This window comes from Nicotiana sylvestris, chromosome 1 (genome assembly GCF_000393655.2).
Source record: "Nicotiana sylvestris chromosome 1, ASM39365v2, whole genome shotgun sequence".
In the NCBI taxonomy this organism is placed as follows: Eukaryota; Viridiplantae; Streptophyta; class Magnoliopsida; order Solanales; family Solanaceae; genus Nicotiana; species Nicotiana sylvestris.
This window is the reverse complement of record NC_091057.1, coordinates 7,502,956-7,575,044: the sequence shown is the minus strand read 5'-3', so window position 1 is coordinate 7,575,044 and position 72,089 is coordinate 7,502,956. Positions and strand designations below refer to the sequence as shown.

Below are 72,089 nucleotides of genomic sequence, written 5' to 3'. Positions count from 1 at the left end.
TTTTGTTTGTTGCTCAGACCCTTTTCATGCATTTCAAAACCAGCAGAATGCCCGAACCTGAAGTATAGGAAATGGAAAGCATAGCACCCATTGCTCACACGTTCCTTATTCGTCTGTTTACTAATATTCAGGAGGTCAAAGAACTTGTGCACCGATGGAGCCCTTGGAAATATAAGTTGTTTTTTCCTCAAGTCCCGTCCGAATTCAATGTACCCGGCTACCTCCTCCAAAGTAGGGGTAATCTCAAAATTTGAGAAATGAAAGACATTATGGACAGGATCCCAGAACGTTACCAAAGCTTTGATCAGATCTTCCCATGGTTTGATTTCAAAGATGTCTATAAGAGCACCCAAGTGCTTTTTCACCCATTTCTGACCGTCTTCGTCTAGATCATTCCACCACATACGCAAGTGTAGCCGAGCCTATTCCCTGACCACTTCTGGCGGTTCCTGGATGGTATTCATTTGTTCCTGTAGAAGATTAAGGTTAGGGTTGACTCGAGTTGACCCTTTTGTAAACAGTTTTTCGAAGAAGAAAAGAGAAAATAAAAGAAGAAATCTCTTCCCCTATATGCCAACTTTATCCAAATGGTTGTTTTCGCAAATGCGGCCCCTTTCCAATTTCACGCGAATTTTGAGGCCGGGGGAATTATTTCAGGACCCCTCACAAACTTGTCCATTCTTTTATGAAAATAGCCTTTCGACAACTGAAAAATACTCTAAGGCTATCTCGGCAAGAATGGTTTAAGACATGGCCGAAGCTGGATCGACTTATTTTGACCAAAAATCAAGATTGTATTCACTCGACCACTGACTCTCTTTTCTTGTTTTTCTTCTCTTTTTTTCAAGAACAAGGCTGAACCTTATGTAGGTTGCCTACGTATCCCACATCCGGTGAGAATCAGACCTGCGTAGTTCGGTCAGTTCTGACACATTTGAAAGAACACAATGTTGGACTCTTTTAAAATTTTTGGGCAGAGTTTCAGGATGCTTTTCAAATACCGGGATGTTTAGAACCAAGTTTTATTCCCTTCCCTATATCACTCTTGGTTTTCCCTCTTTTTTTCGCTTTATTTTCCCTGGCCGGTCAGCATGCAAGCCAAAATAAATGTTCACAGAGCACATAGAATGCATCAGGATGGTCTGTTATTTCGGGCACACCTGTCCTAGATGGACCCAACCACTGTATTGAGTCCCCTAAGTCAAATGCACATGATTCAAACAAATGTTCCTACTAGGGATCCGGCGTGGGGCTATATTTTTCTAGGTTTAAATCCTAGGGTTTTGGTCTAGACTTGGGGTACCCGAGCGTACAACTGTGGATGAGGAGGGGTGACGTACCAGGAGCACTAAAGTCTACCCGGCCTTGTCGCTTGCCCAGCCTCGCTCTATTTGGTATAATTTCTATAGAAAAGGCGGGCTTCGCGAACGTATGCACCATTTCCAGAAGACTCAGATGGGTGGCGTAAGAAGACAGTTATATACAATTCAAACAATATTAAAGCGGTAAACAGATAGCATTTAGCACAAAAGATTCAAAGAATACAGTAATATCAACATTAAGTAAAGCCAAGCAAAATCATATTAACAAGCTTGAATTCTGAACCCTGAACCAGAGATTCTGGGTTCGAGCCCTAGCAAAGTCGCCAGAGCTGTCACACCTCCTTTTTTATCTACACCCCGTAAAGGGTATAAATACAAGGGAGTTTTTCCAATTAAAGGACAATTGAAACGGGATCATTTATTTATTAAAAATCAGAGTCGCCACTTGAGATAATTTAGGGTGTCCCAAGTCACCGGTTTAAAATATCGAATCGAGGAAGTTTGACTCTGTTATCGGTCTGCGAACACAAAAATTTGGGTAAGGAATCCTGTTAAACCGGGAGAAGGTATTAGGTATTCCCGAGTTTCGTGGTTCTAGCACAGTCGTTTTGATCATACTTGGCTTATTAAAATTATTTAATTACTGATTTTAGATCCTATGTTCATTTACCCTTTATCGCTTTTAAATCACTTGATTATTCGTAGTTAAAGAATTGGGTTATGCGTACGTATACTCTTTTCCTTTGGCGCGTCAAAAATCATGTCACGCAAACGTGTCCATAATTAATAACGCCTTGTTTATTTATTTGAGAAAAATTGGTTGAAGTTTTGCGAACGCATCCCTCGAGTTACTTTTAGAATTTGCAATCATGTCACGCAGACGTGTCCATAATCACAATAATATTTAAAGCGGCCCTAAAGGTTTCTCTACGAATATTTATTATTTGACAACCATAAAAAATTTGACTGGATGGCACGCCTGGTTACGAAGGGTTCAAAATAAAAATAATTACACGAAGGTCATGCAATTGTCATTTTTTGTTTGGCACGGCGCACCTCGATTTATTTTAATCAAGAGATATCTTAAATTATTCATAAGGGTCGCGCACTAACTTCTATTTAATAGCATCTCTTGAAATTACTTAAGAGTACGACTAATTGATATTAATCGGAAAACAGGGCTGATTTGTTCAACTTGGGCGAATGGGCCTTAGTTGATATGGGCTAGTAATTAGTAAATGGGACTGAAAAGGCGACAAAGGATCCAGATCCGATTTCCATACATTTGGGCCTAAGGTGAGCCCAATTTCAAATCACCTGCAGCTCGAACTGGACTCATTATCGAGTCCTTACAGCGTGCAAGCAGGGGTCGAAATAACAGAAATTAACGCATGAAAAGCGAACCAATCATGAAGTGAAATCCGTGTTACATCCGATCACAAACACATACTATCTTAACGGGGAATGACGGATAACTAGCTCAATCAAATGCCCCCTTATCAAACACTGGTTGACCATGACACAGAATCAATCTAAAAAACAAACATTTTTAGTCGAAAGCTGGTTTAATCTAGACAAGATGGTAGAAAGAAATCTGTGAAGTGTCCAACTGAACAAACATGAATCTTAAACTTCTAACTTGCAGTATCAGAGTTTACCAAAACATGATTTGCATGAATTAATACATACAAAAGCCAGCATCTATATTCTAGTCCTTCAAAACACTCAAACATGTTGCCTTTCAGCAAACTATGATCCAGATTGCAAAGCAGACATGAAGCTGCGCAATTGAATCCATGATTCACATATCATACTGAATAATATCTACAAAACCTATTCATACACCTTACCAAGATGCTCTTTAATATTGAAATTGAACCTTTAGTTCCAAACACAAATCCAATTTTATACTATACTAGTGACAGCTCAATTAACAACCAACAACACAAATATACTACATGGTATTAGACAATAAAATCAGAGAAAAGAAAAAAATAGATCAAACACAACTTGTGTTCCATGGAATTTCCACTCGATTTACATGATCAGCATTCAATCAGTGCTTCTGGGCTATGGATATACTTGGTAATAGAAGAGGGGTAGTGAAAATGCAAAGTCAGCAGTCGGCAGTAATAGAAATTCACCCAGATTCAACAAAACCAGCAATAAAATCAGTCCAGAAGAGAAGAACCCATTCCCCAACTCAAAGCAAAGCTTTCATTACCCAAGTTCAAACCATTTTGAACCTCAAATAGGATAAGGCATTCTTCAGCAGTAAAAGAAACAAACTTCAAAAGTTTTAATCAGAATTTCAATGCAACAGTGATTTCAGATGTTTTTGTTTTTTCCAGAAATTTTATCTCTTTTCAATATCTTAGGTCTGCCTTGAAAGGCAAGAAAATGATGCCTTTATAGGCAAGAAAAACAGGGCATCCTTAAGGGTTCAATTTTTTTTATTTTAGTCCTTTCTCAGTTTTTCTTTTGCTAGTTAGTCCCTTATTTTCTGACTTGGTATCCAGGCAAGGCTATTTTCAGCATTCTAGGAAGCTTCTTGGGTGGTTACTTGCGAGATTCTCTCAGTCTATTGCCCAAATTACCCCTAAGTGCCCTGAAATTTACCTTGGACCAAATAGGGTCAAATGAACAAAGACCCAGACCCAAACTTGTCCAACGGGCAGGCTTCCAAATTTGGGCCTTCACTCAATGAGTTGAAACTGACCAAACCCCAAACCCAATCCGAAACAAACCTAAAGAGAAGGCAGCCTAAATCGAAACTGAGACGGCCCAATTAGCGATTATCTGACTACCCAATAACACAGAACAATTACACTTCAGACTAAAAGGTTGACTAACTAAACTTAACCAAACTAACAATTTGACAACTAACCTAACAAGAGTCTGACTACTCATGCATGAATGAATAGATTCCAGAACAAATGAAAAATGACTCGAGAAGAGGAGAAGAAACAGGAAATTTGAGAACAAACGAGGGACAGATTAAATCAAAAGAAAGAAAGAAATAAATACCTGAGAAAAGTTCAAAAATAGAAGGGAAGCCTGGGTCTTCAGATCTTCGAATTTTTCGGCCAAATCTGAGGTTAATCGTGTGCTCTTACGAAGAACACACGAATAAACTCAGATTCGGCACGAAATTTTGCCAAATCTTGACTTGGGATTTCTGGGGTTCGTGTTCTGATCTGAGATTCGAGTAGCTGGGGCAACATTCGAGGGAAACGGAGTGGGGATTCGGAACAAGGGGGTCAAGGTGGTTCGGTGGTGTGATTTTGGTGGCGTTTGGAGGTAGCGCCACCACCGGACGGTGGTGGATTTAGGGGCGGCTCAACCAGGGTTTTGGGGTGTTCTGGTGGGGTGTTGAGCAGAAGGGTTCTGAGGGGGGGGGACAGATTTGGACACTTAAATATTCTCATGGCTTTAGTTCTGAGCCGTTCGATCAAGGGGAGATCAACAACTTCGATCAATACTGACCGAAACGATGGCGTTTCGTTTTGGGAGGGGGGATCCGGACCGGGTCAGGCGTGGGTTGGGCAGGGTATTGGGTGGTTTCCGTTTAGGCTGGGACGGTTGGATTGGATTTGAGCCTAGATTTAAACCTTCTTTATTTTCTTCTTTTTCCTTTTCAATTCACAATTCTTTTCTTTTTCCAAAATTAAAATAAATCCTAAATTAATTAATAATAATTTTTTAAACTAAATTAACCTACCCAATTAGATTAATCACTCATCATGGTACTTATAATAATTAATTAAATCCTAAATTTAAAGAACAATTACATAATTCAAAATTAAAAATGTAAAAATGCAAAATGAATTATTTTTGTGATTTTCATTTTTTTAAAACAAACTAATTTGCTAATTAATCTAAAAAATTTAAAATTAAGTCCTAAATGCAGATGCAACATATTTTTTATATTTTTCAAGAATTAAATAAAATAAACGTGCACAGACAAATGCAAATAATTAACAGAAAATGCCACGAAATTCAACAAAATTGCAAACACTGAAAGAAATTATTTTGTTTTGAATTTGTTGGAGTAATACATATAGGGCAAAAATCACGTGCTCACATCAGTTGCAACAAAATACCAGATTTCTAAATGCAAAACACCCTGTAGCCTATCCAAAACTCACCCGAGCCCTCGAGGCTCCAAACCAAACATGCATACAAGTCCTAAAACATCATACGAGCAAGCTTGCACGATCAAATCGCCAAAAATAACACCTAGAACTACGAATTGAACACCAAATCGAATTAAATTTTCAAGAAAGCTTTAAAACTTCTATTTTCACAACCAAACGTCTGAATCACATCGAACCAACTCCGTTTCTCACCAAATTTCAAAGACAAGTCTTAAATATTATAATGGACCTGTGCCGAGCTCCCGAGCCAAAATACGAACCCGATAACAACGAGACCAAACATTAACCAAATTCTTAAAACCCATTAAATTTTAGTCTTTTAATTTTCAACAAAAATTCATATCTCAAGCTGGGAATTCGATTTTGGGCATACGCCCAGGTCCCAAATTACGATACGGACCCACCGAGACCATCAAAATATGGAATCGGGTTCGTTTACTTAAAACGTTGACTGGAGTCAACTCAATTTAACTTTTAAGGCAAAAATTCTTGTTTTTAACATATAAGCCTTCCGGAAAAACATTCGGACCGTGCACACAAATCGAGAAAGGCTAAATTAAGACATTTAAGGCTTTGGAATACAGAATTTAGTTCTAAAACATGAGATGACCTATTGGGTCATCACAATATAAGTCTTTGGTTGTTAAACAGATCAGAAGCGTATATATACACCACTATTTCTAGATATTTAAGATAAGGTCATGGCGGAATTGCTGGTAAGTATTTTTTTTATTATTAATTAATAGTCCGAGTTTCAATTATGAATCTAAAATAGCTTTTGTTATTGCATATGCATTGCATGATTATCACGTTTTAATTTAAGTTATTTTAATTTAGTATTCTTTCATATAGTTGCCATACATCTTTGTTTTTAGTTTTGGTTTGTAGGTCGATATACGTAAGCCATTTGGTCATCTTGATGTGTTCTAAGGACAAGGTTTAATACATGGTTAACCATTAGTATGAAAAATGCACCCGCAGAATTAGTGAAAATAATATGAGTTAGTCAGTTTTCGGACTGATAATTAAAAAATAGTCAGTAATTGTCAAGTTACTGAAAAAATAATTACTATTTTATACGACGATAAAATCTGGACAAAATACTCTAGCTGAAACACGGAAAGATCCAGTATAATATGTTAGAATATGGAGCTCCATCGTATAAACGTCCAACATATTATGTTGGAACTCCAGCACATTATGAAATTCCAACATATTATTCTTATGAAATTCCAGCATATTATGCTGGAATCTCACATGTAAAAAATTCGACCTCCGGCATATTATGCTGGAATTTTTCGGATTTTATGAATGTTTTTGTTCAGATTTTATCTTTATATAAAAAAGTGGCTAAATTTCGATTAATTTTGAAACTGTAGCTATTTTTTAGTTACCGGATATAAATCACGTTGTTTCTTCCTTCTTTTTTTCCGCAGAAATATGGTAGAAAAAGTGTTTTGCAATTTCAGATTTTATACGAGTTGGGATATTTCTAACTTATACGTACCTTTTTTTCTCACCCGGTATTTGTATCAAATTGGAACTCGATTAATTTGCATTTATATTGAAAAGTTTTTCTTTAAAGAAAAAGTATTTCTTATTAAAGGGGATTTCATTCTTAACTCGAAAATTCTAATTAAAAATATATATTTTAAAATTATAGTATTGAATTGATATAAATATCGTATACGGACAATTTGTGGATGCAATTTGTGAAAGGCTAAAAAATGAACAACCTTTGATAAGTCAACAGATAAGTGACTATTTGACATCTTCTGCTGCATTATCTGTTTCTCCACTGAGTTGGAGTACTCACTTTTACTCCCTGCACCCTGTGTGCAGATTCAGGCGCTTTAATTCCTGTATAGTCCCTTTTCCGTATTCCTAGACTTATGTTAGATGTTCATGACTGGTGACACCCCGATGTCGGACTGTGTTTGTTCCGCAAATTGTGTTGTTTCACTGTTTCTTTTGAAATTTAATCATGTTAATGACTTATATTTTGTTATCTTAATTGTTAAAATGAATCGGATGTTATCTCGGCTGGCCTTGTCATCACGAGAGGCGCTATTACGATCGGGTCTGGGTTTAGGGTCGTGACAAGTTGGTATCAAAGCCTAGGTTACATAGGTCTCACGAGTCATGAGCAGGTTTAGTAGAGTATCGCGGATCGGTACGGAGACGTTAGTATTTATCCTCGAGAGGCTGCAGAACCTTTAGGAAAAACTTCATATTCTTGAAATTATTGTCGTGCGAATCTGTTGATCCTAGTACTAAACTTCTGTTATTCTATTCTCTCAAAAATTGTGAGGACACGCGCTACCGGTTAGGATGGATGACCACCAGTACTACCAGTTGTGGCCACTAGAGGCCAAGGACGCAATCGTGGTCGCGGTAGGGGCAGGGGTGTAGCCTGCATAGCAGCTAGGGCAACACCTGCAGATCTACCAGCCGCCCCAGTTCAGGATCAGGTCCCAGTTGTGGATGGCATAGCAGCACCAACTCAGGCACCAGCTGTGCCAATTGTGATTCCGGGTCCTCAGGAGGCCTTGGCTCAGATTCTATCAGTATGCACTGGCCTAGCTCAGGCGGTTTTAGTTACTACAACCGCAACTACTTCTCAGGCCAGGGGAGACACTCAAACTCCAGTCGCTCGCACACCTAAGCAGGTCGTGCAGGGACTTCAGACACTGGGGGCACATCTAGCCCAACCGGTTGCAACTGCTCAGGACTATGTAGATCCTGCCATACCAGAGGACAAGCAGCACATGTTGGAGAGGTTTGGTAGACTTCAGCCTCCAACTTTCAGTGGTGCAGAGGGCGAGGATGCCCAGGGTTTCTTGGACAAGTGTTAGAGGATTTTTCTTACAACGGTTATTCTGGAGACCAGCTGGGTCGCTTTCACTACTTTTCAATTTTTTGGAGCCGCCTTCACTTGGTAGGAGGCTTATGAGAGGCATAAGCCTGTTGGTGCAGCACCCATTACCTGGCAGTAGTTCTCCGTTCTCTTTTTGGAGAAGTATGTGTCGCAGTCTCGCAAAGAGGAGCTGCGCAGGCAGTTTGAGTGGTTGCGTCAGGGAGAGATAACCGTGACTAGGGGTGTTAATGGTTCGGTTTGGATCGGTTTTTCCCTAAAAAGAAACCAAACCAAGTAAGTCGGTTTTCCAAATATTAGAACCAAACCAAACCAATTAAGTCGGTTTTTTCTTGATTCGGTTTATGTCGGTTTTTCGGTTTTTTCGGTTTTTTTTGGTTATTTGTCGGTTTTTTCTTAAATATAAGACATATACTACCAAACACACATTTCGACGACCACATTTTCAACTTAACACTATCAAATCAATTGCCCTTTGAGAAATATATTATTTATCAAGATATATTGATGATAATTGAATCAAAATGTGATGAATAATTTAAGGACTCAATTAAAAATATATTGTTTTTAACATGAAATAGATTCTTACACTTAACAAAAGAAAACGACCAAGTAAACTAGAATGTAAAGGTAAAGAACTGTACTAAAAGTGCAAACGATTAATATTTACTAAAAAATTTGTAAAACTTTGTATAAAAGTATACATATATATCGGTGTAATGATAAATTTAAAATAGTTACTCCTATATCCGGGTTGGTTTGTTTTTTTAATTAAAACCAAAACCAACCAAATTTGATCAGTTTTTAAATTTCAAAACCAAAACCAAACCAAACCAAAAAGTATCGATTTTTTGGTCGGTTTGGTTTGGTTCAGGTTTTCAGATTTTTATGAACATCTCTAACTGTGACGCAGTATGAGATGAGGTTCTCCGAGTTATCTCGTCATGATATTTGTAAGCACGTGATTTTTGCCCTATATGAGAATTACTCCCAAAAAATTCAAAAATAAAATGATTTTCCTTGGTGTGCAATTTTGTGATATTTTGTGATATTTTTGAATAATTATTTGTATTTGTCTGTGCATGTTTATTTGTTAAATTAATAAAAATACAAAAATATGTCGCATTTTGCATGTAGGATTTAATTCTACAATTGTTAGTAATTAAGTTTGTTTTACAAAAATTAAAAAATCATAAAATAAATGTACGTTGCATGTTTAGCATTTAAACGTCTAAATTGTGCGATTTTTGTCGTTAATTGCTATTTAAATGTGCAATAATTATTTTAGAGTTAATTAGTTTTTTTAAGATAGTTTAGTTTATAATTTAATTTAGAATTTTAGTTTTATTAATTAGGAAGTAAAAGAAAATAGAGCAAAAAATAAAAAAAATCGGAATTGGGCCTCTTCTTCAATTGTAAGCCACAGGCCCAAAAAATAGTCCAACCTTCCCCACGACCCGGTCCATATCAAACCGGGTCGACCCAATCCATAACCTAAATACCCAACACCCCCATATCTTGTAAAACAAAACAAAAGAAAAAAACCAAAATCCTAAAAACTTAAACCATCCGCCACCCCCTCCCTATCATCTTCTTCTTCTCCAAGCTTCACCAAGCTCCAACCATGGCTGCCCAACGTCGATCACCCTCCAGTCCACCAGCCTCCGCCTCATGACCAGCTCATCCGCCGCTGCTTCGTCTTCTTCTCCGCCGGAAAACCATCGACCAACGGAGGAGAAACCCCATCGCGGCCTGCTTCATATTTTTCCTCGACGAGCCACTACTGCTCTTGTTTCTGCTTCATCTTCCTCGTCATGATGCTCATCACCATCACTGTTTCCACCAGGGCTACTGTTTGAGTACGCAACTGCTACTGCTGCTCACGCAGCTGCTATGGCTTCAGTTTTCTTCTTCGCCTCCAGCTGTTGTTGCTTCGTTGTTCAACTTCAAGTCCCCGAGCTGCTTCGTCCAGCTTCTGCCCCATCGTCCATGGCAGCATCATTGCCAGCTGCTTCTGCTTCTTCTTCGTCATTCTGCGTCAAGCTCAAGTTCGAGCTCGACGTCCATGGATGACCCTATGATCGCTACTGCTTCAGTCCAGTCTGAAAATGAGACTCAAACCATCTCGTTTGTTCGATCTTTGGTTGAGGTTTGTCGAAACAGTCCATACAATCGAGTTCGTCGTTGTTCATCTCCTAGTTGGTTTTGAGTTTTATTTTTGTCCATATTTCGTTCTTATATTTCTCGAAGTTAAAATCGTTAAATGTTTGAGTCTTGTTTTGTTCGTTGTTCATCGTTTTGTTAAATTTTAGTTTGTTCATGTGCTTTGTTGGTTTAGTTTTCAGATTCAAATGAAAATTTAATTAATTGTTTTTCCGTTTATTTCATGTTAATTTTTTTTATTTTGTAAAAAAGGGAATTGTTAGTTTAAGTTCAATATTGTTAGATTTAGTTTAAATCGTTTGAATCCGTCATGTTTGTTGTTTAATATAGATTTAATTCATGTTCATTTTTTGTTTGAAGTTCGTTTTTAATTCAGTGATTTAATGTGAAGTTATGTTTTAATTTTTTGGAATCATGTATCTTTGTTATAATTTTGTTGGATTTAATTTAAGAAAGATTAGTTGATTATTTGCAGATTAGTGATTTGAATATGTTTATTTGTTTTGTTTAAGTTTAATTCGAAGTTTGAATAAAGTTTGTTTGTTATTGTTATTGAATATTTTCTTTCATGTTCATACTTTGTTTGGTTGATCTTGAATCCGAAATTTGTATAGTTTGATTTCTTGTTTATTGTTTATCATTTATGATTATTTCTTCAGCTTGCTTCATGATCTTGTTTAGTTTTAATATAGAAATTGTTGGTTGTAATGTTGTTAGAGTTGATTTTAAGTTCAAATGATTATTGAATTTAAAAATCTGAATATACTTGTTTGTTGTTATTGTTGTTGAATCTGAAAGTAGGTTTGTTTGTTGCCAAAAATATTGTTCAATAAAAATTTTAGTTGTTCTTTGTTGTTAAATTTGTGTTCATGTGATATTATTGTTGAATTGGTTCAGAAATCATGTTCATGCGATTTGTTGTTTGAATTTGTGTAGAAATTGGTCATATTGGCTATATTTTGGTTCAAGTTTGATCAATTGATTGTTAAGAGCTGATGGGGTAGTTTGGTAAATTGCAGTACGTTCAGGGGTAAAATGGTAATTGCAATAAGGTCGGAGGGGTAGTTTGGTAATTGAACATTTTTGAATAATTCTTTATGTCAAGCATGGGGGACAAAATATAATGGGGTGTGGGTGATATAGTTGTTTAATATAAATGGGGGACAAGACAAAATGTAGTGGAAGGGAATATGGTAATTGTTTATGGTAGGCATGGAGGACAAAATGTAATGGGTTGGTTTGATATATTAGTTTAATATAGTGGAGGATGAGTGGGAAGATAATGGGTTTGGTAGGAGAAAGTGGTTGATTTTAATTGATTAAAGGATTCTGAGATGGGATATAAAGAGGAGGTCTTGAATCAGATTTTAAGGAGGGAATAAAGAAAAGAACGGACAGAGAGAATAAGAGAGAGAAAAAAATAGCTGAATATTTAAGATAGAAAGAAAAATTCCGAAAAATATTAAAACTTTCAAATAAAAAAAAAAACTATAAAAAAAATCTTCTTCTTTCTTTCATTGTTTGAAATCAGCATTAATTGTTGTTGTTTCATCAAAGCTTGAAGCTTTTGTTTTGGGATTACTACTCCACCGGTTTGCAAACTCAGTTCCTGGGTTGTTTCTGTTGCTGGACTATTGTTGCTGGCTGTATTGTTATTACTGCTGCTGATTCTCATCTTCATCTTCTTTTGTTTCCAATATCAGGTACACAACTGACACGCTGATTATTGTAAACTGAAACAGGAAGCATGAATACGAAAATGAAGAGTTGAAATTCTAAATTTACTTTAATTATATTCTGAATTTTATTTGTATGTATAAATTATTTAGCTTGCAAAAAATCAGAATCATGTAGCTATTTAATACATATAGTGGAACATCCGACGATAGCTTAACGGATGAACTATCTATATATTGCCTAAAAATAAATAAATGGTGTTGTAACTCCGTCAAGTCAAAAATCAAACGAATAGGCCATCTAGTAGGAACTTGGTAAGAATATTGTTTAGTTAAATAATATTGGTTAATTTCAGCATGTAAATGGTCTAGGATTGAAATTAGATTGCTAAGTTTTTTTTTTTAATTTGACAAACTGAGAACATGCCTAGTATAATGTAACTAGGTAGTAACATGTGAATAAGACGGCCCAGGTCTAGTTTCATGTCATATACGTTGGGCCTGGGCCCGCAGTGGCAACGGACTGTCCTGTTTGCATCATTTTCAGATTTTATGAATCATATTCGAAATCCATCTATAATAACTCAAGCATGTAAATAAATTAAGATATTTTCTCTTTTATTTTGTAGAGACAAATTTAATAAGAGAAAAATGTAGGCATTTTAGGACTGTCCTTTTAAAAATAAAATGAGATGAGCCTCGCCAAATAAAATGCACCAATTGTGGGGCCCTCAATAAATGTTTAATTGAGTATTTAGAATTCGGGATGGACTGTTTAGTGAATTCCACGGTCTTGCCCAGAAATAATAATACGCTAATCGCTTTAGGCACGATTTTAATAATAATACATTCTTAAACACGGGTGCGCATTTATGCGACCCAAATCCAAATCCCAAAACATTGAATAAAAATGTGTTCCGGATTGCGGGTGCATTTCATGTGACGTAATCCAAAGACATGTTTTAAACAATGTTCACCTTCTTGTAAAAAATAATAATAACAATTATGAAAGCGGTAAAAAGATAAAATTTGCACATAAGTTCATATTTGTATAAAATCAGATAATAAAGCCGAATATAACAGTTGAGCGACCGTGCTAGAACCACGGAACTCGGAAATGCCTAACACCTTCTCCCGGGTTAACAGAATTCCTTATCCAGATTTCTGGTTCGCAGACTGTAATACAGAGTCATTCTTTTCCTCGATTCGGGATTAAATTGGTGACTTGGGACACCCTAAATCTCCCAAGTGGCGACTCTGAAATAAACAAATAAAACCCGTTTCGATTGTCCTTTAATTGGAAAAAACTCCTTGTACCCTCGCGGGGAAGGAAAAAGGAGGTGTGACAGCTCTGGCGACTCTGCTGGGGAAAAGAAGAACCCAAACAACTAGTTCAGGGTTCAAGAATTCGAGTTTAAAATAACTGTTATAGTTGGCTTTATTTATTATCTGATTTTTACATGATATATGCCTAATGTGCTAAATGATGCTTTTACCGCTTTAATATTATCTGAATTGTATATATAAAACTGCTACGAAAACCTTCTTCTTTCTGAGTCTTCTGAATTTATGGTGTACACGTGCGCGTGGCCCACCTTTCTGTTAAAAGTCATACCAAATAAGACGAAGTTGGGACAAGTAACTAGGCCGGGTAAACTTTCGTGCTCCCAGTACGTTGCCCCCACTTCGGCTCAAGCTGTCCACTTGGGTAAGCCAGGGCTAGAACAATATGCCTCAGGTTTTTGCACTTAGAATAACTCAGCTTCAAGCCGGATCCCTAGTAGGAACGTTTGTTTGCATCACGTGCATTTGACTTTGGAGGCTCAACACAGGGTTGGGCCTGTCTAGGGCAGGTGTACCAAAATGAAAATGACCATCCTGATGCATCTTACTTACTGCTACATGCGCATTTATTTGATTCGGACTTGTGTGTTGACTGACTTTTGAATATCAGGAATAATATTTTGAAATGGAAAAAAATAGCGGTTAGGGAATTGATTGTTTATTTTTGAAAAAAAAACAATGCCCAAATAACTGTCAAAACTCTGCCGAAATTTTGAGAAAATGAAAAAAAAATGTTTTATTAGTTTGTTTTATTAAAAGCAAAGAAATATAGAAAGAAAAAAAAAAATCGTTGTTCTGTCTTATTTTTCAAAAAAAATAAAAATAAAAAAAAATAAAAAAGGAAAATAGTTTGTCTTCCCCTGAAAAATGACAATGAAAAAAAAGGTCTTATTTTTAAAATAGTTTTTTTTTATTTTTCGAAAATGCCAAAATGAAAATGAAAGAGTCGTGCTTGGAAAGTGGTTTTGTTATTTGTTGCTGAAAAAGAAAAAAAATCCTGTTTTAAAACAGTTCAGTTTATTGGCCCGAACTACGCGGGTTTGATTCTCACCGGATGTGAGATACGTAGGCAACCCTTATCGGGTCCAACCCCCTTTTTGCTAAAATAGCCAAAAAACCAATAAATAAATAAAGAACGTGTCAAAATTTTAATTTTGTCATAAATAAGTCGGGCGGTGTCCAACCTCCCCTTTTTGCTAAAATAGCCAAAACAAACAAATAAATAATAATAAAAAAAAACATGTCAAAATTTTAATTCTGTCATAAAGAAGTCGGGTGACGCTGTTTTGTCAAAACATAGCCGAATGTTCCCGAAAGGGACGACGGAAGACTGACTTTGCATAAACAGCCACCTTTGGGTCATTTTTAAGATTTGGTCCAGTTGACCCACACAGCCTTAAAAATCTTCGTCCCCGAGGCGTTGAAGGGTCGTGTTTGCAACACCAGGTTTTTATTGTAATTTGAAAAAAAAACAAAGAGTCAGCGGTCAGGTGAATACCGTTTGGATCTTTGGTCAAAATAAGTCGAGCCAGCTTCGGCCGCGTCTTAAACCGTTCTTGCCGAAATAGCCTTAGAGTATCTTTCAGTTGTCGAAAGGCTATTTTCGTAAAAGAACGGACAAGTTTGTAAAGTGTCATAAAATAATCCTCCCCGGCCTCAAAATTCATGTGAGATTTGGAAGGGGCCACATTTGCAAAAATAGCCGTTTGGTTGCATTTGTCAAACGGGGAAAGGAAGCTGGCCTTTTTATTTCGAGGTTATAAATCTTTAATTAGAATATGTGGGTTGTTTGATTTTCGAGTTTGTAAGTCGTCTTCAAACCTTTGAAACCCAGTTTATTTTAATATGAAAATTGGAAAAATTGGAAAAAAAGAAAAAAAATGATGAAAAAGAATGAAGAAAAAGAAAAAAAAAATGAAAAAAATGAATGAAAAAAAAATCAAAAAAAAAAAGAAAAATGAAAAAAAGAAAAGAAAAAAAGATGTTGTTAATATGGGGACCGACTGAGTCCATTCTAACCTGTTTTGTTTTGAATAGCAAAGAAAGAAGGTGGTTGGTTTGTGGTAAGCCGGAAATACGAGACCCAGAAGCACACTTTGCGGGGATCAGGCCTGATAGCAGAAGCACTCAAATCCTATTGGGGACTTGTTGACTAAGGTTGATGATATTGAAGTTGGTAATGGTCTAGGCAATACTGATGCGAAGCTCAGTGGCTAAGAAGCCCGTTTTGATAAAGTGGGAGGACGCTCTGTTCCTTGGTTAGCAAGAGAGAAGCTTGTGGTGGCTTATTTTGTTGTCATTTCTGTTGTTCGGATTATTAGGATTGTAATTCAGATATTGTTTTGTGTCAATATCTTTCCGCTTTGTCATAGCGGTTTGTTTAAGTTTGTCCAGGTTGTTTTAGGATTTTATTCTGGTTCGTTTTGTTTTGTTATTCAAACCATTTCACCTGCAGTCTAATGCAAAATCCGGTCTTTTATTATTTTCAGTCATCTTTTTGTTTAGTCCTTTTATCATTTTTGTTCAATGCCGATTCTAGTGACATGACATGCGCACACAGTTCGGGCTTAATCTTAAAAGTTAATCATAAAACCCTGGGAAGCATTTAAAGGAAACAAGAACGGTTTGAGATTATTTGGAGCCCGAGTCATGTGGAACTGGGGCAAGTAAAACATAAAGAAAACCGTTAAATGCAAGGTTCGCCAAATTGGCATGAGGGTCGGGAGTGAGAGTGTCGCCCAACGATGTTTTAGAAATGACAAATGAAAAAGCAAATGTGTGAATATAATTGTCAGGTCTAGCACCATCGGAAGAGGCTACAAATCTTTGTTTAAATGTGTTGTTTGCACTGGGCATGATTTGAAGACTAGAATGACGAAGACATTTTGTTCTGCTACCTAAACATTTTATCCTTTGTTACCCCTTTTGAGACTTATTTGTTTTTCTTTCGTACCCCTCGTTCGGAATCAATAGCAACGACTAGAAAATACGAGCTTGGAAGGTAAAGAAGAGGAAAAGAAAAAAAAAGGAGAAAGAAAAGAAAAAAAAAACAACAAAAAGAAAGAAGAAATGAGAAAAAATGAATGATAAAAAAACAAAAGAAAGTCAAATGAAAAAAGAGGAATTGGGAACTACGTTTGACCTGATTCCTCAAAGAGGATACGTAGGCGCCTCACGGCTCGGTCATAGGGCACATAATCTGCATAGTGTGCATAGGGTGCATGGTGCAATAAAAATAAAAAAAATAAGTAAATAATCCCCAAGAAAAAAACTGGGGCAAGGGTTGCGCTTGTTGTAAACAAATATGGTTCCGAAGGTTGTAATTTTGAACCCCAAATTGATTTCATTTTTTGAGCCTTTAATACCCTTTCTTTCTAGCCCTATCCAAAAACCCACATTACGGTCCAAAGAAAGACCTTCTGATCAGTCTTCAAAAGATGCCAAGTCAGACAAATGAGAGTCTTACCGGTGGACATAACACTCTGTTCCACAGCAGAAAGGACTCTATTCGCCAGCTGAAAGAGTCATACCGGCAACACTCCAAGTCCCCAGCTGGAAAGTGATACAAATGAGAGAGTCTTATCGGTGAAAATCTTCACGGACACCATAAGGCGATGAAAGCTGAGAGAAAAACCAAAATGAGAGAGGCTTGATAGTGAAAACCCTTCGGGCACTACAAGTCGAATAAGATTGAGAATCAGATGGGGAATTGCCAATTGAAGGTCTTGAAAGACGATTGACGGCGGAGGATAGGCCACATGTGCATGTCATGACCATTAGAGTCGGTATCTGCGTTTGATAGGTTTTTATTTATAATTTCTTTTATTAAAGAGTCATCTTTTTCCTTTGTCTTTTATTTTGTTCCTTTTTATCTTTCTCCTTTCATAGAAAATTCCCCAGTAGAGTCTGTTTGGTCAGAACCAGTGGGAAATGACTTCAAAATAGGCCATCAACTTTCCAATTATGCAGGATGAGATCTGACTAGTACATCCAAATGGTATAGTCAGCAAGGAACAAGCGCGAGGCGAGTGTCAAGAAAGATATCCCCAGCAAAAGGGAATTGACAAAAGGATTGACGAGTGTCAAGAGGGATACCCTTGCCGAAATCAAATGTTATAAACCTCAAGGCCAAGTCCCGTGGACAAATCAAGAAGAGCAGTGGGCATGATTTGGGAAATTCATACGAGACTAAAAGGTCGGGAAAATGACAGTTTCCGAACTATGCCACAAAAGAAGAGGGATATCCCCAGAAGAAAGGGATCATTCCCAGCAAATAATATCATCCCCAACAAGTTGTGGAACGCATATCAAAGAAGGAGAAAGGGAAAGCCATCCCCAGAAGGAGTATCACAACCAACCACCGCGTTTTAAACTATCAAATTTTGTTTGATTTGAAACAGGTAAAGGAAATGGCATTGATGTCAGAAATGCATGCCATAAGGGAGATTGTCAAACTGGGGCAGAAAATTTTCCTTTCATTTAGAAAATTTTCTGGAAGTCAGGTACCCATCCGAGGAAGAATAAAGATAACATCTGCCTCAAGGGAAGTGGTCTTTGAACCGGTGTTATCCTCAGCAGTGTTGAAAGAAAGAAAATAATGAGTTTTAATAAAAGGAGTTGTATCCCCAGCAGATAGAACCAAAGAGATGAAACTGATGTTTAGAAAAAGCAAAAGCCATTATCACCCCCAGCAACTTCCAGAAGAATGAAGCATCGATTTGAAGGGATAAAATTCCACAGCAGCGTTATCCTCAACAATGTTATCCCAAGAAGATAACACTTTTATCCCCAGCAGTGTTGAGAGAAAATAAAAAAATAAAAAAATAAAAAAAAAAATTTAAGGAGGGGAAGAAAGGACACTCCCCTAGTGGTATTATCCTCAGCAATCAGGCGTCCACCTGAAGAACAAGGGAAGTATTAGCAATCAGGCGTCCACCCGGAGAACAAGGAAGAGCAATGGAAGTGTTAGCAATCAGGCATCCACCTGGAGAACAAGGAAGAGCGATGGAAGTATTAGCAATCAGGCGTCCACCTGGAGAACAAGGAAGAGCGATGGAAGTATTAGCAATCAGGCGTCCACCTGGAGAACAAGGAAGAGCAATGGAAGTATTAGCAATCAGGCGTCCACCTGGAGAACAAGGAAGAACAATGGAAGTATTAGCAATCAGGCGTCCACCTGGAGAACAAGGAAGAGCAATGGAAGTATTAGCAATCAGGCATCCACCTAGAGAACAAGGAAGAGCAATGGAAGTATTAGTAGTCAGGCGTCCACCTGGAGAACAAGGAAGAACAATTGAAGTATCAACAATCAGGAGCCCGCCAGAAGAAAGGAAAGACGTTTTATTTTTAAAAAAAGTTGTTAAAATCTCGCCAGCCAAAGAAAGGAATGGCATTTTTAAAGTTGTTGTTGAAGTCAGGAGCCCCACTGAAGAACAAAATGGCGATTTATTGGTTGAAGTCAGGAGCCGCCCAGAAGAACAGAATGACGATTTATTGGTTGAAGTCAGGAGCCCCCCTAAAGAACAGAATGGCGATTTATTGGTTGAAGTCAGGAGCCCCTGAAGAGAGGAAAGGCGTTTTATTTTTAAAAGTTGTTGAAATCTCGCCAACCTAAAGAAAAGAATGACATTTTTAAAGTTGTTGTTGAAGTCAGGAGCCCCCTGAAGAACAGAATGACGATTTATTGGTTGAAGTCAGGAGCCCCCCTGAAGAACAGAATGGCGATTTATTGGTTGAAGTCAGGAGCCCGCCTGAAGAGAGGAAAGGCGTTTTATTTTTAAAAGTTGTTGAAATCTCGCCAACCTAAAGAAAGGAATGACATTTTTAAAGTTGTTGTTGAAGTCAGGAGCCCCCTGAAGAACAGAATGACGATTTATTGGTTGAAGTCAGGAGCCCCCCTGAAGAACAGAATGGCGATTTATTGGTTGAAGTCAGGAGCCCGCCTGAAGAGAGGAAAGGCGTTTTATTTTTAAAAGTTGTTGAAATCTCGCCAACCTAAAGAAAGGAATGACATTTTTAAAGTTGTTGTTGAAGTCAGGAGCTCCCCTGAAGAACAGAATGGCGATTTATTGGTTGAAGTAAGGAGCCCCCCTGAAGAACAGAATGGCGATTTATTGGTTGAAGTCAGGAGCCCCCTGAAGAACAGAATGGCGATTTATTCGTTGAAGTCAGGAGCCCGCCTGAAGAGAGGAAAGGCGTTTTATTTTTAAAAGTTGTTGAAATCTCGCCAACCTAAAGAAAGGAATGGCATTTTTAAAGTTGTTGTTGAAGTCAGGAGCCCCCCTGAAGAACAGAATGGCGATTTATTGGTTGAAGTCAGGAGCCCCCCTGAAGAACAGAATGGTGATTTATTTTTTAAAGTCAGGAGCCCCCCTAAAGAACAGAATGGCGATTTATTGGTTGAAGTCCGGAGCCCGCCTGAAGAAAGGAAAGACGTTTTATTTTTAAAAGTTGTTGAAATCTTGCCAACCTAAAGAAAGGAATGACATTTTGTTTTTAAAGTTGTTGTTGAAGTTGGGAGCCCGCCCATATAACAGAGGAATACATTTCAGTCTTTTCATTTCAAGTGTTGAAGTTGGGATCCCACCCATAGAACAGAGGCATACATTTCAGTCATTACATTTCAAGTGTTGAATGGAGCCCGCCCATATAACAGAGGAATACATTTCAGTCTTTTCATTTCAAGTGTTGAAGTTGGGAGCCCGCCCATAGAACAGAGGAATACATTTCAGTCTTTACATTTCAAACGTTGAAGTTGGGAGCCCGCCCACAGAACAGAGGAATACATTTCAGTCTTTTCATTTCAAGTGTTGAAGTTGGGAGCCCGCCCATAGAACAGAGGAATACATTTCAGTCTTTTCATTTCAAGTGTTGAAGTTGGGAGCCCGCCCATAGAACAGAGGAATACATTTCAGTCTTTTCATTTCAAGCGTTGAAGTTGGGAGCCCGCCCATAGAACAGAGGAATACATTTCAGTCTTTTCATTTCAAGTATTGAAGTTGGGAGCCCGCCCATAGAACAGAGGAATACATTTCAGTCTTTTCATTTCAAGTGTTGAAGTTGGGAGCCCGCCCATATAACAGAGGAATACATTTCAGTCTTTTCACTTCAAGTGTTGAAGTTGGGAGCCCGCCCATATAACAGAGGAATACATTCAGTATTACTTTTCAAGTATTGAAGTTGGGAGCCCGCCCATACAACAGAGGAATACATTTTGAGATCAAGTAATAAGACAGTAAAACAGAGGGTTACAACAGGAATCCCCAGCAGGAAACAATAAAAATCCCCAGCACCGGGAAGCAGAAGGTTGCAACAAGAGGTCCTAGCACAAATTCAAGCGCCTGAGTCAAAAGGAAGAAAGGATGCGTCTTGAAAGAAGCGGCTGGATAACGTTAAATCATGCCCAACATAACAGATCTGATGAAGAAAGCCGTATCCCCAGAGGAACCGCCGAAAAGCTTAATAAAGAAAGCCATGTCCCCATCGGACTGAACAAAATGATGAAAACTGGTATTCAGAAAAGCAAAGGACTAGAAGCCTCGGAAGAAAAGCATCAGAAGAAAAGCACCGGAAGAAACGCAAGCAGATAAGAAAGCAAGGCAACAAGAACAAATTGCAGTCTAGCCTAGCTTCTTGTTTTCTTTTAAGCACGGTATAACAAGGAGATCGGTAAGCAGTGGTAATAGCATGCAACAACAGTAACATTGCAGTCCCACGGTAGACCCAGCTATCAAAACTTCCCGAACTACATTGACCTGATTCCTGTTTAGCCCAGGATATGTAGGAAACCTCTGAAGCAAAGGTTCGGTCAAATCTTTTTCAAAAAATGCTTCATACGGAGTACTCGGATGGGCAAAAATCGCTCGCTTTATCTTTGCACGAAAACCCTTAGTGTCTTCGGGCAAAGAGGGGCAGCTGTAAGCACGTGATTTTTTCCCTATATGAGAATTACTCCCAAAAAATTCAAAAATAAAATGATTTTCCTTGGTGTGCAATTTTGTGATATTTTGTGATATTTTTGAATAATTATTTGTATTTGTCTGTGCATGTTTATTTGTTAAATTAATAAAAATACAAAAATATGTCGCATTTTTGCAAGTAGGATTTAATTCTACAATTGTTAGTAATTAAGTTTGTTTTACAAAAATTAAAAAATCATAAAATAAATGTACGTTGCATGTTTAGCATTTAAACGTCTAAATTGTGCGATTTTTGTCGTTAATTGCTATTTAAATGTGCAATAATTATTTTAGAGTTAATTAGTTTTTTTAAGATAGTTTAGTTTATAATTTAATTTAGAATTTTAGTTTTATTAATTAGGAAGTAAAAGAAAATAGAGCAAAAAATACAAAAAAAAAAATCGGAATTGGGCCACTTCTTCAATTGTAAGCCACAGGCCCAAAAAATAGTCCAACCTTCCCCACGACCCGGTCCATATCAAACCGGGTCGACCCAATCCATAACCCAAATACCCAACACCCCCCTATCTTGTAAAACAAAACAAAAGAAAAAAACCAAAACCCTAAAAACTTAAACCATCCGCCACCCCCATCCCTATCATCTTCTTCTTCTCCAAGCTTCACCAAGCTCCAACCATGGCTGCCCAACGTCGACCACCCTCCAGTCCACCAGCCTCCGCCTCATGACCAGCTCCTCCGCCGCTGCTTCGTCTTCTTCTCTGCCGGAAAACCCTCGACCAACGGAGGAGAAACCCCATCGCGGCCTGCTTCATATTTTTCCTCGATAAGCCGCTACTGCTCTTGTTTCTTCTTCATCTTCCTCGTGATGATGCTCATCGCCATCACTGTTTCCACCAGGGCTGCTGTTTGAGCACGCAGCTGCTACTGCTGCTCACGCAGCTGCTATGGCTTTAGTTTTCTTCTTCGCCTCCAGCTGCTGTTGCTTCGTTGTTCAACTTCAAGTCCCCGAGCTGCTTCGTCCAGCTTTTGTCCCATCGTCCATGGTAGCATCATTGCCAGCTGCTTCTGCTTCATCTTCGTCATTCTGCGTCAAGCTCAAGTTCAAGCTCGACGTCCATGGATGACCCTATGATCGCTACTGCTTCAGTCCAGTCCGAAAATGAGACTCAAACCATCTCGTTTGTTCGAGCTTTGGTTGAGGTTTGTCGAAACAGTCCATACAATCGAGTTCGTCGTTGTTCATCTCCGGTTAGTTGGTTTTGAGTTTTATTTTTGTCCATATTTCGTTTTTATATTTCTCGAAGTTAAAATCGTTAAATGTTTGAGTCTTGTTTTGTTCGTTGTTCATCGTTTTGTTAAATTTTAGTTTGTTCATGTGCTTTGTTGGTTTAGTTTTCAGATTCAAATGAAAATTTAATTAATTGTTTTTCCGTTTATTTCATGTTAATTTTTTTTATTTTGTAAAAAAGGGAATTGTTAGTTTAAGTTCAATATTGTTAGATTTAGTTTAAAGCGTTTGAATCCGTCATGTTTGTTGTTTAATATAGATTTAATTCATGTTCATTTTTTGTTTGAAGTTCGTTTTTAATTCAGTGATTTAATGTGAAGTTATGTTTTAATTTTTTGGAATCATGTATCTTTGTTATAATTTTGTTGGATTTAATTTAAGAAAGATTAGTTGATTATTTGCAGATTAGTGATTTGAATATGTTTATTTGTTTTGTTTAAGTTTAATTCGAAGTTTGAATAAAGTTTGTTTGTTATTGTTATTGAATATTTTCTTTCATGTTCATACTTTGTTTGGTTGATCTTGAATCCGAAATTTGTATAGTTTGATTTCTTGTTTATTGTTTATCATTTATGATTATTTCTTCAGCTTGCTTCATGATCTTGTTTAGTTTTAATATAGAAATTGTTGGTTGTAATGTTGTTAGAGTTGATTTTAAGTTCAAATGATTATTGAATTTAAAAATCTGAATATACTTGTTTGTTGTTATTGTTGTTGAATCTGAAAGTAGGTTTGTTTGTTGCCAAAAATATTGTTCAATCAAAATTTTAGTTGTTCTTTGTTGTTAAATTTGTGTTCATGTGATATTATTGTTGAATTGGTTCAGAAATCATGTTCATGCGATTTGTTGTTTGAATTTGTGTAGAAATTGGTCATATTGGCTATATTTTGGTTCAAGTTTGATTAATTGATTGTTTAGAGCTGATGGGGTAGTTTGGTAAATTTCAGTACGTTCAGGGGTAAAATGCTAATTGCAATAAGGTCGGAGGGGTAGTTTGGTAATTGAATTTTTTTGAATAATTCTTTATGTCAAGCATGGGGGACAAAATATAATGGGGTGTGGGTGATATAGTTGTTTAATATAAATGGGGGACAAGACAAAATGTTGAAGGAGAATATGGTAATTGTTTATGGTAGGCATGAGGGACAAAATGTAATGGGTTGGTTTGATATATTAGTTTAATATAGTGGGGGATGAGTGGGAAGATAATGGGTTTGGTAGGAGAAAGTGGTTGATTTTAATTGATTAAAGGATTCTGGGATGGGATATAAAGAGGAGGTCTTGAATCAAATTTTAAGGAGGGAATAAAGGAAAGAACGGACAGAGAGAATAAGAGAGAGAGAAAAAGAGCTGAATATTTAAGAGAGAAAGAAAAAATCCGAAAAATATTAAAACTTTCAAATAAAAAAAACTAAAAAAAAAATCTTCTGCTTTCTTTCATTGTTTGAAATCAGCATTAATTGTTGTTGTTTCATCAAAGCTTGAAGCTTTTGTTTTGGGATTACTACTCCACCGGTTTGCAAACTCTATTCCTGGGTTGTTACTGTTGCTGGACTATTGTTGCTGGCTGTATTGTTATTACTGCTGCTGATTCTCATCTTCATTTTCTTTTGTTTCCAATATCAGGTACACAACTGACACGCTGATTATTGTAAACTGAAACAGGAAGCATGAATACGAAAATGAAGAGTTGAAATTCTAAATTTACTTTAATTATATTCTAAATTTTATTTGTATGTATAAATTATTTAGCTTGCAAAAAATCAGAATCATGTAGCTATTTAATACATATAGTGGAACATCCGACGATAGCTTAACGGATGAACTATCTATATATTGCCTAAAAATAAATAAATGGTGTAGTAACTCTGTCAAGTCAAAAATCAAACGAATAGGCCATCTAGTAAGAACTTGGTAAAAATATTGTTTAGTTAAATAATATTGGTTAATTTCATCATGTAAATGGTCTAGGATTGAAATTAGATTGCTAAGTTTTTTTTTTAATTTGACAAACTGAGAACATGCCTAGTATAATGTAACTAGGTAGTAACATGTGAATAAGACGACCCAGGTCTAGTTTCATGTCATACACGTTGGGCCTGGGCCCGCAGTGGCAACGGACTGTCCTGTTTGCACATTTTCAGATTTTATGAATCATATTCGAAATCCATCTATAATAACTCAAGCATGTAAATAAATTAAGATATTTTCTCTTTTATTTTGTAGAGACAAATTTAATAAGAGAAAAATGTAGGCATTTTAGGACTGTCCTTTTAAAAATAAAATGAGATGAGCCTCGCCCAATAAAATGCACCAATTGCGGGGCCCTCAATAAATGTTTAATTGAGTATTTAGAATTCGGGATGGACTGTTTAGTGAATTCCACGGTCTTGCCCAGAAATAATAATACGTTAATCGCTTTAGGCACGATTTTAATAATAATACATTCTTAAACACGGGTGCGCATTTATGCGACCCAAATCCAAATCCCAAAACATTGAATAAAAATATGTTCCGGATATCGGGTGCATTTCATGTGACGTAATCCAAAGACATGTTTTAAACAATGTTCACCTCTTGTAAAAAGTAATAATAACAATTATGAAAGCGGTAAAAAGATAAAATTTGCACATAAGTTCATATTTGTATAAAATCAGATAATAAAGCCGAATATAACAGTTGAGCGACCGTGCTAGAACCACGGAACTCGGGAATGCCTAACACCTTCTCCCGGGTTAACAGAATTCCTTATCCGGATTTCTGGTTCACAGACTGTAATACAGAGTCATTCATTTCCTCGATTCGGGATTATATTGGTGACTTGGGACACCCTAAATCTCCCAAGTGGCGACTCTGAAATAAACAAACAAATCCCGTTTCGATTGTCCTTTAATTGGAAAAAACTCCCTGTGCCCTCGCGGGGAAGGAAAAAGGAGGTGTGACACTATTTGGTTGGTTCCGACAGATAGAGAGAGGATTAGGAGGTTTGTTGATGGCCTCACATCTCATCTTCATATTCTCATGACTGGGGAGAGGGTGTCTGGTGCTACTTTTGAGGAGGTTGTTGACATTGCTCGTGAGATTGAGTTAGTTTGTCACAGAAACGAGATGAGAGGGAGGCCAAGAGGCCTCGAGGATCTGGTAGTTATGGTGGTGCTCCTTCGAGTGGTCTGTTTCAGCACGGTAGAGGTCGTCCATTCAAGCATGCTCAGCCAGCTCGCCTAGGTTATCGTGGGGCGTCATCAGGTTATGGTTCTCACAGTTCTCATCACGGCCTGTCATCACTTAGTGTCGTTCCAGCTTATAGTTCGTCCCGTGCTTTATCAGTTTAGGGATTTTCTATGCCAGGTGCATCTACTAGTCATTTGGTGCTAGGGGTTCCCTTCAGTCCCTGTCTCCAGCACCTGAGAGTTGCTATGAGTGTGGAGAGACGGGTCATATGTGGAGGCAGTGTCCTCGTCGCCTTGCGGGTTCATCTCAGCATAGGAGTCAGCCATCGGCTTCAGCACCAATTACTTCACCACCACCCACCCACCCAGCTAGGGGTGGAGGTTAGTCAGCTAGGGGTCGCCTAGAGGGGGAGGTCGATCAGGTGGCGGTCATGCCCATTTCTATGCACTACCAGCTAAACCCGATGCTATTGCTTCTGATGTTGTTATTACAGGTATTGTTTCAGTCTGCCACAGAGATGCCTCTGTATTATTTGATCCCGATTCCACTTATTCTTATGTGTCATCATACTTTGCTCGTTATTTGGATATGCCCCATGAGTCTCTTGTTTCACCTGTTCATGTATCTATTCCGGTGGCGATACTATTGTGGTAGACCGCCTGTACAGATCGTGTGTGGTGACTATTGGGGGTTTGGAGACCCGAGTGAATCTTTTGCTGTTATGTACAGTGGATTTCGAGGATATTTTGTGCATGGATTGTCTATATCCGTGTCGTGCTATTCTGGACTGTCATGCTAAGACATAGACATTGGCTATGCTGGGTGTGCCAATGATTGAGTGGCGAGGTTCGACCAATTATGTTCCCAGTAGGGTAATTTCATTCTTGAAGGCCCAGCGTATGGTTAGGAAGGGTTGTCTTTTGTATCTAGCCTTTGTGAGGGATGTCAGTGCAGAGATTCCTAGTATTGATTCTATTCCAGTTGTGAGGGATTTTCCCGAGGTGTTTCCTGTAGACCTGTCATGCATGCCACCGGACAGGGATATTGATTTTGGTATTGATCTGGTGCCGAGCACTCAACCTATTTCTATTCCACCGTATCGTATGGCACCAGCGGAGTTGAAGTAGTTAAAGGAGCAACTTCAGGAACTCCTTGATAAGGGGTTCATTCGGCCTAGTATGTCGCCCTGGGGTGCGCCGGTTCTATTTGTGAAGAAGAAGGATGGCACTACGAGGATGTGCATTGATTATAAGCAGTTGAACTAAGTAACAGTTAAGAACTAGTATCCTTTGCCTCGCATTGATGATTTATTCGACCAGCTTCAGGGAGCGAGGGTGTTCTCCAAGATTGATCTCCGTTCAGGTTATCACCAGTATAAGATCAGGGACTCGGATATTCTTTAGATGGCTTTCAGGACCCGATATGGTCATTATGAGTTCTTGGTGATGTCTTTTGGGCTGACCAATGCCCTAGCAACGTTCATACATTTGATGAACAACGTGTTTTGGCCTTATCTCGACTCGTTTGTCATATTCTTCATTGATGATATTCTGGTATACTCGCGTAGTCAGGAGGAGCACACAGAGTATTTGAGAGTTGTGTTGCAAATATTGAGGGAGGAGAAACTTTATACAAAGTTCTCCAAGTGTGAGTTTTGGCTCAGTTCAGTGGCTTTCTTGGGGCACGTAGTGTTCAGCGAGGGTATTTAGGTTGATCCGAGGAAGATAGAGGCGGTTCAGAGTTGGCCCAAACTGTCCTCAACCACAGAGATTCGTAGCTTTCTTGGTTTGGCGGGTTAGTACCTCCGGTTTGTTCAGGGATTTTCATCTATCGCATCGCCCTTGACCAAGTTGACTCAGAAGGGTACTTTATTTGTATGGTCAGACGAGTGTGAGGAGAGCTTTCAGAAGCTCAAGACAGCCTTGTCCATAGCTCCAGTGTTAGTTTTGCCATCAGCTTCAGGTTCATATACTATTTATTATAATGCTTCGAGAGTTGGTATTGTGTGTGTGTTGATGCAAGATGGTAGAGTTATTTCTTATGCTTCTCGTCAGTTGAAGCCCCAAGAGAAGAACTACCCTGTTCACGATTTGGAGTTGGCTTTCATTATTCACGTGTTGAAGATTTGGAGGCATTATTTGTATGGAGTGTTTTGTGAGGTGTTTACTGATCATCATAGCCTCCAACACTTGTTCAAGTAGAAGTATCTCAATTTGAGGCAGCAGAGATGGTTGGAGTTGCTAAAGGATTATGATATTACTATTTTGTACCATCCGGGAAAAGCTAATGTAGTGGCCGATGCTTTGAGCAGGAAAGTGTTGAGTATGGGGAGTTTGGCATATATTCCAGTTGGGGAGAGACCTCTTGTAGTTTATATTTCGGCCTTGGCCAATCAGTTCATGAGGTTGGATATTTTGGAGCCCAATCAGGTATTGGCTTGTGTAATTTCTCGGCCTTCCTTATATGATCGCATCAGAGAGCGCCAATATGATGATCCTCATTTGCTTGTCCTTAAGGACAGAGTTCAGCACGATGATACCAGGGATGTGACTATTGGTGATGATGGGGTGTTGAGGATGCAGGGCCGGATATGTGTGCCCAATGTGGATGGGCTTCAGGAGTTGATTCTCGAGGAGGCCCATAGCTCGCGGTATTCCATTCATCTGGGTGCCGCAAAGATGTATCAGGATCTGAGATAGCATTATTGGTGGAGGAGAATGAAGAAGGACATTGTGGGATTTGTAGCCCGGTGTCTCAATTGTCAGCAGGTGAATATGAGCATCAGAGACAGGGTGGCTTGCTTCAGCAAATGGATATTCCTAAGTGAAAGTGGGAGCGAATCACCATGGACGTTGTAGTTGGGCTCCCATGGACTTTGAAAAAGTTCGATGCTATTTGGGTGATTGTGGATCGGCTTACCAAGTCCACGTACTTCATTCCTGTGTGTAATACCTATTCTTCAGAGCGATTGGTCGAGATCTAAATCCGGGAGATTGTTCGTTTGCATTGTGTTCTAGTTTCCATCATTTCAGATAGGGGCACTCGGTTTACTTTGTAGTTTTGGAGGTATGCGCTGCAATGGGTACTCAAGTTGAGTTGAGCATAACTTTTAACCCTCAAACGGACGGGTAGTTCTAGTGCACTATTCAGATATTGGAGGACATGTTGCGTGCTTGCGTCATTGATTTCGGAGGGTCATGTAATCAGTTTCTACCACTTGCAGAGTTTTCTTATAACAACAACTCCCAATCGAGTATTCAGATGGCTCCATATAAGGCTAGGCTATTGGGGACAGACTTGGTGCAAGATGCTTTAGACAAGGTAAAGGTAATTCAGGAGAGGCATCGTCAGGGCAGTCGAGACAAAGAGTTATGCTGACAGGAAGGTTCAGGATGTGTCCTACATGGTTGGTGAGAAGGTTCTGTTGAAGGTTTCACCCATGAAGGGTGTTATGAGATTTGGGAAGGGTAAATTGAGTCATCTGTTCATTGGGCTTTTTGAGGTGCTTCGGAGGATTGGGGATGTGGCTTATGAGCTTGTTTTGCCACCCAGCTTGTCGAGTGTGCATCTGGTATTTTATGTTTCTATGCTCCGGAAGCATATTGGGGACCCGTCTCATGTTCTGGATTTTAGCATGGTTCAGTTAGATGATGATTTGACTTATGATGTGGAGCCATTAGCTATTTTGGAGCATCAGATTCGACAGTTGAGGTCAAAGGATATAGCTTCAGTGAAAACACAGTGGAGAGGTCGGCCCGTGGAGGAGGCTACCTGGAGACCGAGAGGAAGATGCGGAGCATATATCCTCACCTGTTTGAGGCTTCAGGTATGTTTCTTGACTCTTTCAAGGATGAACGTTTGTTTAAGAGGGGGATGATGTGATGACCCGGCCAGTCGTCTCATGAGTTACAGCTTCATTTCCCCCATTTCTTCTTCTTATTACTTTGTTTATCGATACTATGTGTGATCGGGTTGGTTGACTCGGGCTCGGAGAGGTTTTGATGAGGTTTGAGATACTTAGTCTCTTTTGAGGAAGCTTAAGTTGGAAAAGTCAACCGGATATTGACTTATATGTCAGAGGGCTCGGATGTGAATTCCGATGGTTCGGACATCTTCGGGATATGATTTGGGACTTAGGAGCGTGATCGGAATGTGTTTTGGAGGTCCGGAGTACATTTAGGCCTGAATTGGCAAAAGTAGAATTTTGGCATTTTTCGGTTGATAGGTGAGAATTTCATATAGGGGTCGGAATAGAATTTCGGAAGTTGCAGTAAGTTCGTTGTGTCATTTGGGAGGCATGTGCAAAATTTCAGGTCATTCGGACGTGGTTTGGTAGACTCTTTGATCAAAAGCGTAATTCGAAATATTTTTAGAACCTTAGGCTTGAATCCGATGTGTTTTGGTTGATTCGATGTTGTTTGAGGTGTTTTGAAGATTGGTATAAGTTTGGATAGTGGTATAGGACTTGGCTGTGCTTTTGGTTGAGGTTTCGGGCCTCAGGGAGATCTTGGATAGTTGGCGGATGTTTTGAAGTTGGATATAGCAATTGAAGCTAAGTTTGCTGTCATAACCGCACTTGCGGCTAGGGGACAGCAGGTGCGGGCTCGCAGAAGTGCACAAGGAGCCGCAGATGCGGCCAAGACGAGGATCAACTGGGACCGCATAAGCAATAAGGGGAGCGCATCTGCAATAGCACAGGTGCGGGCAGTGCATTGCAGTTGCGGATATTGGCCCATAAGTGAAAACCACAGATGCGGTGTCTTGGACCGCATATGCGGTGGATGGACCGCAGGTGCGAAAAGCTTGGGCCATAAGGTATAAAAGAATTCCTTCGCGATTTTTGAGTTGTTCTTCACTATATCAAGTCGGTTTTGGAGCATTTTGGGAGATATTGAAGAAGTATTCAAGGGATAACGTCTGGAGGTAAGACTTTTGAACCTAATAATCGATCCTATGGCATTATTTCACTGATTTGGCCTAAGATTAATGAAAATTAAGGGTTATAAATTGGGGATTAGGGCTTGGTATTGTAGACCTTGACTTGAGGATTTGAGGGGTCATTTGTGGTCGGATTTTTGGACTTTTGATATGTATGAACTCGTGGGGAGATAAGGAATCTATTGATGTAAATTTTATCGAATTCCGAGACGTGGTCCCTGGGGTCGGATTTTGGTTAATTTCGGGAATTATGTTGTAGATTTATTATTTTCACATGGGCTTCGTTCCCTTAGCATATTTTGACATCGTGAATCTGATTTTGGCTAGATTCGATGCGAGTGGAGGCCGATTCGAGGGGTAAAGGCATCGCGAGCTAGAGTTTCGACCGAATTGAGGTGAGTAATGATTGTAAATGTTGTAAACCCCGGATTTCACATCGTTGTGCTATATTGAGGTGACGCACACACTTGATGGCGAGCATGGGGTTGTGCACCGTTGGGTATTGTGACTTAGTCCATCCCGAATGACTGTTTTACAATGTATTTGATTGAAAACTATTTGCTATCATCATGTTTTGGGCTAAATGCCATATTTGGGCCTCGTGCCAACTATTTGGACCTTTAGGGGAATTTTACTGGTATTTCCTCACTTTTTTGACTTTATATTTGTACTCAGTCATGCTATATTATACTGTTTCCATAACTCAACCATGTTTACTCTGTTTTAACACTTTAAATGATGTTTTGGGCGGAGCATCATATTTTTACTATGGCTTTTAGAGATTTCTGACTAAGGCCGAGGGCCTGTGTTGTGAGGATACTTTTGGGTCGGGTTACACGCCACAGCAGCGATACACTGATTTATGATTATAAGGCCGAGGTCCTGAGATTGTACGTCACGAGGTGGCTCGTTGATATGAGGCCGAGAGTCTATTGATTATGCCACGAGATGGCTTGATATTGAGCTTGGGCCATAAGAGACCCCTCCCGAAGTTTGTACACCCCCAGTGAGCGTAGGTACCCATTGTGATATGAGATATAGCCCGAGGGGCTGGTGTTGTTCCATGTTGTTGCCTGAGGGGCTGATTCTGTTGGTATTGTGCCCAAGGGGCGGTTTTTATGTGTTTATCTTTTCTAGCTGCCTGTCATTTACTTGTTTAACTATTAAAAAGGTATTTTAAGGAAGCTTAAACTGAACTAAGGTGTTTTTATGAGATTTCACTATTTTATTGCACTTTACTCGTTTTACTCTGCCTCTTTATAGCATGTTGTTGTATTTTTACGTGATTTCTTACCGCTCAGTCTTCATTTATTATTATTACTCTCTGAGTTGGAGTACTCACTTTACTCCCTGCACCCTGTATGCATATTCAGGTGCTTCAGGTCCTGCTAGCAAGGGTTGATAGTTTCCAGCAAATTTTCGGAGTCCACTAGGTAACTGCTCGGCGTTCGCAGCCCAGTGTTTCTCCCTCTTATCATCATTTTATTCCCTTGTATTGGATTTTGTAATTGACTGTGTAGTCCCTTTTCTGTATTCCTAAACTTATGTTAGACGCTCATGACTGGTGACACCCCGATGTCGGGTTGTGTTTGTTCTACAAATTGTGTTATTTCACTGTTTCTTTTGAGATTTAATCATGTTAATGACTTATATTGTGTTATCTTAATTATTAAAATGAATCGGATGTTGTGTCGGCCGGCCTTGTCTTCACGAGAGGCGCCATCACGATCGGGTCTGAGTTTAGGGTCATGACAATATGAAGTAAAAATAACAAATATAACAAATTTAAGATAAAAAGATATTAAAAAGTTAGAATGATAAAACTAGATTCAAGAAATTTGAAGACTTAATGCTAAATTTCGTAATGCTGCTTCAAATATTTTTCGCAAGCTTTAAACGTGAGAATTGAGAAAGAAGAGAAAATCAGACGCAACTTGTAGACCAGGTTTCTTCGTATCTTTAGTCCACACAATAATGTACATTTTCCCTCATATCTCCAAGTAGTACCCTTCCCTTCAATTATTTTATGCATTCAAATCTTACTATAAATAGAACCCAAGATTACATCAGTTTCTTCATCCCTTAATTTCATAAGTATCATAACTAAGCTTTGAACAAAATAGAAAACATGGGTTCTAAGGCATTTCTGTTTCTTGGCCTTTTTTTGGTTATTTTTTTCCTGATAAGCTCTGAGGTTGTAGCTGGGGAGTTGGCTGGGACTTCAAACGGTAAGCTTACTTTAAAATCTCTTCTCTCATTATTTGGTATAGGATTTAACTAATTATATATGCTGAAAATTTAAAAATTGTATAGGTTATTAGTATATTTTAACATGTTGTAACATTGAATATTCTTTAACCTTTCAAATTAGTGTTTATCAGCTACAACAACAACAACAACAACAATCCAGTATAATTCCACTTAGTGGGGTCTGGAGAGGGTAGTGTGTACGCAGACCTTACCCCTACCCTGGGGTAGAGAGGCTGTTTCCAAATAGACCCTCGACATCCTTCCCTCCAAGAACTTCCCACCTTGCTCTTGGGTAGACTCGAACTCACAACCTCTTGGTTGGAAGTGGAGGTTGCTTACCATCAGAACAACCCCTCTTGTACATAGAGCTAGTAGTTGAGTTACACTTTTGTATTCACTAATTAACGCTATAGCTTGATCATAACTCTTACTATATACTCTCTATTTTATTTTACGTGTCTTAATTTGACCGGATACGAAGTCTAATTGAGAATATAAATAAAACTTCTGAATCTTGAGATCTTAAACTAAAGTTTTATAAGAATATACTTAGAATATCATTTGAATCTTGTAATATTAAACATGTCTTGTATACGTAGAGTCCTAAAGGGTAAAAATGAGAAAGGTAGAACTTAAAACTTATTTATTTATAAATATAGAAAGAGGTATTTGAAAATATTTGGACATGAACACAATTTGGAGCTGTTTTTTAATTTTTGTGAGTGATTTGATGTGAAAATTTTGAAAAATAATTTTTTTCAAATTCTCAAAAATTTCGAAATTCAATTCAAGTAAAATTTAAAATTTTCATGGTCCAACACTGATTTCGAAAAAAAAAAGAGTGAAATTTGTTTATGGCCAAATGGCCCATGTTTTAATTTTCACAATTGATGCAGCAATAAAATTGGATAACGAGAATGAAGTACACATTGACGGACGTGGCGAATACAATGGGGTTGGTGGTGATGGACATCATGGTGGTGGTCACGGCCGTGTTGTTCGTCGTCGCCGTCGTCGTATAATTATTAGGAGATGCCGCTATGGTTGCTGCAAGAAAGGTTACAATGGTTGCAAAATGTGTTGTTCCTACGCAGGTGAGGCCATGGATAAAGTTACTGAAGCCCGGCCTCACAACTGATCATTATGTGTATAGATAAAGAGTTTAAGCTATATATGGCAGTTGGTGTATATAATTTATACGTTGTGACAAGATGTAATAATCTTGCTACTTTAGACATTGCTTGTAACAAGTATGAATAATGCCATTCGGTCCTTATGGATGGTGGGTTATGTAATGTTTTGTTGTACAATATATTGTGATAATATGTTTCCATATTGTTTATTTTCTTCTTATTTTAGAGTAAAGGTTTTTCTTCTATTTTATGAATCCTACCATTCTCTTTTAATCCATGCCCGCAAATTCACAATCCAAGTAGAGATGGAACTACAATATAGCTTACAGGTTTTGGTCGAACCCAATAATTTTATTCTAAAAATTCTGTTTTTATTTTAAGAAATTTATTAAATATGTACAAACTACTAAGATAAACAAAATAACTTAAAGGGACTAAAATCTCGACGGTGCATTCATATTATTTGCAGCTTCTTCGAGAAAATCTATCAAATTGAGCAACAACAGATTTCATGTACTTCGATTAGTGTCTATTCCAGAAACTTTTCTCCAAGTAGTCATTGTAGTGTAATATATACATTTCTCCGTTCTGGTTTGAGATTGTTTACCTGGACAATGGTAACTACAATTATATTTGATTTTGTGGTTCTAAAAATACATGATTCACTTTAATACTAGTTGTTAGACATTAGATGCTCAATGTAAGTAAAGAAAATAAGAAATGCAAACCAATAGGGTCACAAGGCTAGGCCTCGAACTAACAGGAGTAGGGCCTCGAGGTGTAGATGAGGCTAATAGCAATGAACAATTGATAAGAATCAATGATAATAAGGATCTCAAAGATGGCATTTCGCGGTTAATAATGAGCAATAAATGTGTAGAACAATTGTATAAGCAAAGAGCAGAGAATGTAGTATTATATTCAATATGTTGTGTAATAATCCGAATTCCTTTCCATGACGAACGTCGATTGTACTTCTCCGAGATCAACCATAGTGGGCCTTCGATGTGCTCCCTATCGAACTCCCCAATTTTGGTCGTACACAGATAGTCCCCGCGTTTCTTAGAATGAAATGATAAGGAACGATCTTGAGTTCTTGCCTCTTCGATGCCCCTATTATGACGTCAGCCACGTGAGATAATTAAATGGCATGACATAAAAGTTGTACAGGGGTCTTATCAAACATGGTTCTCGAAAAGCCCACGAACTGCTATTGGTCGCCCTTTTAACAGTTTCTTGCCTTCACCCTTCTTCCGTGTTCAATTCTTTGTCACTTTGCTTTGAAACTTTTGTTACAACCATGGCAAAAACTTCTAAAACAGTACCCCAAAAAGGGGAAGCCCCTTCTTCGTCATGCTCGTATAAGAGCAAAATGGTAGTGCCCCCCAGCGTCAAAGAGTGTGTTCTTGGGACCTTCGATACAGCCTTCGACTTCAAAATTGATAAACCTTATTCGGTACCGGGCCGATGTGAACCCATATCTCAGTATGTTAGTCTAATAACTAATATAAAGAAGATGAAAATAGATTGTCGCTGGGGAAGGGCGGTACAAGTAGAGATCCCTTCTCCGAAAGAGGACATAACTGAACATAAACCTAGTTTCCTCAGTGTGTATACGTATCCCTTTACCTTGGGTCCTATAAGTTCTTCTTCTCCATCATTAGACCCGGTGATACTCGATTTTTGTCGAGAATATCAAGTGACGCTTCGTCAGATTTATCCTTTTTTTTTAGAATCGACTATTTGCTTAGACATTTATCAAACATGGTCGAGGGGATGCCTCTCACCCTCGGTCAACTGATTATATTGTATAGCCCCCGCCTCTATCGAGGGGGCCTAGTCAAACTGCGACATCAGTGTGCCAAATCATTTTTCGCCAATACTGATGAAGATAAGGACCGGGGGTGGATGAGCCGCTTCGTTCGAGTCAGAATTTCGGACCTCATTCTTGTTGAGAAGATGCCATTCCTCAAGGAATGGAATATGAGGCGTAAGCATTGTTACACTAAGCACGTTTTATCAATTGAATGCCCTCTTGTCTTCTTTCAAACTAACTTCTTTGTTGTCTGAATTAAGTTTTCTCTGGTTGCTTAGCCACCGTGTGGTTTCCCAGTGCGATCAACGACCTCCTGGGCTAGGTTAGACTTTTAGACTCCACCTCTCCATATGACAAGCGCATTTGGTGTGATAAGGCGAAAACCCGATGGGAGGCCAAAAATCATGGTATGCCCGTACCCTTATCAATTCCAAATCCCTCATGAATGGATTTTTTGTAGGTATGTTTGACATTTTACGCCTGTACGGGCTTCAAGGAAGCTGTTTCAATGAGGCCTCCTCCTCCTAGTGACGAGGAGACCCAAAGGCCCACCAAATATAGAAAGAGAAAGAAGGAGACACTGACAGAGTCCCTGAAACCAAAGAGAACTAAGGCTCGAAAGCCCAGGACCGATGCAACGGTCTTAACTTCGGCAGCGGCTGAGAATCTTTGTGCTGAAGACGATGATGGCTTCCAACTGATACATAGGGAAAGATGAAGCACTAATGCTTCGACGGTTGCCGGGCAGAAGACTGTCGAGTCAGAGGTGGCCGATCCTTTAATTACTGTGATGTTTTACCTTGAATCCTTTCCCAAAATTTAGTATATTTATACTTAGACCCAAATATTTACCTTATACTTTACTACCCCCTTAATATGGCAAGAATCAATCTATCTCAAACTGATTTCTTTCCTTAATTGACCCTGTTAGTACTCGTTTGAGCAGTAACCCCTTGATTAAAGGGAAGTACTTATGTTAATTGATTCTGATTGTGATTATTTCCATGTCTGTGATAAAACCTTACTTGTTACCTTATTCTCTACTCGTTTTCAAAGCTATAAGTACCCTACCATCTTTTCTTTAAAACATGAAAAATTGAGTTCAAATACACACACTTATACATTCAAAAACTCTCTTTCTCTCTTTACTACTACTTGTGCTACTGCTTTGTCTAGCCAGCTGAAAGCCAAAGCTAGACTGTGGAATCCTTCTTAATTTTCCTTTCTGCACTTTACTTCTCTACTGGTATGTCCTAGTTAACTTTTTAAAGCCTCATCAATAACATGTTTCATTAGTTGTTTCAGTTTCCCTCATTATTGTCTACTTCTGCTTGTGGTTCTGCAGTCAAGTTACATTACTAGCATGCTATAATGTATCCCCTTCCCCTTTGGATTAATGCACTCCCCTACATGTGTTCCAAAAGCATGCTCTGTCAGTCACTTATTGTGTACTTGCTGTTTTATGAATCCCAAACCCCTCATATCTTCTCTATGTGTTTGTGTGCTTTTGGCTGGTTTGTGACTATGCCAGTATCAGCTATTACTGTGCATGACCAAACCAGACCCCTGCTGGGGTCATGTGCTTACAGACAAGTGACTCCCCAAGATCCCGTGACCCCCTTGTATGACTACTGCTTCTATTTGTTTGAGTTTTGAGTTTTACTACTACAACTGCTTTCAAATTACCCCTGTTACTGATTACTTTCAACCCAGTTTTAAACAAACTTTTTTCCAAACTATGTCAAGCACCCTCTTGTGTGAGCCTTGCCTTGAGACCCTTGAGCTCCCTCTGAACTTGGGCACATAAGAGCTAGCCCTTCCACACTGCACTAATTCTGTTTGGTTATGCAAATCTAGGTATGAGCACTGTCCGGGATCCCTTGAGGTCCTTAGGGAACTCTGACACACCCAGATATGAGAAAGGAATTGGAATAATATTGGCTTTGAAGTAATTCATTACATAACTCAGAGAGGAAGTCAAGATCAGGCTTCCTTTGGTTGTAATTTCTTATTTCTGCACTTCTTTTGTAAGTCATTCATATGATCTGTAATAATTTGTAAACAATATCGGGGTGATTAGTGAAAAGGGTTGGTAGTTGTATATTGTGGGTAAATTAGGTAGATAACATGACTCTAGGGTCTACTTTGATTCAAAATATGGTCAGTTAGATAACATGCCTATAGGATATGCTCTGGTTTAAAATAAATTCTGCATGTTTCACTTTCACACAATTAGAAACCATGTCTATAGGATCTAGATGGCTTTAATAATAGAGATCATGCCTATAGGGTTAAAATCATCTTTATAATTAGATATCCTGCCTATATGGTGTAAAGTAATTGAAGTTCAGTTTTCATTACAGCATGTATTCAGATTCGTCTCCCTAGAAATCACGCCTATAAGTCCAAAGTCAGCTTTTAATACTTAGATACCATGCCTATAGGATCTAAATAGCTATAATAGAAATCATTCCTATAGAACTTAAAACTAGTTTAGTTGGAGAAGCCGTTTAGTTCACGTTGTTTATTCTCAATTAGATTAGTTAATCATTTTGCCGCTTCTTTAATAAGTTTTCAAACACTGCCTTAAATTATTACGATTAGATAGCATGTCTATAGAATCTCAAGTTGTCTGATTAAAATTAATCACTGCTCTACTCTATTCCTAATCAATATAGATATCTTGCTCATAGTACATCACTATTACGCCTAGGCAAACCTTAGGTAATTACTCGAATAAAATTGAAACTGCCTTTGTTTAATTTCCAACTGCTACAACCAGTAGGCAGGCCTGATTCAGACTTCTTTTATGAGTTATATAATGAATATAGTTCTGACTCAAACTCTGCTTTAGGATTTTAAAATTTAGACCTTAATTGTGTTTAAGTCGTGCTATTTATATGCATTATTTGCGGAGGTATACATGAGCCTCCTAATTGCTTTCATGTTTCCCCTTTAAATGCAATCATACATGTTTTTGTATGTCTCCTTAGCCTTTTTACCTTTAAACCTAAGAGCCAGCCTAAAACCTCCCTCTCATAGGAATAATAGTCCTAAATTCCTCTAGGACTGACAGGAATGGGACGGGTAATAGCATGCAATAGAGGTCGAAACCAATCCGCGCTTTAATACCTTTACGGGGTGGGAAGGGTAGATATGGATATGATGACCGGTGCGCCAATACCACGTGTATCCCCTCTTCTGAGGAGTGTCATACCGGGTATTGCATTGAGGTGATCCATATTACAAACAAACCTAGGACCCCCTTTTATTTTTTACAAGCATGTCTAGCTTATAACTCATTTTTCAAAACCCTGCCTTTCAATGATTATTTGCGCTTGTGTATTTAAACTTAAATCCCCTATTACTTGAGCCTTTATTTGTTTACTTGCTAATTGCATAAATTCATAAAACTATTTGGCCGGGAACCACACTAGTGGATCCTGATGGGTGCCTAACACCTTCCCCTTAGGATAATTTCAAGCCCTTACCCAATCTCTGGTTATCAAACATAGTTGTAGTTGAACCTTATAGGTGCCCTAACGCACCTTTAAATCATTAGGTGGCGACTCTTTAAAATACCTAATTCCCAAAAAGGAAATGAGTCATTACACCCCATGAAAGTCGAAACCCGGACTCCTCTCCGATGGAAGGGAAAAGGGGGTGCGACAGCAGGTAGGCAAGCTGACGGTCCCCCTTCTTAGGATTCTTGATCAGCGAAAGTTGGCGTGCTCCACTTGATCCAGAGCTTCTTTTGATTTTTATACTATATGTTTTTATACATATATGGGTATGATGTGGCCCAGTCCCGTCATTGTACAGTTGAATTTTTTTAGAGGTCTGAGATAGTTATGTATAGTTGGATAGTATGTGGCCTTGTCGGCTTCCAATTTTGGGTATATAGTTGTCTATAATAGCGTTGTCGGCTCGCCCTACGTACTCTACACATATATGTACATATGTTGTTTGGGATGGTTTCCCTCATGTATGTTATTCTCATAATTCAGCAGATGTTATTCATTTTTATATTTTTTATGCATGATCAGGGGTGTTTGACAAGTAGGACTCGGACACCCATTGTGGCCCATCGGTTTGGGTTGTGACAAAAACCCTAGAGACGATTTTCCTAATAGCCCTTCTTCCCCAATCCATTGGTAAGTGATTCTAGCCAATTTCTTTCAATCATTCATTACATTTCATAATATTTTAACATAAAATCTAGTTTTTCATTGTGGAAATAAGGTTTTTGGGTAGAATTTTAGATTTTTGTAAAATTAGGATTTAGACCTCAAATTGAGGTCAGATTTAAAAACAAATTACATAACCGGTGTCGGGGTGAATGAGTAATCGGGTTTTGGTTGGAATTTTGTGTTTGGACAAAGCAAGCCTGGGAGTTGACTTTTGTTGCCTTTTTTAATAATGAAATAAATTGAATCTTTTGCAATCGTGGGTAGTTCCTAAGGCTTAATTTGAATCATTTGGTTGGTAAATTGCTGGAAATTATCGGTTCGTAGGCTTGTTTGAAAGGCAAAGTTGTGGTTGAGCTTTGAGTTTGATCTTTGGAGCGAGGAAAGTGTCGTGGTTAGCCTTGACTTGAGAGATTAGGTTTGTTTGCCTATTTGCTACATGTTTAGATGTTGGGTTCAATATATATGATGCGTTGTTGTTAGGTTAAAGCATGCAGGTGGGACTTGTTCTTTGTAATTTATTTTTTACTTTGTCATATAATCCATGCTTAGACTAGTGATTTATTAAAATTAATGTTCTTTCCACATTTATAAGCTTTCTGTCATAAATGTGTATTGTTTCTAAAGTTGAGGTTGGTATTGTGGAGTCGTTGTTTACACAAGGCTTGTTCTTGTTTATTCTATCTCCCTGTTCTTACATCTTCATTGTTTTATGGTAAGGAAGAGTGTTAATGCACTAAGGGTGTGTCGTGCTGTAACGACCCGATCGGTTGTTTTGAGCTATAGCACGCCATTCAACGGTTTGATACCTTGAGTAGATTCACTTCATGTATTATGACTTGCACATGTGGTCAGAATTGAATTTAGGAAAGTTTGCAGTTGATTTAGATAGATAATTCTTATTTCGAAAGCTTTAAGTAGGAAGAGTTGACTAATGTATGAGTTTTGAGTAAACGACCTCAGAATCGGAATTTCAAGGTTCCAAAAGGTTTGTATGATGATTGTGGACGTGGGCGTATGCGTGGATCAGGTTTGGATGACCCGTGAGCGTTACGATCCTTATTGCAGAAAGACGGAAATTTAGAAGAATTTCATGAATTTAGGGTGAAGTGTATTTTAATCTTATCGATGTATGTTTGGGATCTTGAGCCTAGGAATAGATTTGAATAGTGACTCTGGTCTCAAGAGTGTGTTCAGATGTGGATTTGGGGGTTCGTAAGTCATTTCGAGGTCGTTTGGCGGAAGTTGGAAGTTGGAAGTTGAAGGTTTTTGGAAGTTTAACTAGGAGAGGACGTGTTGATATCGAGGTCGGATTCCAATTCGGAAGTGGGAGTAGGTCTGTAATGTCAATTATGACTTGTGTGCAAAGTTTGAGGTCAATCAGAATTGATTTGTTAGGTTTCGGCATCGAATGTAGAAATTTGAAATTTTAAAGTTCATTAAGCTCGAACTGGGGTGCGATTCATTATTTTGATGTTGTTTGATGTGATGTGAGGCACAAAAACTTCGTGTCATGTTTAAGGACAGGTTAGTGTGATTTGATGGGGTACTGGGGGCCTCGAGGGTGTTTCGGGGTGATTTAGGACCAAGTTGGGCTACATTGGAACTGTTGTTCTGGTGTCTAGTTTCCTCTTTTGCATATGTGAAGGATATCATGGTTAGCGAAGAGTAATTTTGGGGCTGCTGGGTTTTTTCGAGCACGGCAGAATTCTCATTTGGTGATATGGTATCGTTGTCCTTATTTGAATGTATTAAGGTTCGCCGGTGTTACGCCATGTTTGATCTGCGTATAGGGTAGAATGCTGTGAAATGGTGCTTGAGAAGCGGTTGTATGAGAGAGCAGTGTGTTGCGGTTTTTGGATCGAATCGATGTTTCTAATATTGATGGCTAGAGAAAGATGATCTTCAAGAAGGCTTAGCGTTGGTGGCAATTGGTCATATCAGGTGCCATAGTGTTGGATTGTGCTTTGAGGTAGTATTTGGGGTAGTGAAGGATGAGTAAGGATGTGGCGGAAAGCGTCTCACGGTGGTTGAATTACTAGTAGGTCACGTATGTAAAGCAAAGGTCGAGAAGTTGCTTAAAGGAAAGGGTTTAACCAAAGTGGGAGTGTGGCACATATGGGCTCTGTGGTAGGATATCAAAATGCTTTGATGGAAGTCTAGAGAAATTTTGAGATCGTGATGGACAGTGACTAGGACCGCGGATTTTATTTGTATACAACATGACTTCGAATTTGGGATCTATTGTTGGAATTTAAGTTGATAATAATGGGGAATAAACAAACTTGTTCTGCTGGGGAGTGAGCACGAGCTCAGGAGTGTTTTACTCATTTCATAGTAATCATACCTAGTGTAGTGTCGTTGGAAGATGTCAACATGGAATTTTCACAGGTGGGCTATCCCCTCTGGACAAGTTAGCAGTGGTGTGATGTTGATGAGGTTTCTACAATCAATTCTACTTACTACTAGGCAGAGGGTCGAATTTGTAATTATGGCTAATTATTCGGGATGTTCATGAAAGGTTTAACATAAGATTTCGAGAATTTTGGCAGGTTAAGGGTGCAAGATCATGCTAACTGAGAATAAGGAATCTTTATGGGCTCTAGAATTATTTGATTATAGCATAAAAGTTAAGTGAGGGTGCCCACAATCTACGATTGGATCGTGCGGTTGTCTTCTTATGCAGTTTCGGGTTATTGATGTATCGATCGTTTATTATGACTAAGGAAAGAAAGCATTAGTGGTAATTCGAGCAAAGGATTTGAGGAATGTGTGTTATATTAGGGCCTTATTAATTCATGCTCAGGTTTTGGGAAGACTAAGAGTTTATGCTCGTGTAGGTCTGATGTACAAGGAAAGTAATTCAGCCAGGTGCTTCTTTAAGAGGGTGTGCACGTGATAGCAGAGCCTTGGAGTTAATTATATTCAGGACCAAGTCAGAGCGGGTGATTCTAAACAACAGTTCTAGTGGGTTCAAAAAATTTAGTGCGGTGCCTAAGGATTTCGAGTCAATGGTATGGTTGAGTATTGAGCTTTTACAGTGGATTATGAAAGGGACTTGGAGTGTTCTATGCTATCATCGGTCCGCGGTACAACATTAGAGTAATGGAAGAAAATTAATTCAGATTCGCAGAGGGATTATCAAAATGGGTGTTCTAGTTGGAGATACGAATGTGCACATAAGGAGGGTATGAGATGGTTCGTTGGTTTGAGACAACAGGGTCTCGTAAATTGGGTCACTAAGGATGAGTGCAGATTCAGTTCGTTATACTTTTACTGGAGCTATTGTTATTTGTAAGGCAAGTCCTAAGTAAATTGGAAGAAGTTGGTTCGGGTAGCAACAGTTGAATCAACATGATTGTGGCAGTGATCTATTCCTTAAGCGTGAAGTTATACATGTAGTTTGTGGTTGTACACTTGAGCTTGAGCACCACTACAATTTTATTGATTTGGGAGGTATTTTATTCAAATGGCATTGTGGTGTAAATGGATTCCGAAGGAGTCATGGCGGTTTAGATCGTAACTTGAGGTTTGTATGTTTCTGCGGTTTGGGAATTCAGTTGTGTGTTGCGCTGGTTCTTCTGAAACAAGCTAAGTGAAAGCTTTATAGCCAATGAAATTTTTATTCCACTAGTAGTTCAAGGGTTACGGTGAATACGTGTATTATCGCATAGCAGCATGATAGGTGCAGTAAGCAGCATGGGTACTAGAAGTTGAAGGTCAAGGTTGCGATTAGGTGTTGATAGAATGTCACGAGCTCGGATGAGCAGGGGGTGAATTCAGATGTTCAAAGTAAGTTTGAATTTTTCTTTAATGTCATGTGATAATGGTGTGATGTGGAAGAGACTTTGTGTATTGTCTGGCGGATTTTTGATTCGATTTACAAAATTAGAACAGTTGGTGGTATGGATGTGTGTACTTTGCTACCTGAGCGGAAGGTCGTGCGAGCGTTCCCCGCATGGTTATTTTTATAAGTAGGACATGTTAGTCACTTGATTGTTAAATATTGAAACCAAGTATGGAGATTATGGTAATATGGCAAATACAAGAGTTTATGCTAAGAGGCATTCTATTCCTTGGGATGTGGACCATGTAAGTTTGTTCCATATTTGATGGTTGTTCTTATGTGACATGAAAATGGTTATTGTGGATCCTTGAAAGATTCTTATCCCAGTACGGTATGATCAGAATCGTCTTGAGGTCCGTTGATGGGTTGAAATGTGGATGTGTGCTCTACACCAGGCCGGGTGTGCTCATTCAGCATAGCATTTCTTATGGAAGAGTATTCGGGCACTGGATGTTATTTTCGTCGTCAGCTATTTCAGGTATTACTCTATTGTTCCATGTGGGTTGTGGGACGACTTGATAATTCGCTCATGTGTTGAGGTCCCGCGTAGCAGTGGTGTTATGTGAGAAGGATGACACTCGAGATGCATATAATATATCACACCTTAGTTTTTCTTGAGTTTCGTAGCGTATGGTGCTACTTGTCTCCCCATGATTTGTATTATGCACTTTGCTTGCTTGTGGTAAATATTCAGACATTTTGTGAGTATAAGTGTTATGGATTGACGTGTGATTTCTTTTTATTGTCATAAGTGTATCGGGTGGCCCGCCGCGACGGGTATATTGTTTGGACCGGTTGGCATGCTGCAAATAGTGTCACATTGGATCAGTTTTCACTGCAACAGTGAGATGTTAAGCACGACCCCTGATATTGATTTTGTGTGTCATGTTTCTTGCCTCTGAGAAAGGCTCATAATAATTTATGGCTTTTTTATTCGTCATGCAGGCTTGATAGTTATTTTCTGAGTTCGTTCTTTCTTATGTTTCATATTGAAGTTGTAGCTTGTTGATGCAATGATGGTGTCGTATGAAATCTTAGATATTGTTTGTGGTGGCTTATTGCCGGAGTAGCTTGTACTGGGTAAGAGGAGGTTATTGGACCTGGGATTCAGTGCAATCAGAGTTATGAAGGCTATATTAAAGAGCAAGTATCGTTATTCAGTTCAGAATGAGGAAATGGTCCTTGTCAGAAAGATAGGCTCCATGATTTGCCGATTCGGCCGATGGTTATGAATTTTTGCTTATCTCTTCCATAATGGCAGTATTGCGAGAGTAGGAACAAGACTTATATGCGTCATGAGGTGTGTTGTGGGCATCTTATTCGTGGGATTTTGGCTATTATTGTTAGAGGAAGTTATTATGGTCATGTGGATTATGCGGTGCATGGTTTGAATTCAGTACAGGTATACAATCATGTTTCGGTACAGTGCGTAGTGATTGATACAGTGTTCGTATGTTAGAAACAGGCTTGGTAGAGAATTTCGGATGTTAGTATTTGACTCTAAGCCTTATTTGTCTAAATAAAAGGGAGGATCTTCGGACTGGCTTGAGCTAATGTGCCCAACCTGGTTATGACAGCACGGGTAGATGCATGTGCTGTTAAACAATGATTTTGGACAAATCTGGAGCAGGTCTTCGCATGTTTGAAGACGAACATAAATTTAAGTGGGAAAGAATGTAAAGACCCGACCGGATGTTTTGAGCTCAAATGCATCATTCAGCATTTTGAAACCATGAGCAGCTTCACTTTAGGTATTATGACTTGCACGTTTGGTCGGAATTGAATTTCGGGAAGTTCAGAGTTGATTCAGATAGAAAATTTTCATTTCAGAAGCATTAAGTTGGAAGATTTGACTAAGGTATGACTTTTGAATCAGGGTTTGAATGTTCCAATAGGTTCGTATGATGATTGTGGACTGGGGCGTATGCCCGGATCGAATTTTGGATGACTCAGGAGCGTTACGACGTGTATTATGGAAAGTTGGAAATTTGGAAGAATTTCATGAATTTGGGTTGAAGTCTATTTTATGTTATCGATGTTTGTTTGGGATTTCAAGCATGGGAATAGCTTCATATGGTGATTCTGGTCTTAGGAGCACGTCCGGATGTGAATTTGGTGGTTCGTTGGTAATTTCGGGGTTGTTTGGCGAAAGTTGGAAGTTGAAGGTTTTTGGAAGTTAGACCAGTAGTGGTCGTTATGATATCGAGGTCAGATTCCAATTCCGGAAGTGAGAGTGGGTCTGTAATGTCAATTATGACTTGTGGGCAAAGTTTGTGGTCAATCGGAATTGATTTGATAGGTTTAGGCATCAAATGTAGAAGTTTGAATTTCTAAAGTTCATTAAGCTTGAATAGGGGTATGATTCTTGATTTTGATGTTGTTTGATGTGATTTGAGGCGTCGAGCAAGTTCGTGTCATGTTTTGGGACAGGTTGTGTGATTGGACAGGGTCCTGGAGGCCTCGGGGCTGTTTCTGGGTGGTTTCAGACCAAGTTGGGGTTCTTTAGAACTGTTGTGTTGGTGTCAGGTTCCTCTTTCGCGAACATGAAGGATCATGCGTTCGTGAAGAGGAATTTTAAGGATGTCGGGTTTTGGCTTTCACGAATGCGAAGAGGGGAACACGAACGCGAAGGGCAGGTTCAGTTGGCGTTCGTGAACACGCTCAAGAGGTCGCAAATGCGATGAAGGTCAGGCCTGGGCAGTTTATTTTAAAGCGGGATTTAGCTCATTTCTCTCTTGGTTTGGGCAATTTTAGAGAGGCTTCATGGGAATTTATTCATCATCTATATCAAGTTAAGTGATTCCCCCATATTGTGAGTTAAATACAATGTTCGTATATGGATTTATTCATGAAAATTTGCAGAAATTTGGGATTTTGAAGAAAAACTTAGAAATTGGTATTTTTTGATTTTGGCTAGGAAATTGGACATGTAATTAAGAATAAATTATATATTTATGTTCGTAGTGTTATGGGTAATGGTTATCTTCGAACATTTTTTAAATCCGAGAACATGGGCCCGAGGGTTGCTTTATCGACTTTTCAAGCGTAGTTGGTAATTTGTCTACATTATTATTTGTATTAGAGTATATGTTTATTGTTTGCACATTGTTTGACTAGTTTTGGTGCGATGAACACCGATTTGAGCTGTTAGAAAAGCTTTGGAGCCGGTTATGGAACTTCAGAGCGAGGTAAGTCTCCTTTATAACCTTGTAAGAATGAATTTACCCCATAGGTGAATTGATTTAATATGTGCTTCTATTTGTGGGGGGCTACGCACGTAGCTACTAATTATGCTTATGTCAAGGTAGCCTAGGACCCAAATCATACTATACTTGCGATGTTTGCACCCTACTTGCTAATTTAATTGCTTAAATCATATTGGAACTTGACATAGGAATTGTAAAAGGTCAAATTTCATTTACTTGAGTTTTGGACGGGTTAGTTTACCATTAATGAGAATTGGTGTTTCTTCGATATTAGCCTCTTAAAAATCTTGAATCGGTTGTTTATAAAATATTTTCTCTTCTTCTTGAGCGGGTCGAACACCTCGGTAGCAGATAGATACATCTATGGTTCGTGCCATTCGACCCTCAGCATAAATCATGCGTAAAAATTATTGGAGCCCAATTACAATTGACATTGTTTCATTGTCTTGAGAGATTAAATTTTAAATGATGAAAATCGATTTGGGATTTACTACTAGTGAAAGAATTGGTTATTTAAAATTGTTATTGAGTTTTCAGCTGTATTTATATAATCCATGCTTAATTATAACTTCATTATTTTATTGTTAGCCCATAGTAAGTGTCGAAGTCGACCACTCGTTACTACTTTTTCGAGGTTAGACTAGATACTTACTGGGTAAGTGTTGATTTCTGTACTCATTCTATACTTGATGCACATTTCCTGTAGGTACATATATGTGTCTAGTGGTTTTGTAGGCACAGAGGCGAGGCTATTGCGGGGACTTACAATGAGCTGCATTCGATGCTACGAATCCGCAGCACATAGAGTCTCCATCAGAGTTATTTACATTATCTTATCTAATTTGTATTCCACATAGATGTTGTATGTTATCATATGTCCTAGTTGACGCTCATGCACTCTTGACACTAGCTTTTGGGGTGCTTACGGGTTGTTCATTACTGTAGCTGTGAAGAATATTATCATTTATCAAGTAAATTCTATTTCTTACTAATTAACTAATGAAAATTATGATTTAAAAAATACTTAAATGAGTAACTAAGTTAATCATTCACTGTTGACTTTCTTGACGGCAATGTTAGTCTCCATCACGACCTTTAGTGGATTTTGGGTCGTGACCAATGCTGTATTTGAGTGTTAATTGACGAAGGGTGATATTGTGCCATATTGTAAGAGTTTATGCACGAAGGGTGATGTCGTGCCATATTTTGAGAGTTAATGCACGAAGGGTGATGTCGTGTTGTATCTATTGATCTATAATCAAAGTGAGAGTAAAAGCACGAAGGGTGATGTTGTGTTGTTGTTATTATTTCATAGTGAAGTTGAGAGTAAAAGCACGAAGGGTAATGCCATGTAGTTTTATTCATTATGTTTATTTGATTTACTAGTTAAAGGCATATTGATTGTTCTGGTAATCATTTCCTGCTGCAATTATCGTATCTTGTACGTTCATTATTATTTGCACAAGTTTTTTACATGGGTGTCTTGTAATAGCCTCGTCACTACTTCGTCGAGGTTTGGATCTACACTTACGGAGTACATGGGGTCAGTTGTACTCATACTACACTCTGCACTTCTTGTACAAATTTGGTATTGGTCCCACTTGCCCGTAAGGTGCATTATCTCGGATCAGCTGACTTGGAGACTCGAGGTTGATTTGGTGGTGTCCACAGACCTTGAAGGCCCCTTTCATTTCCCCTTATTTACTGCTCTATTCATTCGGGATAGTTTTTCTTATTTCAGACTCTATTTGTAGAAATTCTAGTAGCTCGTGAATTGTGACTCCAGATCTGGGGATTTGAGTGACCATGTGGGGTCAGATTTTTGTAAATATGGTATGGTTAAACTTGTAAGTGAATGGGTTTTTGGATTTTGTGTCTTTTGTCGAACTTTGAGACGTGGTCTCGGGGGCCGGGTTTGAGCCGATTTCGGATTTTTATTATAATTTCATATTTTTCTTGTGGAATTGATTGTTTTAGTCTGTATTGATTGTAATGTACTAATTGTGGCTAGATTCGAGACTTTTGGAGGGTGACTTTCGAGGAAAATGTGTGTTGGAGTAGAGTCTTGGCTCAGATTTAGGTAAGTAATAGTTTTAAATCTTGTTTTGAGGGTAGGAAACCCTGGATTTATACGTATGTGATTGTTTCGGAGGTGACGCACATGCTAGGTGATAGGCGTGTGTGCGTGCATCATGGGAATTCTGACTTGCTCCATTCCGTGAGACTGAAAAGTTGAATAAACTTGTTGTCAGCTAAATGCTCTGTCCATATGTTATAGAAATTTCACTGTAAATCATGTTAGAAATCATGTTTAGGCTATGTGTTGGTATTGTAGGGACCCACAGAGGTCGTGATACCTGTTGAATTGCTTGTTAATTAGTATATGTACTCAGTCGAAGTCCCTCATGCACATTTTACCTCAGTCTATGTTATTCCTTGTTGATACGTTATATCATTTCTGTTTTAGGCTGATTTCCATGATTAGTGAGAGCTTGTGAGAATAGAGAGGTTGATGAGTGGGGACCTGATGGTGAGTGATTGATACCATAGAACGTGACTTGCACGTGCAGATTTTAGCAATTGGGCTATAGGAGCCCCTCCGGAGTCTATACACCCCCATTTATGGTAGGTGCCTATTGAGAGTGAGTGTTGAGGGTTAAGAGCTGATTGATGAGCTATTGAGAAAAACTGAGTGACTATTGCCTTCAGAGGCTATAGCCGCTTTCATTGTTGTTGCACTTAGCTGCTATATGTTACTACTTTGAAACTTCTTGAGATATTATATCAGGTTTCTACTTGAACTTGGCATGAATAAACTGGTTTGATTTAAATTGCCGGATTTAAAATCATGTCTACTTTCTTGGTGAACGTACTGAAAATGGATTATAACTATGTAGCTCATCACTATCTTTCAATTCCTTATTTATTATTGTTACTTACTGAGTTGGTTATACTCACGCTACACCCTGCACTTCGTTTCTAGATCCAAGCGTTTCCAGATAGGTTGGGCATTGATATCGTGCACAGTTGATCTTTAGAGATTTAAGAGGTAGTTTCCCGGCGTTTACAATCCTTGTTTCTCCTCCCTTATCTTTCTTTATTTGTACTTTGATATAGATTATGATGACCCATTAGGTCATGTTATGTTTTTTAACCTAATTCGACACTTCGAAGTTTTTAATACCTCATTTTAACCCTATCCATTTGCATGTGCACTCTGGGTGTGTTTCCGGAAAGCTTTGATGTTGAAAATTGTGAAAAAAATATGAAAATTTTGCTTTGGAAACCATTTGAGTTGACTTCAGTCAACATTTTGAGGAAATGGACCCGAATTTGTGTTTTGATGATTCTCGTGGTTCATATCATTATTTGGGACTTGGGCGCATGCCCGAAATCGAATTCGGAAGTCCCTATCTCGAGTTATCGGACTTGATTTAAATTTGTGAGTTAAAAGCTTAATTAATTTGAAACGTTTGACCAATAATTGACTTTCTGGTTATCGGGTATGCATTTTGGTTCTGGAACCCGGTATTGGTCCAATACCACATTTATGACTTGTTTGTGACATTAGGTAAGAAACAGAGTCGATTTGACGTGATTCAGATGTCTGGTTATGAAAATAGTAGTTTCAATGTTTTAAAAATATTTCATTTGATTGGTGTTCAATTCGTAGTTCTAGGTATTATTTTGGCGATATGATCGTGCGAGAAAGTTCGTATGAAGGCCCAGCGGATTATTGGGAAGGGTTGTTTATCTTTTTTTGCCTTTTGCGAGGGATGTAGGTGATGATGCCCTTACTTTTGATTTTTTTCCGATGTTACGAGGTTTTCCGGATGTATTTCCTGTAGACCTGCCGGTTAAAATGCCCGACATGGATATTGACTTTGGTATTTAGTTGGTGCCAGGCACTCAGCCCATTTCTATTCCTCTGCACCGTATAGCACCGGCTGAGTTGAAGGAGCAGCTTCAGGAACTCTTTGAGAAGGGGTTTATTAGGCCCAGTGTGTCACTTTTGGGTGCGCACCTCTTTTGTTCATGAAGAACATGGAACTATGAGGATGTGCATTGATTATAGGCAGTTGAACAAAGTCAGAATCAAGAACAGGTATCCTTTGTCGTGTATTGATGATCTATCTGACAAGCTTCGGGAAGTGAGGGTGTTCTCCAAGATTGATTTGAGGTCAAGGTATCATCAGTTGAAGATTCGGGACTCTGATATGCTCAAGACAGTTTTCAGAACCCGTTATAGTCATTATGAGTTCCTTGGTATGTCTTCCGGGCTGACCAATGCCCCAACATCGTTCATGCATCTGATGAACAGTGTATTTAAGCCTTATCTCGACTATTTTTTATTGTGTTCATTGATGATGTCCAAGTGTACTATTGTAGCCAAGAGGAGTATGCCCAGCATTTGAGGCCTGTATTGCAGTTGTTGAGGGAGGAGAACCTTTATGCCAAGTTCTCCAAGTGTGAGTTTTGGCTCAGTTCAGTGGTTTTCTTGGGGCACATGGTGTCCAATGATTGTATTCAGGTGGATCCGTAGAAGATAAAGTCATATCAAAGTTGGCCCAAAACGTCCTCAACTATGGAGATTTTGAGCTTTCTTGGTTTGGATGGTTACTACAGTCAGTTCGTGCAAGGTTTCTTGGTTATCACATCGCCCTTGACCAAATGGAAATATTGATACCATAGCATGTGAGTTGTCTGTGCGGATACAAATATTTATACCGTAGCACGTTAGTTGCTAGTGCAGATCTTGATATGATACTATAGTATGTGAGTTGTCCGTGTGGATCCTGATATGATATTATAGCACGTTGGTTGTCCGTGCAGCACGTGAGTTGTCAGTGTGGATTTTAGCACTACGGATGTAGAAGCCCATCTGGAGTTTGTACACCCTAGTGAGCACAGTTACCTATTGAGTGTGAGTGTTGAGGGCTGAGAGAGAAGTCATGAGCTATTGAGAAAGACTGACTGACTATTGCCCTCAGAGGCTGTATCTGTTTTCATTGTTGTTGCACTTAGCTGCTATATGTTACTCTTTTGAAACCTCTGCATATACTATATTTGGTTTTTACTTGAACTTGGCAGGAATAAACTGGATTGATTTAAATTGCCGGATTTAAAGGCATGTCTACTTTCTTGTTGAAACTACTGAAAATGGATTATAATTGTGTAGCTCGTCACTATCTTTCAGTTCCTTATTTATTATTGTTACTTACTGAGTTGGTTGCACTCACGCTACACCCTGTACTTCATATGTAGATCCAGGTGTTTCCGGACATGGTGGGCGTTGATATTGTGCACGTTGATCAATGTAGATCCGACGAACATGAGAAGCCTCCGAAGAATGCATCCGGAGTCGATTAAGTCTACTTGGGCAGCCTAACATTGGCCTACGCATACGTCATGAAGCTAGTTGTCTGTCCCATCCCATTTCCTTTATCACTCAACGTATTTTGTACTAAGCTTGGACTCCCCCCTCTTATAAAAGGGGAGTCGTTAACACTTTGTAAGGCAGAACTCCATTTATCTAACACAAAATCAATAATATCTCTCTCTCTATTCTCTCTTTTCTCTCTTACTCGCTCGAGGCCACCCTAATAAATTTATTGTTTTCATACTTGTTCTTCGTTTAGTGCTTGGTCTTGGCCATAAAGAGCCTCCTTTGATTATATTTTAACTGTTACCCCATCCCGATTATCCACAACAGATTGAGCTCGAGCCGAAAATTGACCCCGAGGTCCTTCATCGGCCCGTCCGAAGCCTGGGTAGCAAGCCCCTTGGTTTGATTACTGCCCCATTTTAGCTCGTATCTCATCGTTAAAACTTCATAATCATAGCATCAACTACTTTAACAACTAGAATAAACATATATCACTTATTTTTAGAATCCCATTTTACAAATTTAATTGTCATTACCATTTTCACGGTAAACATCTTGTATATTTCGTGTAGAATAGTTGGAACAACATGGTTTACAAAGTGCCAGGGATCTCCCTTATATATGAGGGGAAATCCCAGCATAGTACACATTAGATTAAAGATAAAGAAAGCGGGATGGGACAGCTGACTAGCTTCAATATGCAGTTGCATACCAGCTTTGGACTATCCTGATAGACTTAACTGGCCTCGGCTGCATTCTTCGGAAACTCCCCATACCCGTTGGGCCTCGGCGAACATTATTCCCGGGCCGGGTGTCGATAGATTTAGAGGGGGGATACTCGGTCTATCATCTCGAACCCCTGAGGTTATCTCCCTAAATGCCTTATCAACGAGGAATCGGTTCCTCCAATTTCATCGTATACAGATAGTCCTCGCGTTTCTTATAGAGAAGCGATAAGAAATGATTTTGACATCCCACTCTTCGGGCTTCCCGTAATGAAGTCGTGCTGGTGACACAAGCCTCCATGATTACCAAAAAGTCTCGTCGTTTTGCTTTTCCAGGACCATTCAACGCATCCCTGTCGCGCCCCTTTTTTCCCTCTTTATATCGGGATATCGGGCTTATGACATTTTGGGTATAGGACAAATCATTCCTTTTGGGAATTAGGTTTGCATTTGAAAAGTCGCCACCTAATGATTTAAGGTGCATTAGGACACCTATAGGGTTCATTTCTACGTTTGTTTGATAACCATATATAGGGTAAGGGCTTGAAATTATCCTAAGGGGAAGGTATTAGGCAACCCTCAGGATCCACTAGTGTGGTTCCCCGCCAGATAGTTTTGTGAATTTTGTACAATTAGCAGATAGACAAGTGGAGGCTCAAATAGTAGGGGATTTAGGTTTAAACACATAAGAGTTTGAAAGAACAATTATTAAAAGGCAAATTTTAAAAAGAGGTCACAGTTCTACAAATATTTGAGAATATAAAAGAAAAGAGTGGGGGTCCTAGGTTTATTTATATTATGGATCACATCAAAGCGATACCCGGTATGACACTCCTCAGAAGAGGGGATACACGTGGTATTAGCGCATCAGTTATCATATCCATATCTATCCTTCCCACCCCATTAAGGTATTAAAGTGTGGATTAGTCTCGACCTCTATTGCATGTTATTACTTGTCTCATTCCTATCAGTCCCAGAGGAACTTAGGACTACTATTCCAATAAGAGGGAGGATTTTAGGCTGACACTTGAGTTTTTAAAGGTAAAAGAGTAAGGCGACATTAAAAACACATATAATTGCACATTAGGGGAAACATATAAACAACTAAGAGGCTCATATATACCTCCTCAAGTAAACCATATAAATAGCATGACTTAAACACATTTAGGGTCAGAATTTAAAGTACTAAGGCAGGGGAGTTTTAATATTTGAAGTAGACCAATATATTACATAACTCAGATAAGAAGTCTGAATCAAACCTGCCTGCTAGTTGTAGCAGTTGCTAATTAAACAAAGGCGGATTCAGTTTTGTTCTTATTACCTAAGGCTTGCCTAAGTATGTATTGGTGATGTCCGATAAGCATGATGTCTATTACTGATTAGGAATATAGTAAAGCATTTAATTTTAAAAATGCGATTTGGATCCTATAGGCATGATATCTAAACCGTATTAACAAAAGGAGTAGGTTGTTTAAAACTGATTCAAAACAGTACAAGTCAAACTGATTTTTAAACTAGACTGGTTTCAGATCCTATAGGCATAATTTCTATTATTACTGATTTGTAATTTCAATAGACATGATATCTAGTTGAACGTGAAATGAAGCAGGCAGGACTTACTTGAAATTCCTATAGGCATGATTTTTATGAAAAATACTGATTTTAATTTTATAGACATGACGTCTGATTATAGCCATTTAGATCCTATAGGCATGGTGTCTATGTGTGGTAATATAACATGCGGAGTTCATTAAACAAGTCCTAAAGGCACGTTCTCTATCTACGTGAAAGTGGAGCATATAGAACTTGAATTAAAACAGAACGGATCCAATAGGCATGGTGTCTACCCTTCTAATAGCTAAACATGCATAGTTACCCCATCCCTTCACTAGCCAACCCCAATATTTGTTAAATTATTAAAGACCAAGTACTGAATTACAACAGAAAAGTGCAAAATAAGAAGTTACGACTATAGGAAGCCTGATTTTGACTTCCTCTCTGAGTTATGGAATAAACCACCCCAAATGCCATTTGTTTCAAAGTCTTTCTCAGACCTGGGTGTGTCAAAGTTCCCTGAGGGCCTCAAGGGACCCCTCGGCAGTGCTTACACCCATATTTTCATAACCAGATAGATAAGAGTGTAGTGTGGAAGGGCCAACCCTTATGTGTCCAAGTTCAAAGGGAACTCAAGGGTCCCAAGGAAAGGCTCACACAAGAAGGGCAGAACCTAGGTTCTAAGAGTATGGTGGAAGTGCAGAAACATGGATTAATTTAAAACTGGGAGAGAATAGTAAGGGATAAGGGTGATTTGAAAACAGTAGGAGTAAAACTTGAACTACACAGAATCAATAATTGCATAAAGGGGTCAGGGGTTTTAGGAATACATAGCATGAAGCATATGACCCCAGGAAGGGTCAGGTTTGGACCTGTACAGCAATAGATGATGCTGACATGCCCACAAACCAGCCAGAGAACACAAACACATATGGGGATATTGGGGTTTGGGATTCATGAGTCAGCAAATCACATAACAAGTGACTGACAGAGTACATACATAAGGGAAAACAATAATTTAGAAGGGCATGGAGAAGATTGCAGCATGCTTAGTAATGTAACTTGATTGCATAAACATAAGCAGAAGCAGACAAGAGTGAAGGAAACTGAAACAGCTAAAAAAACATGTGTGTTGTTGATGCTTGAAGATTAACTAGGACATACCAGTAAGAAGTAAAGTGCAGAAAGAAAAAGTAAGCAAATTTCCACAGCCTAGCCTTGGCTTTGAGTCGGCTAGACAAAGCAGTTGCATAAGTAATAGTAGAGAAAAAAGAGAGTTTTGAGTGAAGTGTGTGTTCTAAACTCAGATGGTTCGTGTCTTTGAAAGAAAAAAGGGTGGGTATTTATAGTTTTGAAAACAGGTGAAGAGTAAGGTAATAAGTAAAGTCTTAACACAAACATGGAAACAATCACAAGTCAGAATCAATTAACCCAAGTGATTCCTTTTAATTAAGGAATCCTTGTTTAATAGGTAGCAACATGTATAATTAAGGAAGGAAAATCAGTTTGGAAACAGATTGATTATTGCCATAAAAGGGGTAGTAAAGGCATGAAGTAAACAAGCAAGTCTAAGTACAAAGACATGCTTATTTTGGAAAAGATTCAGTAAGGTAAAATATCATAGTAAAGGAAAGGGATCAATTAACTTTAAACAGATGAGTGAAATTAGGGCTCATAAATGAAAAGCTTATGCAATCAGTAACAAGACCAAGATCAATCAAGGAATAAACGTGATTCTGCACTTCAATATATAAATAGAATGAACAGAAGCATTAGATATGCGAGGCCAAGCACATTGGCAAAAGAAACAACATACAATAGTAGCAGAAATAAGCATAGGATTCAGTAGTGAACAAAGTTAGATAGTTATGGCTCACACGTATAACCAAAGTGAAGAAGAGAGTCAAAACAAGTAAAGGTCTCACAGTAATAAGTGAGGAAAACCTTTTAAGAAATTATGGGTTCAACAATAGTCAAGTTAAAAAGATAGTGAAACTCAGAATCAGATAGGTCACATAAAGGAAAAAAGAGTCTGAAACAAAGAACCTTTAATCGAGCCAAGTATACTTTCAAACAAGCAGTCTCAGACCAAAAGACCTAGGGTTTTCCACAATAATCAAGTTTAAAATATGGGAAAACTCATAATCAAATAAGTCAAACAAGAACGAAGAACTTAATCGAGCAGGTACACATTCAAACATGTAGTTTCAGAACTCGGATGAGACAAAAAAGAATTAGGGTTTTAACATGCTGACTCAAGTAGAAGGAAAGCATAACAAGCAATCTGACCATAGTAAAACCATAAAACAACATCAAGAATCAGAGAAGAGATTTTTTTAAAAGAGAGGTTAAGAGTAACCCTAATAAGAGAAAATGAAAGGTCATTTTGAACGAAAAGTTGAAGAACTTTCGAGAAAACACTTAAAACATTCATAGGAAGTACACATCTAAAGTAGATCTGAAAGAAAAATCAAAAGATCTTAAATATTAGAGTTTCGGAAAACCCTAAAAAGGTGAGAAAGACCTTGAATGTTTCCTATCTAACCAGGAAAATCAAGGATCTGCCTTGAAAGGCCATGACTGGCCGAAGAAAGGTCATGGTTGGCCGGAGAAAAGCCGTGAACAGAAGTCGAGCAAGGACTGGACCAGATTCCCTCAAGGTCTGGCCATGAAATCATAGAAACAAACACCCAGGAGCTGTAGGAGTCTGATACATATCTCAAATGACCATGAGAGGCCATTGATTAGGTAGGGATTGAGGTAGATTAGGGTGGGGTTAGATGACGGCGGCTAGGGTTCTTGAGAGGTTTCAGAGAGATTTGAGAGAGAAAGGGGATTCAAAGGCAGCGGGTCTAGAGAAATGATTTAAGTTTAGGGGTCATTCAGGGTTAAAAAAAGGAAAGTGAGGACGGTGGTCGTTGATCAAAATGATCAACGGCTATGATTAAAGGGATTAGGTGAGGAATCTGGGTTGGGTAATTTAAATGGGTTAGGGGTCAGGTTTGTATTGCAATTGGGCTGGTAAATTGGGTCTGATTTGGGCTCAATTTTAAGCTGAAATTGAAAGCCAATCTGGCTAGATTTTAAATAGCCATTGTTTCATATTTATTTTATAAAAAATAGTAAATTAATTTCTGAAAATAAATTAAAAGTACTAAAGTGATTTATAACATATAATTAATAATGTAAAAATATAGGACTTGATTTTATGAATATAAATGCAACTAAATCCTAAAAGAGGCTAATATAGCAATTGCATGCAATTTAACTTAAAAATACTAATAAATTTGTAAACATATGAAAAATTACCTTAACTATATTCTAACATAAAGATGAAAGTACAATAAATGAATTACCAAAATAATAATTTTGGAAACAATTATTGGGTTTTTATGGATAAAAGAGGGAAATAAATTGATTTTAAACCTTTAACAATTATGGAAAAATAATAAAACACTTGGCTATGCATATATATGCCATTTTGAAGTTATTTTTCATATTGAAAAATATATAGGGAAAAATTGGGTATTAACAGTCCCGATTTCTCATTCTATAGAGCCATAATGTTGCCATCGTTACGTTTTTCAAGGGCGATAATAGTGTCGTCAGTTACGTTACCCCATTTTCTATAAATGGGAGTATCCTAGGACCAGCGTTTTACCCAAGTATCTTTCCACACCTATTCGTTCCTCCTTTCTCACTATCTTTATTCTTTGTTGTTCACCATGTTTGGGGCCCATGGCCTTAGGATTTTATGGCGATATCAGGCATTCTACAGCTTATCTCCCGGACCATCTCTGGTCGAGCAAGATTATGTTGCTTTTATTTTGTTGTTGTTGTTGTTGTTTAGGTTGTACACCGCTGCTGAAGAGGGGGCTAGGATTATACGTTGTTGCTTACCCTCCTCCCCCGGCTTGGCGCATTACATCCCTTTTGGATTCCTTGGGGTGTGGTGGCAGTTTCTACTAAATTTCGCCTCCCACGCTGAGGCAACGTCTCAAGAAGTGGCTTTACAGTAATAGCCTGGAGAAATCCATACTAGCCAGATTTTTTACCCAACCACTTCTTCATTCCTTCTTGTCTATTCTACGTCACTTTCCTCCTCTCCATCACTTTCCCCTTCACCAACTCTCCTTTTGAAAATGCCATTTTGGGGAATCGGGATAAGACTCCTGAGGGGATCTTCGAGAATAGGCTAGGTTCTTAGGCTTTTATTGTATGTACACCCTTCTGCTTCTTTGCTCCTGTGTAAGGACCCCTCGTGGGCTTTTGTAATCATATGTAAGGACCCCTCGTGGGCTTTTGTAATCATATGTAAGAACCCCTCCTGGGATTTTGTAATGGAACATTTCATGAATACAAAGATTTTTTCCCGTTTTGTCTTCGATGCTTGCTACATTCTTTTATGTTTGTGGAGACTCTGAATGCATGATTCTACCTGTTGTTGCTAATACCGAAACCGGATGCGAGTATTCCTTTCGGCCTTTGGTTGATAAAAATGGCTTCGTGAGGAATCTTTTGCGATCCCTTGGATCGAACCTGAATAGGGTCGATAGACTCGGGTCACCAGGACCTTAACTTCGAGTAAAATGAGAATAATGTTTCGGGCTTTGGAATCATCACTTATTAGTTAAATTCCATGGTAACCTTTGAGAAGAAATTTGCTCGGGGACCCATGGGCGGGGGCTTCCTTTAATCTCTTGAGGGCAGCCCCCGTGCGGAAACTCGTTCAAATTCGATTCACCTGGAAATGCGCTCTGGGCTTAGCGTGAATAGCCTTATGGTGTTATAGATAGATTTTGAAAGAGGGTTTGTCCATTCTTGGATGGTACCTAGGGCCAAGACCATACGGGTGAAGTCCAAATGCTTATTTCTTTGGAATCAGATTCCCTTTTGATGGAGACCCTTGGGGTCGGGTACCACCCTGGTGTTGGAGAAGGCGTCATTAGCTCCCTAAAGTGTTGCCTTGTCTTGATGGAGGTCCTTGAGGTCGGGTACCACCTCAGGACTAGTGATGGTACTATTGGCTTCTTGGATCCTAACCTTGTTCTGATGGAGGTCCTCAAGGTCGGATACCACCTCAGGAATGGAGAGGGTGTTATCGGTTAGTGTTCCTATCCGGCTTTGAGGCAGGTGAATCATTGCCGTCTTTTCCATATATAAATAGGGTTGTTTCTGCATTTTCGGGAGTAACCCCATTTTAAGTAGTTGTCATTCTCTTTATGTGCCAGCATTTCGGCACTCTAGCACTAACGCGTCCACACATATTCCTGCTTTCTAATTCTCTAATTTTGTGGCGGCTACGGCAGTTATGTCGGGGTTTGTCCGACAAGGAGGGGTGAGCTCCGCCTCCGATCTTCGGGACCATCAAGGTCTGCTGACTTTGCGGTATCAATCGACTACGCCCTTCGTTGTTGTTGTTGTCTAGGACTACGGAGATCGGGTATGGATAAGTTGCTTCGTCAGGGTGCGGACCACTGCCATTATATCTTAGGAGCTCGTACCATTCATTGAGGAATGGAGCTATACTCGTAAGTGGTGCATCTCGTGCTTTATCAGTTCTGCCTATAGCGAGAGCTGGTTTCGTAGTTGTGCCTTCCTCTCTTCCTCTGCAACGGTTTCATGGGCGTCGTGCGATGTTCTTGATCTGTCGGACAGGGCCCGAAAATTGGCGACCCACTAGACCTGCGAGGAATACGAGTGGTAAGCTTTGTCCCAGGGTAGATGGGAAGCAAAATAGCATGGTGAGTGTTGTGCTATTTCTTCCTTGCTATCGCCTTCCTTTTCTTACTAAGTTTTCTTTTGTAGGCATCCGACAAGCTCGAGTCCGGACTGCTTCATTGTGAAGCCAGGCTATGGAAATCTATGGATGAGGTGAGATCCCTGAGGGTCCTTTGTGATGAAAAAAAGGTCGAGTTGGTGCATTTTGCCGTGTGAGGCGAGCCAGACATTAAACTGCGAAAACCACCTTAAGGAGGAGGTAGTTTTCTATCTCGGATGAGTGTGCATTCCGCCTTCTTGCTCCTAGGGCTAATACTTAATTTATTTCAGTTGTAGAAAATGACGGAGGCCCTAGAACACTTTCAAGGTGAGGTTGGCCTGGCAAGGTGTAACCATGATGAGTTGAAAGCTCGGGCGGATGCTCTTGCTTTGGGGGGATGGATGTTCTGGCCAAAGTTCCTGCTTTTGAAGTTCAACTTTGCCTAGCTCGTGACGATGCTTAGGCTCAGACATAAATGATTGTAGATCTAGAGTCCGAGCTTTCAAAGTCGGGGCTGGGGTCATTGATGCCCAGGCAGAAGCTGCAATGAGTCGGACTAAGGCTGACCAGGAGATGGCGATCTATTCAAAGGATGTTGCCGATGCTCAAGCTGAGCTAAGAAGGATCTTCGATTGTATAGGGATGACTAAAAAATATGCTCGTTGTAAGTCTTGAAGAAAAACCCTCAAGGAGACCCATGATAGGGGTTTTGCCCTCCCGTAGGAGCTGGCGCTAGCAAAGGCGGATAAATGTGATACTCAATTGCTTTAGCCTGATGCCGAGGAAAGCGAGGATGATTATGGTAGGACGTAGTCCCCAAGAGGAGGGCATAGATTTTGTCATATGTATGTAACATTTCCAAAGCACGTTTGTAGCTGGAGGTTGTATCTCTTTCATGTGTATGAAAGAGAACCTTGAGGCTTTACTCCTTTGGTATCTTTTTCTACCCTGATCTTGGCCAGGCGAGCTAGTTCCTGTGCTGGTAGGAATCCTCAGAGTAGTGATGTGGCCCCGAGGCTCATTGGATTGGCGAAAATGGCTCTCACGCTTTGGGTTGATGCAACCCTTAGTATACGCTGGCGTTAGAGCTCTTATGCTTTTTCTCAACTGTTTTGGGTTTAGCCTCTGAGTCGGGCTTTGACTTGAGCTCATTCGACCCTCAGGCTTTTGTGTTTGCATAGGAAGAAGTCAACGGCTCTTACGCCTTGGGTCGAAGCGACCTTTTATATGTATGACCCTGAGGCTTATTAAGTTGGCATCAATGGATCTTACGGTTTGCCCTTAGGCATGGATAGTTAGCTATTTTGGATCCGGTCTCCAAATCGGGTTACAACTCAAGCTCATTTTGAACCTCAAGCTTTAAAATTTTAAGCCGGCGACAGTGGCTCTTATGCTTTTGGTCGATGCAACCTTTTAGTGTGTGTGGCCCCGAGGCTCATTAGGCTGGCGACAATGGCTCTTACATTTTACCCTTAAGCATATGTAGGCTTTGTTTTCCTTTTGTTGAGGACTTTGTGAAATGATTTTGCCTGACCCATCGTCGGTTCGGGAAGAACCTTGATTTCAAGTCATTTATGGCAATGTTCGAGCACCTCGAAAGGTTTGGCTCGTAGGCTGAGTAGCTCGAAGCCTTGTGATTTGGAGGTGACATGGTCGAAGCTCTTTCGCCTGTTGAGGATAGCCTGTTTAACCGGTTCTTTTCGAAGTAATGTCCTATGATTTTGTAGCGATGATTGGGCGTCCCCGAGTCGCATTAATTTGGCTGGTACAGCCGTATGACCGTAGTTATTTGTGTTTGGCCGGAGCTATTTTTGGTCTCGGGTGTAGTAGTTTATGCGTCTATATCAAGGTTATGACCTTTTGGGAGTCTTACAAATGCGACATATACCCTAAACTTCGGGATTTAGTTTATGCCTGTAGTAAGGTCTTACAAAATTTTCATGCCTTTTGAGGTCTTACAGTTTTGTTGATACTTGGTACAAGTATGATTCATGACTTGCTTGTGGTCTTACAGTTTTGTTGATACTTGGTACAAGTATGATTCATGCCTTGCTTGAGGTCTTACAGTTTTGTTGATACTTGGTACAAGTACGATTCACGCCTTGCTTGAGGTCTTACAGGCTTTTCATGTCGTTGAGGTCTTACAGGTTTTTCATGTCGTTGAGGTCTTACAGATATAGTTTCTGCCTTATGTAGGTCTTACGGGATTGATTCTGCTCGTTCGGGGTCTTATGGCCTCGTGTTTATATGAGTCAGTGGAAGTGGCATTTTGATGGCAGTCCTCGAGTTGTCGAGAGTTTCTTGACTCGAAAGCCAATTTTCATAAACTTTGCTTTGCCTCGTCAAGGGCTTACGATTTTGGAAATCTCGACCCTGAGGACCTGCGCCTTTCTTTTGAGATTTTGACGCCAGTCCCCGAGTACTCGAGGTGCTTTTGGCATTGGAGATGTTTAGCGATTTCTGCATTGCCTTATCTGAGGGCTTATGATTTTGGAGTCCCGACCCGGAGATCGTTTAAGTGTTGAATTGTTGACGCCAGTCCCTAAGTATTCGAGATGTTTCCGGTGGAGGAGTTGTTTTTGTGAAGGTGCCGAGTCTCATTTGGAATGCGAGATGCCTTGACAAAAGATGTTCTTCGATTTTTTAATACAAGTGTACATTGTTTACCGTGAAAATGGTAACAACAATTAAATTTGTAAATGGGACTCTAAAAATACGTGATCTATTCCCGAGCTAGTTATTAAAGCAGTTAATGCTATGAGCGTGAAGTATAAAGATAAAGTGCGAGTTAAGGCGAGGCAGTAATCAAACCAAAGGGGCCTGTTGCCCGAGCTCCGAGATGGTCGTTGGGACCTCGGGGTCGGCGTTGGTATCAATCTCGGACTATCGGGGATGGCCGGGGATGGGATAACAGTTAGAGGTATGATTAAGCAAGGCTTTATATTGCCAATACTAAATGATACGGTGAAGAACAAGTAATAAAATAACAAATACGAAGGAGGTCTCGATCTTGCGAGGATGAACCACTTAGAAGAAAAGAGAGAGAGAGAGATATTATTGCACTTGTGGAGAAATGGAGCAACATCAGCCCTTTACAAGGTGGTGTGAATCCCCTTTATATAGGAAGGGAGACTCGGCTATATGTTTGTGGGGGTCAGTTACAAAGTACGGTGATGGGATGGCTTGACATGATGCTTCAACATAGACTCTAGATAGGTCGGGCCTATTAGATGTAGCCATATGCCTAGAAGGCTTCCCCTCTGTCCTGGCTTCGTTCTTCGTCTTCTCTGAATCGGGCTTCGATGAGTCCCGAGGTCGAGGATTCAGTTGTGACCCCCTGCCCTCAGGGTCCCGGGGCATGCTCGCGAAATGTCTTGTTTGTGAGAAATCAAGTCTTATAATTTTGCTGCATAGAGATAGTCTCCGCGTTTCCCATAACAAAGTGATGGGAAATGATTCTGACACTTGACTCCTCGATCTTCTTTCGGTGACGCCACATCGATGATACGACCCCTGGCTCATGCTTTTTGACCTCATTCATTACACTCCTTGATTTTTACTTCCCAAGGTACAGGTATCGCCGTCAGTTCAGTTTTTCATAGATGCATTAACTACGCCCGTCGATCAGTCTTCTAAAGCATACATGACCGTGTCATAATCCCCTATAAATGGGGGATGCCTTGGCTTTGTTTCTCTTATCTCCATGCTTATGTTGGCCTGTTTGTTGTTTCTTTCCTCTTATTTTCTTCCACCCTTGAACATCATGTTACAGGCTTATGACTTTAAGGTCGTTTGGAGGAGTTTCCTCAGACTGCATTGTGGCTCCCTGCCGGGGTCTCCCTTCGTCATATATAAGTGTGTTGTCCCGCTATTGATGTGGTCGTCAATATGTAGGCCCTTGTTGCTGCTACTAGCCCAAGGTGATGGGGGATCGGGAGTCGACTTCCTTTTTATGTAGACAGCCGTTGGGATTATGCACTGCTTCTCACTCTCCTACGCAGGCCTGGAGCGGCACTTCATCCCTAGGTTTTTTCCTTTCCCAAGGGATAAAGTGGCGCTACCGGCCATTTAAGCTGGGGCCCGCCGAATCTTCAACCTTTGGCTTCGGCGGGCCATGTCACTTTTCTCTGCCTCCTCTGCATCCCCTCTGTTTCCTCTTCTTCATCTTCTCCGGCGGGGTTCCCTCGGAGGATTGAGTTGTGAACCTATGGGAGGTAGAGATCGAAGGAGTCACCCTCGAGGACACGTGCTCGAGGGTGCGGCGCCCGAGAATGACGATACCGGAGATGGATCCTCATATGTACATCGTTCCGTTCATCATATGTACATCCTTCTGTTCCTCCATTTTAGGTGTAGACTCCTACAGGCTTTTGTAATTGTATGTAATGACCCCATGAGGGTTGTTTGTACGTAAATTTTTATGAATAAGAATATACTTTGTTGATTTCTGCCTTCCATACTTTGCTTTGCTTCTGTATGCTCCCATGCCCTTCAAGGCCCTTCGAATGCCTTCCTTTTTTTGTTGTCCGCTGATATCTTGTGCTGATCGAGATGACTTTCGCCTGACCTATTGTCGTACATCAGACCAATCTTGGGTTGATTCTGACAGCTCCGGGCTACCGAGGCCCTTTGAATTTTTTGGATATCATGCGTTGAATTCCAGGACCTTCGGGAATGTTATCCCGGATGAAGGTCATCTCCGGGTACCCAGGGGTCCCTATTGACTTGATATAGGCGACCCTTTTATGATGAATATGGTTGACTTCCACTAGGGAGTTTACTCGTATTTGGGCACTCTCTCGGGCTTTCGTGGAGCTTTTGCGATCGGAGCTTCCTGTGTTTACTCCTCTTTTTAGGAAGAGGGTATAACAAGACTAGGTGTTTGCCTTGCGTCGAGTGCTGGCGTTTAAAGTTACCAAGGTCTGACTTCTTTGGGCCGAGGATATTTGACATAGAGTGTTGCTCCGAGCACGGAGATAATACGAACGACCCCTTGAGTCTTGACTCATCGTTGGGGTATGCTCTCTGGATCGGATATCGACCCGACAATCTGTATCGAGGCTATTGGCTTTCCAGGGCTTGCCTCGAGCAGGCGAATCATCGCTTCTTCTCGCATATATGCGGGGAAGCTTCCGCTCCCTGTCGAGACTTCACTACTTTTAAATAGCTGCCTTTCTACTTTGGCGCAGGATACTTCATCTCTCTAGGCGCAAAAAACGTTGGCGCGCACCCTTGCTTTGACCAGTTAGTTTCACCATAGTCATGGAAACCACTTCGGGGCCGATTCAGCAGGTGACGAGGGGCGCTGCTCCTGCTTCTCAGGAACCGAGGGACTTCGTTCTGGAGACGGCGTCCTTGATAAGAGAGTAACGCTTGGAGATGGCGAGGAGATACTGCGGCTGGAGCGAGGGGGGACATTGTACGCGCTTGACCCACATGAGGGTATCACAGAATCCACTGATGGGTTTTTGAGCGTATACATATACCCTTTTGAATTTGGCCCCCTTGATAGGGTTGTGCTCTATTTTTACTTGATGTATCGGGTCACCCTGGCACAGATCCATCCATCATTTTGACGAACGGCACTAATGATGAGATTGTTCGCGGAGAAGGCCGGGCTTGAATTCATGCTTGACCATCTTGTCAAGCTATATCGGCCCTTTCATCATCGAGGCCTACTAACTCTGAGGTGTCGTTCATCCACGCCCTTCTTTGTAGACGACGAGGACGGTGGGGATCGAGAGTGGGCTAGTTAGTTTATACGGGTCTGGACTACCATTATCATCCCTATGGTTTTTTTGCCATTTCTCGAAGGGTGGAATTATGCACGTGAGTGAGGTGTTTTGGCGCTTTGTCAGATTCCACACATAGCAAAAATCAGCTGAATAATAATGTTGTTTCCCTTGCTGCAGCTACTTCATGGATGCCAGGTGAGGTTTATGACCTAGCCGGCTGGGTCGGGAGGCTGGTGACCTATTCATTCTTCGATGAGCATAGATGGCGAGCTGTACTCCGTACCGGATGGGGATAGCGGTATCAAGGTATGTGCATATGTTGTCTTCGTCCTGCCTTTGTATACCCGAATTAACCTTTTCCCTTTTCGTTCGTGTCGTTTACAGATATCAGGTTGTTCCTTGGGGCGGGGCAATGTTCTTTCGAAAAGGGGAAGGTGTCATCGGTTTTTGGGCCGAGTGGCAATGGAAATAAGAGAGATCGGAACCTACGGTGTGATAGAGCCTTAAGTGGCACTGGTCGGGCTCACTTTTTTGGGGAAAGGGTGTCGCTCGAGTCTACTGCTCCCGGAGTGCCTGATTCTCAGCCGGCAGTTCTTTTGAGCGAATATGTTGTTCCCGGGATCGGTTCTTCCAAGGCCTCAAGGGCAGGACCAGCAGGAATGTGTTCCGGCTTCGAGGAAGTCCGTCAGCTTCACTTTGTGGTGAGTTTTATGTACCATTTCCCTATATCCCGTGTACTCCTTCGTCTATTGAATCTACCTCATACAGGCCTGTGATAGGCTCAGGTCTGAGCTATTCCGTCAAGGGGTCAAGCTTCAGAAAATTCAGGGTGAGGGCGAATATATCAGGCTTCTCATTGAAGAGAAGGAAGTTGATATGCAACGTTGGCGATATGAGGCGTACCGGAGCTCAAATTTGGAGAGTTATTTGATGGAGCAGGTAACTTCCAGTAGTGTGTGCTTTGCCTCTTCTAACCTTAAGGATAATACCCTTTTGCCATATCAGTTGTAGAAAGAGTCATAGGCCTTGGAGTACCTTAAGGGCGACGTCAAACGCATCAGAGTTGCTTGCGAGGAGCTAAGGGCTCAGGTGCAGGCTAGAGCTTTAGAGGAGATGAGAACCTCGGCTAAGGTCCCTGTGTTCGAGGCTCAACTCAACTTGACTCATGACAATCCCAAAGTTTAGGCAGACATGATTGGGAGACTTGAATTCGATCTCTCGAAGGTCAGAGCCGAGATAATCGATGCCCAGGCAGAACCTGCATTAAGACGAACTAGGGCTGATAGTAAGATGGCGATTCGTATGAAAGATATTGTTGATGCCCAAGATGAACTGAAGTGAGACCTCGACTGGGAGAAGAGAATCGAGGAATACATTTGCTGTAGGTCCTGGAGAAAGGTAATTGAGGAGGTCAGTGCAAGGGGCTTTGTTCTCTCGAAAGAACTGGCCCGAGCAAGGGAGGACGAGCGTGACGCCCGATTGTTTCTTGTTGATATTGCAGAGGTGAATTTGACAAGCTGCAGCTCTTTGGCGTAGAGTGTAGATCTTGCCATTTTGTTGCTTTGTCTCTGATATACGTAGGACATGCCAATAGATGGAGAATGTGCCCTTTTCACGCATGTAATACATAAGAAAGAATTTAAACTTTATTTCTTCTCTCTCTTTTTCTTTATTGTTGCTTCTGACCAGTCAGGCTGGTTTCGGTGTTTGGCAAGGTCCTCATAGATTCGGAATGGATAGGATAGACCCGGGGGTCCTTCAGTGCGATCCTTGACGTGAGCAGATGTTGGGGCCTCTGTGCCTAGCCTGGCCGCTTACGCTTAGTCCCCGAGTTGCATGGTGGCTCGCGCTTCAATCGACCCTCAAGATCTTTCCTACCTTCGTGGGCAAATGATGATGGCTTTTGTGATTTTGGGACGAAGTAACCTTATGGGCGCTTGGTTCGGAGGTTTGCTCGGCTGGCGATAGTGACATTCATGTCGTGCCCTTAGGCAATTGCAGCTTTTGGGTCCAGTCTTTGAGTCGCGTTGCGATTCGAGCTGTAATCGACCCGTATATTTCCTTGAGTTTTTGGTTAGCGCTAGTGGTGTTCATGTCGCGCCCTTAGGCACGTCGCAGCTTCTGGGTCAAGTCTCCGAGTAGCATTGCGATTTGAGTTGTAATCGACCCGTAATTTCCTTAATTCCCTGGCCGGTGATAGTGGCATTTATGCTGTGCTCTTAGGCATATTGTAGTTTTTGGGTCCAGTCTCCGAGTCACGTTGCGATTCGAGCTGTAATCGACCCGTAAATTTTCATGATTCTCTGACCGGCGATAGCGGCATTTATGTCGTTTGGTCGTTTGAGACCTTTTAGTATATGGCCTCGAGGCTTTGCATAGTTAACTATTATAGATCCGATCTACGAATCGGGTTATGATTCGAGCTCATTTTAATCCTCAAGTCGTCAAGATTTTTTAGCTGGTGACAGTGGCTCTTACACTGTTTGGACATAGAAACCTTTCAATACGAGGACCTTATGCTTGCTTAGCTGGCGACAATGGCTCTTACGCGGTTTTTTCCCGTCGTCTTTTTGTAGGCTTTAATTCCACTCATTGAGGTCTTTTTATAGTATTTTTGCTTAACCCGTTGTTGGCTTCAGAGGAACCTCGATTTCAAGTCGTTGTCGGCTATGTTTTGAGCACCTCGTAAGGTTTATAGCTCGTACATCGAGTAGATCGACGCTCTTGCCTTTTGGAGACGACATTGTCGGAGCTCGTTTTTGCTTGTGGAGGGAAACCTGTTTTAACCAGTTCTTTCCGAAGTATATTCGGAGTAGTGGCCTGCGATTTTTTAACGATAGTCGGGCGTCTCCGAGTCGCATTATTTTGGTTGAATTAGCCGTTTTGACCGTAGTCATATGTGTTTGGTCTTAGCCATTTTTTATCCCTAGTGATAGCTTAGGTGTCTACATCGAGGGTATGCCCTTTAGGGATTCTTACAAATGCGATGTATAGCCTAAACTTCGGGATTTTTCATGCTCATTGAGGTATTATAGTTTTCCATGCCTATTGAGGTCTTATAGTTTGCCATGCCTATTAAGGTCATACAGTTTGCCATTCCTATTGAGGTCTTACAGTTTGTAGAATAGATCTAGTTATACCGAGGCTGCCCCTTAGGGGTCTTACAGTTTTGGGTTTTCCAGTTGTATGGCGATTAACAGTAGTCTCCGAGTCATCGAGTTTGTTTGAGCTTTAAGGCAGCTTCTCGTGAGCTCGGAGTTGCCTTTAAGGGGTTTGATGGGCCCGGAGTTCCAACCCTGAGGTCATGCAAGTTGTCGAATTGCTGATGCTGAGTCTCTGAGTATATCTGGGCACATTTAAAGAAGAAGCATTTGCTGTGAGTATGTCGAAACCTTCCCGAAATAAGAAATGTCGAAAGGGTATTATTTATTGCTTGGCGTAAATATATGATGTAAATACATATTGTCCCATTGTCGCGAGCTCGGCCCGCATGGGTGTGGCTCCTCTGATTATATGATTCATTTACATGATTCCATTTTTGGAACTTAGCTTGCCAATTGTTTGCCCTTCTGAAGGGATGGTGCCCTTAAGAGGAGGTCATCGCACGTCGTCCGACTGTAGAAGAAAGTAATGTGATCTTGTCGAATCCCTTTATTTGGGATATGTTGCTTCGCTAATAATCTCGCTGGTAGGACTTTTAGGCTGAAAACCCGGTCGAGGAGAGAGAGCTCGGCGGGTCCTGTAGAGGCGTCGGTTCTCCGAGTGGAGTTTAGAATTTCTGAATTCCTTAGCTGACTGCCTGCATGTAGGTTAGTAAAAGGAAAGAAACAACAAAGGAGTGGAGTAGTTCTTCCCTGTTTCAGGGTGTGTAGGCAATGTTTTTGAGGTCAGGTATGTTCCTGCCATTTCGAGGAGCGAGCCCTAATGCAGCCTTCTGCCGTGTTAAACCAGGCTCGGCCGAAGATGCGGTTCTGCTTACCCTCGGGTCACTTCGAGGGCAGAGTTGTCGATGCCGGTGATAGGTTACATAGTGAGGGATTTCCTCTCGTCGCGTGTAGCTTTTTGTCGAATGCCTCAGTCCCACCTTTGTCAGGGAGTTTTACCCTTTTGGTGGAGTGGGGTCAAAATCACCTCTAGGCGGTGCGCCCATTATCATCTGAATAAAAATGTCTGCGCTTCGTGGACTCGGCATTCCAGTCCGAGCTCAAGCGAGTTGTGTAGAGGGAGCGGCCTTCCTGATTGTTGTGGTGATCAGCGTCTGGAATCCATCAAGTATTTGAGGTGTGGGAGTGATTTAGTTCGTTAGTTCAAACTGCCTTATTGGCTTTGGCCTGACGTCGTCGGTGTAATTGGTCGATGCATTCATGAACACATGCTTTACTTAGAATAGGTTAAATGAGGGAGGGGGTTACCAACGAGTGAATACGAGGCCGAGGTGCAGTCTCGGTGTCCCTTTCCCTAGATGCAAGGGTATTCTTCGGGTATATTCCCCGGACCCGCCTTTTCCTGGTGATGAGCGCTTTCTCTCAGTATTTTACGGATCTTTGAAAGGTGTCGTTGCCCCTCTACTATCGTGGAAATACGATGTGGCTTGTCGGCTTCGTTTTTCCCAATATCCTTCCTCCCTTAGAGTTGGATTCGAGCCTGACTGCTCAATGATACTTGGTGGCGACCTCTATTGAATAGCATGGTTGTTGTTCTTTTGGGCTGGTGATCCCGCGTGCCCTGCGGTTCTTGCGTCGGGCAATAGTTCTCTTGGATGAGTCTTGGTCGAACAGGTCTGAGCCGCCTGGAATTTCCGGATTCGCTTATGGTGATCACGATGTTCGGTACAACAATGCTGAAATAGCACTCGACTAGGCGGGGTTTTCCTACTAGCTGTGCCTTGTTGAATCTGGTTCCTTTGGAGGTTCCTCGAGGGTGCTGTCCTCGGGCCATCCCCCTACTGTTGCGAGGTAAGTTTCTTCTCAAGTCGTTCCTTCCATTTGCCATGCATGGATGATACCTCCATCTACTTTGTATCAGCTCCTTTGTCGGGGGTGTGCTTGGATATACCGAACCCGGGGGGGCTCCTGGAGGGTTGTCCATGGCCCCGATTTGGGACTGGTGTCGGGTGTGGGTATCCAACCGGACCTCGACTTGGTACTTGATCGGGCTCCGCTCCAAATACCTCGGAGTCGTTGGGCATGCTTTATTTAGGCTTCGGGTGAGGGCCTGTGTTGGCCAGTCATCCGAGACCGAGAGCGATCTCATTTGTCTTATCAGGGATAGGGTGCGGCTTCTCGCGGCATTTTGTTTCTTCTTCATTCAGCCTCAGGTGTATCGGGCCTTTTCGATACTACTTTGGTGGCACCGGTGCGCGCTTCCAAAGAGGACCACGATGGTATAGTACGTGAGTCTGTGAGGTCAGGTACCAAGCAATGGCGTTGCATCACGGTTCGTCTCGAAAGAGTTTCTTCGAACTTTCTCAAAAAGACGGGCTCGAACCCATCATCTCGGGTATCGCTACCTCTTAACGAGCACGCGCAAGTGGTGGTGCGCCCGTAGGGTTTCAAGGTCCTGTCACACCTAAGGATTTCCGACGTTCCAGATTTCTGAGAAGCGAGTTTCAGGACTGTTTCTTCAGGAGACGGTT

The 72,089-nt window shown here is 40.2% G+C and overlaps 1 protein-coding gene across 1 annotated transcript; it reads left to right on the top strand.

Annotated features, from left to right (window-relative positions):
• Positions 1-32,891: 32,891 nt before the first annotated feature.
• LOC104249247 (glycine-rich protein-like) lies at positions 32,892-34,437 on the top strand. The gene is made up of 2 exons (XM_009805625.2): positions 32,892-33,082; positions 34,001-34,437. Exons 1-2 carry the CDS (start codon positions 32,983-32,985, stop codon positions 34,240-34,242), a joined length of 342 nt encoding a protein of 113 aa, XP_009803927.1. The 5' UTR covers positions 32,892-32,982; the 3' UTR covers positions 34,243-34,437.
• Positions 34,438-72,089: the final 37,652 nt, after the last annotated feature.

Coding starts and splice junctions, on each gene's coding strand:
- LOC104249247 (XM_009805625.2), top strand. CDS start 32,983: ATGGGTTCTAAGGCATTTCTGTTTCTTGGCCTTTTTTTGGTTATTTTT. Junction 33,083..34,000: donor GTTGGCTGGGACTTCAAACG/GTAAGCTTACTT, acceptor CAATTGATGCAG/CAATAAAATTGGATAACGAG.